General features: G+C 40.6%; 2 protein-coding genes across 10 annotated transcripts; one reads left to right on the top strand and one right to left on the bottom strand.

Annotated features, from left to right (window-relative positions):
- Window positions 1-18,191: 18,191 nt before the first annotated feature.
- TMEM144 (transmembrane protein 144) lies at window positions 18,192-38,482 on the bottom strand. Of its 9 annotated transcripts, none has more exons than XM_033060119.2 (13): window positions 38,398-38,482; window positions 34,644-34,727; window positions 33,000-33,196; window positions 31,922-32,044; window positions 31,469-31,568; window positions 29,174-29,254; window positions 26,465-26,546; window positions 25,693-25,766; window positions 24,686-24,804; window positions 23,281-23,400; window positions 22,553-22,650; window positions 20,587-20,640; window positions 18,192-18,751 (listed from the first exon to the last, which is right to left on the bottom strand). In XM_033060119.2, exons 3-13 carry the CDS (start codon window positions 33,136-33,138, stop codon window positions 18,668-18,670), a joined length of 1,074 nt encoding a protein of 357 aa, XP_032916010.1. In that variant the 5' UTR covers window positions 33,139-33,196; window positions 34,644-34,727; window positions 38,398-38,482; the 3' UTR covers window positions 18,192-18,667. The 9 variants fall into 9 exon arrangements, with proteins under 9 accessions (XP_032916010.1, XP_042635202.1, XP_032916013.1 ...); XM_042779268.1 differs by lacking the exon at window positions 38,398-38,482 and adding an exon at window positions 38,209-38,388 and having other exon boundaries at window positions 33,277-34,727; XM_033060122.1 differs by lacking the exon at window positions 38,398-38,482 and adding an exon at window positions 38,209-38,388 and having other exon boundaries at window positions 33,000-33,209.
- Window positions 38,483-41,787: 3,305 nt separating this feature from the next.
- GASK1B (golgi associated kinase 1B) lies at window positions 41,788-61,220 on the top strand. Its single transcript, XM_033061184.2, has 5 exons — window positions 41,788-42,379; window positions 42,949-44,232; window positions 52,947-53,161; window positions 56,592-56,818; window positions 57,107-61,220. Exons 2-5 carry the CDS (start codon window positions 43,236-43,238, stop codon window positions 57,312-57,314), a joined length of 1,647 nt encoding a protein of 548 aa, XP_032917075.1. The 5' UTR covers window positions 41,788-42,379; window positions 42,949-43,235; the 3' UTR covers window positions 57,315-61,220.
- Window positions 61,221-72,089: the final 10,869 nt, after the last annotated feature.

The raw sequence follows: 72,089 nt of genomic DNA, 5'->3' as shown, positions 1-72,089 counted from the left end.
GTTAAAAAGATGTGGTAACATAAGCAAATTTCATACAGAATGTAGTTTACAAGAGGAAAGTCAGGAGAATGGTTTGAGAAGAATGTAGCATTTATGACAAGAAAGAAACTAGAAATCAGGTTGATCAAGTTGCCAAAACATTTTATTTTAATTTGAGAAGAAAAGAAATCCATGAACATGCAGATTTTCCTACATCTGGCAAAATGCAGTGGTAGTCTGCTACTGTTATTAACTATTTCTGAATTTAATGCTAACACATTTTTGCTAATTCCCATTTTTAACAAGAGATTATCACAAATAAAATAATCTACTGTTACAAAGGTATGTGTCCACACTTCTCCTTCTCTCTGAGAATGCCTTTGTTTGCAAGATAAATGAACTGATATTTGAAGAACATTGGAGAAAAAATTCAAATTAAATCAACTGTTTGTAGATCTTCTTGACAGCCCTCTGTTATATTTAGATTTATTCTACTTGTTCGGCACTTTATGTTCACATTAAAGGTCTCTGTTCAGTATCTCTAGTTTTGTTCTTCTTCTCCTGCATGGTCCCAACATGTCTGCTACAAAGAAGTACAACTTCTGGTCCTGTTTTGCTTATTCATAGTGCATTAACTTATATAAATAAATTAGTAATGAATAGACTCATAATTAACATACAGAATTTATATGAAGTTTTCTCTGAAAAATATACAATCTCTTTCTGTAGATTCAAGCATTATATTTTCACAGAACTGCAGTAGTCTTTAATATCACTTGCATGTTTACCTTCTTAGTGAGCTACACTTTCTGGTGCAAAGATTAAATAAACTATTTTTCTATCTCACAGAGGGAAATTAAGTACTGTGTTCTTTAGTCTAGCAAGTTGCACAAACATTTTGTTAAACTGCTAATTCTACCAGCAGCATTTGAAACTACAGTAAATTCACGAATACAAGCCGCACTGAGTATAAGCCGCATCTCTGGGTGTTGGCAAATATTTCGGTTTTTGTCCATAGATAAGCCGCACCCGAATATAAGCCGCTCTGTCGTTCGCAGCGAGGACCCGGGTGCAATTAGTAACAGAACCGCGGGAGGGCGGGGTTTACTGGCTGAGCTAAGGCTGTGCAGGCTCGGCCCGCTAGGGGCCGCTGACGGGGCCGGGTGGCCCAGCCTGGTGCTGCTGCTCGGGGCCGGCTGCCGCTGCCACTGGGCTCGGTCACCCCGGGTTGGCGCTGCCCCACGGTGGCAGGCAGGGACGGAGCTTCCCCCGCTCCTACGGCGGCGGTGGCGGGCGGGGACGGAGCTTTCTCGCGCCCGTGGTGCCGGCGGCGGGCGCGGACAAAGCACCCCGCCTCCTCCCCGGGCCGTGGCAATGGCTGCGCGGGGCTCCTGTTGGCTCCCCGAGACGTGGCAATGGCGGCGCGCACTTCCCCCCCCCTCCCCGGGCTGCGGCAATGGCGGCGCGCACTTCCCCCCCCATCCCCGGGCCACGGCAATGGCTGTGCAGGGCTCCCGTCGGCTCCCAGAGCCGCGGCAATGGCGGCGCCCCCCCCCCCGTCGGCTCCCTGGGCAGCGGCAATGACGGCGCGGCCCCCCCCTCTCCTCCCCGGGCCGCGGCAATGGCGGCGCCCCCCCCCCCCATCCCCCCGTCCTCCCCGAACAGCAGCAATGGCGGCACCCCCCCCCTCCTCCCCTGGGCTGTGGCAGAGGAGGAAAGAAGAGAGCTCTCCCGCCTCTCTCCCCGCCCCCCGTGCTGCCTGCAGGGAGCCAGGGCAACACGGTAACACTGTAACAATTGCGAAATGCCGGCTTTTACTGGCAGGTGCTTGGCTCGGCACTCTGGCTGGCACGTCTGGGGTTGTAAATGTCAGAAAATTATTCACATATTAGCCGCCCCCGACTATTAGCCGCACTTCCGGGTTTCCACCAAAATTTTTGTCAAATTGCTGCGGCTTGTATTCGTGAAATTACTGTAAATCATACTTGTTTCCTAACTGCAGCATGTAACAATAGTGGAAAATATCTTTTTTTTAATGATTGAAAGGGTAGGACGGGTCTGTTTAGTCTCCTGAAAATGCACCACATGGCTACGCAGGGGAAGAAGACATCCCCAAAGAGCAATATAGAAATTACCTATTATGGCAATTTGGGCTCAATTCCCTATCATTTCAGTATGAGATTGTTTGTGGAAGAATACATCAAAGAGGATAAAAGATTAATTGAGGGGATTCACTGTAATTTCCTGCACATAAAACTTGTAGTTATATAGAAAGAACAACTTTTAGGACCTAGAATATTCACCCAGTGAAATAACATTTACAGGCATCTGTTTTGCCAGGAGAAATAAGCAAGTCAATAACACACTGAAAAAAGAAAGATCTACAGAAAGGGTCAAATAACCTACAGAGAAACTTTTCTCCATTGCTGGCTCCTGACAGATGAACCACAGGGCCCCTTTACAAATTCCACTGCAGCAATGGAAGAGTTCAGAGCCCATGATGCTGTTCTTTGTACATCTTAATGTAGCTCTGCAAATAACCTTGTCAGCAAATCATTTAGTGTGACACAATATGCAATTTAAACTTAAGATAGGAATCAGAATTTAAATTTACAATTTGAAACCTGGGCTTGAATAATTTTCCACATTAGTTTTGTAAACAATTTCTTTTCCTTTATTATGGGGGAGCAGCTGCCCTATTTTTTTCATTAGAAGTTATTTTAGAGAATGGGGGAAAAAATAGAATGACATTTGTGTAACTCCAGTTTATGAATTTCTTAATATAATTTCATCTTAGCATCTAACAGTTTTATCAGAATACATTTCAACAGAAGACTAAAATCTAAGAAATTCCATCTATTAGAAAGAGTTTTCTAAAACTTTTAAAAGCAACAAAGAAAATTCTACTGTATTTATGATACAAACATATTCAAAGCAGGAAAAAGAATTTTTTTTTTTTACTGAAATAAAAACATCAAATATAGTAATAGTTGCGCCATCTTCCATATTAGGAAATCTCTCCTTTTCTTTTTATTTCCAATTTTCTGGTAATCCAAGGTACATCCAGAACAATATTTGTAAAACAGGTGCAAACATGTTGTGAGACAGACATTTATACAACGGTCTGGGAGAAAAAGATTATTGGTTCATTACTTACCTAGCATAATGGAGACAAAATTATTTCCCAGTTACCTTCCTGATGATATTAACCCTTTTTAAAAATAAATTCAATTTCACAAGCATAGGACCGTTTCTAATTATTCATGGGTTCAAACAAATGCCTCCAAACCTCAGCTTCCTGTGCTTGTACTGAAGTAACCCTAAAGTTTCAAGTTTCAAATTGTAATTATCTCAGCAGTTCTACTTACTGCAAGGCATGCTTTAACAATATGGAGCCTTCCCAGAAGTAACTGTGATTCGTAGCTTGTAATGAATCACTCTGTAAACCAACAAACAAATATTGTTCAGATGTTAATTAGCTGGAGCACAAGGCATAACGGAATCTCAGTTTGTGAGCTGAATTGAAACAGCCACAAACAAAAAACTCACAGAATCCATCTCTGAAATAAGTGTCTAAGTAAAGTGCAGTTCAGAGACTGATGCATTGTGACAGGTGCTAGGGTAGAATGCTAAAGCTTATGCAGCCAGAAGACCTTGGATTATATTCAAAAGACTATGCAGTAATGATGGCGGTGAATTAATTTTTAAATTTGAAGCCAAAGGCAATAACAATAATAATGATAATAATAATAATAATAATAATAATAATAATAATAATAATAATAATAATAATAATACCTAGCTATATAAATAACTTTGGCCGTTTAAGTACAGCAATCAAACACTTTAAAATGTCATATCAGAAAAGGAATTTCTTATTTGTGGTGGGTATAAGTAATCCTCCCCCCATCATTCCACCTTAATAAATAGGTAGAATAAATAATAGCCTTTACAAAATATTTTGGAATTACTCATCCCTTCAAAATAAATATTTTCAAAGTATGAAATTGCATAAAAGCAATAAAATACCTGGCTACCTGGCTTTCTATGTCACGTCTATGTTTCTAGACCACAGGTAAGGTAGATTTGCATTAATATAAACTATTAGAGATCTAGTGTGAATTCTATTTACCTCAGAGGAGCTGTAACTGTTTACTTCAGAGGAGTGGTGGATGGTAAAATTTAAAAGATTACATTAGATCTTGAATAAGACTAAAATGTGCACAAAGCATATCTATTTTTTGTTGTTGTTTTAGATTGCAGATGTTGTCTTATTTCCTTTCTATTGGTATTTTTAGTGACAGAAAAATCACTGATTATTCCTCAGTGTGCCCTCATTATCATGTTTAAGAACACGATGCTCAGCCATCAACAGAGAGAAAGTTCTTTTAAGTGTATTCAACATCACTAAGCTGTCTTCAACTTTTTTAGTTGAAGTGTTACTACTTTTACCATTATTTGCTAATACATAGATCCAGGTGTTATATATCTAGATAAAGTTGAATTTTGAGGTAGTTGTTTTGATTTACTGTTTTGATTTACTTAATTGAATGAAAGAGGGATTAGAGAAGAAGTTTGATTCTTAGATCAATGATTACATCCCAAATTGCCTTGATCTCTGAGCTTGCATCACTTAAAATTTCCTCAGGAAACATCTCTTTTCTCTTGAATCATATAGGAAGGCTTATTTCACACATTTTAAGACTTGCATTATGAGCTTTCATCATTAAAATGCTGTTTTCCTCAACAGATGATTTGCAATGATTTCCTATCAAACAATTAGTTAGAAGCCCAACACACAACACTGTGTTTAAAAAACCCTATTTGTACCTAAGTTAAATAAAACCCACACACTTCTCCAGTGCCTTTTTTTTTTTTGTCCTCCTAAACTTCTACATCTTCTTAAATGATCTTAGTCCTAACTCCATGCCTAGAAACGAAACCAAGCAAACAAAAAGATTAGCTCATGATATAACTGAATTTTGCGTGAAGATGAACAGAGGAGAAAATCAGAAATACGGATGTTTAAGCTTGGAAAGAATGCTGTTCTGATAATTGCTCATGTTCCATTAATGAGAATCTGCTGAAGTAAATGTTTTTCACTGTAAGAGCACTTTTAATTTACACATATTTAAAATGCATGTTTTATATGGAACTAAACAATTTGAAAGCTATTGAACTGGAAAATCCTGCCGAGGATCTGGGAATCTATGACTTAAAAAAGTTTAGAAGCAAAAGCCAGCAGCTTAGCATACACATCTCTTGAGATTTTTTTGGGGTGAGAAAGGGCATGTTAAAGCTTAACAGTTAGACATCCTTTCTCTGACGGCATTTTGAGTTTTAGCACATATTTTACCTGGGAATGCCTTTTCTTTAGGAGGTGCCTCTCTTTTCTAAAGCAAAAATGTAAACAGTGTTTTCTTTCATTTTTTAACTTTCATTTGTTTCAGTTTCTTAGTCAGCCAATAGCAGAAATAACAATAATTTTTTCTATTGGTTTTGAATATGTTCTGTCTAAAAATTTTGGAAGGTGAGGTTTTTTTCCTTTTTTTCCCTTCTTTCCCCACCCTGTGTTTATTAGAAGTAAAATCAGTCAAAACCCTGAGATACACTCTCAGTTCTGCCCAGGCAGTATGGATAAACAGCTTACCAAGCCAACATTGTGGATCTCCCAGACTCCAAGGTGAATGCCAATGAACAGTTCTTCAGAGTAACAAGCTTTTTCTGCCACTAAGTCTTGTCAAGATTTACCTAAAGTACATCATGGCATATTGCTCAGATTTCATAATGTCAGACCTATTCCTGTGTGTTCTGACACTTGACCCCTTTGCACTGCTGTGAACCGGTTTTCCCTCAGGAAAAACATCCAAGAAGCAGAATTACCAGCCAGTGGTGGGAGTCCTACATAACTAAAATAATAAATACGTATTATTTATAAAACAATAATAATATGGAAATATTGTACTCATCAACAGCCTCTGTTATGCTTTGATGTAAGAATAATATTTGAATCTTCTCTGCTACAGTTACATTTTTTCTCCTATCACCATGACACTTCCCTAGTTACAGCAGTATTTTGGAATAAGTTAAGGATAAAAATTTTTGTATCTAAATACACTATTTTTGCTTTTTTTTTTTTTTTTTTTTTTTTTTTGGCATATAATGAAAACAACTCTTTATATTTGCATTGAAGTTTAGGCATTTTAGGACATTTAGCAAACCTTTGTAGCACATGAGTTTCCTCCCTACTTCTTCCCTTATTTTGATTCTTTGCAGCAAGGAGACATTCTGATATGAAAAAATAAAATATGAAAATGATATATAAATAATGTAAATTGGGGATTCCTTTATGGGTTTGTTCGGGTTTGGAGGACAGTGTCTGCTAAGAAAGGCAGGAACTTCTCTTTGAAATGGAGAATGTAAACCCCCTCCCTCCAAATTATAATAAAATTTTGAAATTAAGGGGCTCTCAGGTAAAGATATGGGAATTAGGAATAACAGTTCTTTAGTAAGAAAATTAAAATAGAAATACAGTATTACAAAGAACAAACCTAAAACACTGACAGAATCAGAATACAACCTGACACCCTGTCAGGCAGGATGTTGGTAGCAGTCCCGTTATAGAGTGGCTGCAGTCCTCCTGGAGTGACCGATGTGGTTCAGTTGAAGCAGTGGTTCTGTAGAAGGTGCAGTTTTCCTCCAAAGGTCCAGTGATGATGTGGAAAGGTCTAGTTTTCTTCTGGAATCCAGCAGAAAAAGGTTATATTGGTATTCTAAATCTCAGATTTTTATCTGGGTAGGAAAGGCGTGGCTTTTTCCCCTGGCTGGAGCACCTCCCAATGGGATGATGTAATTTTATCAGTCATATAGTGGGACTTAATGGCCCATTAGCAGACGATATCTTCCTGGAGGAAGGATGGGTCATGGAAAAGATAAAGAACACTGCCCCACCTGGTTTTAACAGATGGTGATAGAATACATACTTTTGGTCACATCCCATGTTGCAACCTAAGACGGGCTAAAAGAAGTTTTATTCATATACACACACCCACCTCCCCACTATGCCAAATGCAAAGAACCTCCAACCCAAACCCTTAAACTGAAGTTTCATAGCATGTTTGTATTTCTTTCCCAATATTTTGCAGATATCACAAACCCATTTCAAGGCACTGATACCTTGATTCATTCTGACAGAAAAGCAAAACCATCCATGAGCAACACTAATTTCTCTATTTGTTTGACTTCCTTATTGATTGCAGTGCTGAAGAGGAGAAAGTACTTCATATTAAACACGCCTTCTCGTGGAGTATATAGAACTCTTCTGCAGAAGCATTTAAAAATGCATTCCCGCATGTGTTGCTTTGGACAGCACTCAAAGTCTTCCTCTTCCTAGCACTGAACAGTCCAAGCATAACTTCCCTTGGTTTTCTATCTTATTAAAAATAAAAGCCAAAATAATTTTTCTTTCTTAGTGTGATAAGGCACCCAGGATGTAAATCTGCAATGGTTGTTTGCCATAAGACATCTCTGATTTTACTTACTTTTGAGAAAATTGCATTAGAAATCTCTTGACAACTGACAGTCCTGAATTTGTAATGCTGTTACGCAAATTTTCACTGCTGTGAATTTTAATGTAGCAAAATAAGTTCATCTTCTTTACATATCTATATTTATGCTTCCGTACAAATCTACATACACATCTTTATTTTTTCTCAGATCTTATTCTATAGAAAGGTAAATAAAAATGGGATATGCAAAAAAGTGAATAAAAAAAAAACAACCAATAAAACCTATGATAATGTTATGGATCTTTCATATTAAGTAATTTGACAGCTCAGTTCAGGTGATGACAATTTCTCTGAATCTTCAGAATTTGCAATTGTTAGGAAAATTTTTACACTAAAAAGATAGAATTAGTATGGTTTGAGATAACCACATCTATTTGGTCTTGCACAATGCAGAAATACAGAAGAATTAAAGGGGAGTATAAAAAAGCATATGATGATGATACTGCTATGGAATCAGTGGGTTTTTTTCCCCACTCATGTTTAAAATGGAAAAAACTGTTTAATTCTGGTACCTGCTGCAATATGATAAAAAGAAATCTCTTTAATATTTATCTCAGAAACAGGCAGTGATTCTAGGAGTAGCTAAGATTTTCTTTCTTCTGTACAAGTTGCTACTGCATAAGGATGTGGTTACAGAGAGAGACAGATGAATCCATCCCTTCTGCCTTGCAGCTGCCCATGTTTACATACACCAGTATGGCCAAAATAAGAACATATTGGTGAATAGTTCAAAGCATCCTGGCTACTAAAAGACGTTTTTTATAATTTCCTGATCAAAGCACTTCAGTTCACAATGCAGGTTGGGCACACATATTTTGTCCACCTGACTCACTCCCCTGTCATGACTCCCACATAATAGCCACCCTTATTAAAGGCACACCATAGGACATCTGCAATTCCACCCACTGCTGAGTTCCTTACACAGCTCATTCAGATCCTCTTGTGAAACTTCTCCAGCTGAAGGACATCCCCTCAAATCTCATTTTAAAGTGGAACACAAGATAATGGGAAATAAGATAATCCCTTCAAACTGGCATCAATATGGTATACAGATGCATACTTCCTGTTTGCAGGTACTGGCTCTGGGTCTAGGCTTAAACATTTAAAAATAGGAAAATTAGCTGAGTTTACATCACAAAACCAGCAGAAGTATTTTCTTTCATGAAGTTATTTATTAAAAATAATAATGTTAGGATAACTAAATGAGACACTGCCTTTTTAATAAAATGATAGCATAATGCTCAATTCAATCCTATTTGTTAAGAACTATACTTTCAACTGAAAGATTATTTTCCTGTAGTACACCATTTGTTTCCCTCATGAAACTGACAGAAATATGACCTAACTACGGACTCTCATTTTTAGTTGAACACAAGGACACTTTTTCTAAATGAATTTGCTTCTAATATTCATTCAAGTAGCCACAAGATGACTAAACCACTATTTTTCTTTTATATATGTCCTTTCTCTAATAGTTTCAAACATTATTAGCCAGCTTCAGTGCCTACAGGTTTCAAAATGAGACACAATGGAAACTTCTGCAAAGTCATGTTTATTTTGAGGACAAACACACAGAGAAATAATTGAACAATTACTTGAGTAACCAAGAAAATAAATTATGCTGCTGACACATTGCAATGATTGGGGAGAAATGCTGAAAGCATTCTCAGATAAAATTACACAAAGACTGCTCTTTTCAGCCTCCTTGACTTCACCGTGTAAGGTTGGAAGAGACAGATTCCATGTTGTTAGCCAAGCAAAATTATGCTAAAACATACCACAGTCCCTAAATTAGAAGTATAATCAGTTCAATATGTCAAAGAGAGTTGCTGAAATCCCTTTAACTCAGATAATCCGAAACTGTTATTGTAACTTCATTTCTTTTTAATTTTATTACTGCACTGGAAAGATAATCATCTTCATCTTGATCTGTCATCTGTACTTTTTGAATTTCTGCCTGTTTGCCACATCTTAATTAAAAGCTCATTGTCCTTCTAGTGGAAGCCCTACATAAATGTTCTGCTTATATTTCCCATCACATTATTGTCTACTAGACCTTTCCTTCTGCTTTTCTCCATCATCTCTCTTCAACATTTTCTGTTTTACTATCTTCTGGAGTTTGGCATTTTGACTTCCTCTTCCTTGTGCTTGTCATCACAATTAGCACAAATCATGGTGACAAATTCGGACATAGGTTGAAGAAAAAATACAATCACCCCTAATCAAAAGTAGTGTTGATTCCATGGAGAAATTTCTTGGCTGTGCAGTGAGCAGCAGAACAGAAGACACAGCAGATACAAACCAAAATAATTGTATAATCTTTCACAGAGTTAGTACAGTCAGAATTACATCTGTCAGAAACAGCCTCTGCTTTGTGCAAAGTTCTGCATTAGAAGGAATATTTCAAAGATTTTGCTGAATTACGAATTGTAATGGTCTTGGTCAATGTAAATAGATTTTAAATCTGTTTTTACATTTAAAGTTTAGGTTCTGGTTTGAGTATTGGATGTCAGTATTACCACAACATTTACACTGCTTGGGAACATCCCAATAATGAGAGTTGTTGAAAAATTACACTGGAAAGATACTTATGTGCTTAACCTGGCCATGGAATTTATATGACCATCTTAATGAAATTAATATTATATGCTCTCTATATGTAGTAGAATAGCTGAAGTCTGCAAATATTAGACTTTGAATTATTATGTCCGTAACTAAAAAGTTTGTCTCATGAAACAGCTCTTTTTGAAAATCAGGTGGCCTAAAGACTTGAGCAAGAAGTTCCATTCAGATCAGCTGTAGTGACTGATGATCATAAATGGCCTTACCTTTCACTAACTGCCTCAGAACCCATTTATAATACTAATGGGTAACCAAATCTGAGAATAGGTTTCAAAACACTGACTATGCTTTCTTTGAAAAAGCCACTCTCTTTTGTCTTTCAAACTTCATTTCTGAAAACTTCATTGTGTGCTCAGTTTTTCTTGCATAACCCATAGTGATTAATCAATCTATATTGATGTGTTTCTTCTTATTAATATATGAATGTGTTGTTATCACATTTTGGTTCTATAATTCAGACTGAGTTTTGCACTACTTAAAGAAGAAATTATTCTGTAAAAGGGAAGATTGTATTGTTTCTGCATGACATTTAAAAATCCATTAAACATGTATTTCAGTGAATTGGAACTATACACTGGCATAGTGATATTTCCCCACTTACGGTTTAATAATTTCAAACATGCTAGTATTTTTCAACTGCTGTTAATCACTGAATTGACATTTTCAGGTAGCTACTTGCAAAAACTCTCATATCTTTTTTTAACTAAAAGGACCTAATTTAGAGTGTATCATCTCTACATGTCTACACAGATACATAGATATTTACACCTTTAGGTATTTGCAGATACACATAACTTGGTAACTTGAATCTGTAATATTCCTTGCAATATTTTGATGGTAGCCCTAAAATTTTATATTCTGACTAATTTTCCATCAGCAAGTTGCCATTAATCTGAAAGCTGTTTCTAGCAACAGGTACACAGACATAACAAACTAACATACGACAGAGCAGAACAACTTTGCTGAAGTGCTTTATTCTTTTAAATTTTCAGAAGTAATTTCATGGTATGGCAGCTCTTTGTGCTTTCTAGCCACTCTGAAGTCCATTTACTGGAGTCTAACCAGGCTCTTTGGGATCTTTCTCACGAAAGAAATGCAAGAGGTCTCCAAATCCTGGTCAGGCCTTATTCCAATGGAGGTCCAGTAAACAAGGTATTTTCTTGTGTTTTAAGTTGCAGTTATCACAATGACACTTTATGAAGACTTAAAACTGAGACTATGAAACTTTATACATCTCATCCTTAAACAGCCCCAGCCATCAACAGTAGACAATATTTAATATGCAATGTGTAAGCCATAGCTAATAAATAACAGATCATATGAAAAACTGGGTTTACAGCAGCCAGGATTCTAATTTTTTAGAAAAATCAAGATGTTATCTGTAAAGGCATGGAAATTATATTAAATAGGACAAGTAGCAAATAAATTTGCAAACCTAGCAGGGCACAGTAAATTTACAAATGTTTGCAAAGTGCTTAACTTCAGATTAAAAAAAATTAAGCTAAATCTTCTCACCAAAGTAAAAAAAGAGGAAAAGAAAAGGTATTAGGAAAGAGCAGTTCTGTCCTAACAATCACATAAAAAGTAGCAGGGACATGCTCTTAATGTGTTAGGTTAAAGTGCTATTCCCCACTCCCAGAATTGCCTCAGGTGACCTCTCCACAGTGGTGAAAGTTAATGTAACTGGTTTTTTACCTGTAATTTCACAACCTTCCTTACAATCCTATCAATTGGTTTCACTGCAAGGTGTGTGTTACTAGCAAACAGCTAGGTAGTGCATAATCTTTAATCAACTTGACCCATTTAATGAGAACAATGAGTGAAATCCAGATTCAGTAGCAGAAGTTTATTAATTGGGTCAGTCTAATTGGATTACCACTACTTCCTGTAAAAAAAGGAAATGCTGCTGACATGACAATTACCAAATAAAAGTATGAAAAGGTGCAATCGGCTGAAGAATAGCAGGTGTCACCAACCCCATACATTTACATATTTCAGCTTATGCTCCTTTTTGTGAAATTCTCTATCGCTTTATTGAATTAACTGTTGCCCATGAAGTTAAGAAAAAGAATCTGTCTCTAAACTGCAATCGATGTAATTGAGAAGAAAAAAATACAAGCTTTTTACTTCAATGTCTGCAAAGTTAGAAGAATAGAAAGAAACTTCATGGTGATTAGCCTCTCAAAAGTCAAGAAAACACAATGTTGCAAGTCACAAGTTTCAACTTCTTAATTCATTTGTAATAAATGTATCATTGTTCACATTACCAAAGCCACATAATGCGTTCCGTTGCCAACTTTTAGAAACATCCAAACAAGGCCTTTTTTATCACATAAAGCTTTAGTTAGATAGTTTTTGGATTTACGGACTAAATTTCAACTACTTCACTCAAAAATACTAACACAAATGTCTGAAGCACAAATTGATGATGAGGTCACGCATGCTCACTACAAGTGCATCTGGAAGTAAGACAAGCCAACAGCCTGAACCATTTCCTTTGAACTTGAGGAGCACAGAATGCTTCAAGGAACACAAGCCATGACATGCTTTTCTACAAGTTCTAACCTTTCAACTGTGCACAAAATCAACTGGAAAATAACCTGCAGTTAGAACCCTTCTCCTAAGATGGATCTGCGAAGGGCCTCTGGGCCTTGTATCCCAGGGCTCTTCCTTGCCTGGAATCAAAAGCTCAGGTACACAAATACAGGCGGGGAGCAGTTACCATTTTGCAACTCCTGAACTTGTGCTCCTCTCCCCAGCCTCTATCCACAAACAGAACCACTTTTACTCTAATCCCTGAATGGTGTCAATGAACAATGCCCTTTGAAGATTGCCTACAGGATCAGTGAGACTAGCTGAGAGTGCTTTGACAGTTTCCCTCATTGCAGCAAGCCTACAGGACCAGTGAGACTAGCTGAGAGTGTTTTGACAGTTTCCCTCATTGCAGCAAACCAACAGGCACAGAAAAATTGCTGCCACCAGTTCTCTCACTTTATTAAGTAGTGAGGTGAAAGAGCTCTCCCTCTTCACCTCTTCCCTGCTATGGCCCTCCAAGATGTGCGGTATCTCAAGGTATGATTTATGTCAGTACCAGAGAACTGGTTCCAATATGAATACCAAAACCTGAGGTCATGCCAAGTTACTTGCACGACTGCCTGACAGCAGCAACACTAATGCAGGTCCTGTTTCCTTTATTTCTTCTCTCAGGTTAGACTTTCAAACAGACCCTTTGGGGACACAAGAGACACAAGAACTCTTTGGTATTTACATTAAAAATGAAATATGCTTTTAGATTTCTAAAAATGTTGCATATTAAGCCTGAAGAATGTAAGAAACACCACTTCAGTAATTCAATAAAATGCTCCACAGTCACTACCTATCAGCATTACATATTGCTAAAGGAAAGTGTGATCCATTAGTCATTCAGTAATTATGGAATAGGGCATTAAACATCGGTTTTCTACTTGAAAGCAAGGTCAAAATGAAAAGAAAAAGACACTAATTGTTAGTATGTATCATCTTAATTTTCATTTTCTTTTCAGGCCAGATGTAAGAAAGCTCAAGGATCAGGTTAAAATAGTATTTAACTAATCTTGAATATCTGTTGAAAAAGAAAATTATGACACAAAGAATATATAAAATTTATCTAGGAATAAAAAAGCACCAGTTTTTACTGTTTACTTCTGAAGATAGGAGCAATTGTATTTAAATTATTTTTCCAGGTACAATCATTTTTACTAAGATTATGAAGAAATAAAACTGGATGGGCAGTGAGGCTCAAAATACCCTTTGATAATAAACAAAGGGAAAGGAATAAGGAGGTAAGAGAAATCTAAAAAAAGATGACACTGAGTTCCCCGGTTCACAAGACTGCACAAAAACCTTAAGAAACTCCCAGTTTACCTATATTTTAAAGGTTACTTTGTCTCTAAGTATTACCAGAGAAGAATTCTGAAAGCAAGCTCAAATATGCTATTAAAAGTTGTTAAACAGGCATAAACAAATATTTGAAAACTTAGTTTTCTCCAAGAGATGTGATTCTTCCATTTATACAAAAACATGTTGATATAAACAGAACCATGATAATTTATATTAGCTGTTGAATTTTCTCTTGCTAAACTCAGTTACTTCCAGACTGTTTTGTACAAATAGCTCTATAAACATGCTGTTAATCCAGCAGCCTCACACGAAAGAAGCAAGAGTGCTATTTCTAACTGGAAACGTCAAGACCAAGAAAATCTCAGAAATGAGTGGAATATTTATACAAGATATTCCAAGTGAACATCACAAAAACTATTTTAGAATACCACATGGGATTTTTCACAGAAAAGTGCTAGAAGAGGTGAGATTTTTTTCTTGCAATCAACAAGTCAAATCCAATAGGATAGCTTCTAAAAACCATTTTAATAAAGGTCATACTTGAGTTGTCATAAGCAAGAATTTTGATTAACACCCTAGCAGTGAGCAATTAAGTCTGCATATCTGATAGCTTCAGAACTGCATCAGACTACAAACATTTTTTTACACGGCAATCGTTAACGACAGAAGCTCAGGTTTTTGGTTGTTTTTATTTTATTTTTTATTTTTTTTTTTCAGATAACCAGTGATCTTGTACAAAAACTAGAAAATGCAAAGGTGCTCCTGCCCCGCAAGATTTAACTGTTTCCTGTAATAGTATCCAGTAGATGGACACTATGCCCGTATTAAAAGTTAACAGCATCCCTCAAAGAGAGACAGCAGAGGCTGTAAGATCATCTATCCCAGGGAATGCATGGAGGATGGGAGAAAGTGAAAGCGGAAAGGGTCTGTAGTGCTGCCACTCATGATCACGGAAATAATGGCAGCCACAGAACCATGTACTTTCTCCACAGCTGAGCTGGGTCCATGACTATTTGTGAAGAGGAAAAGCCTTCTGGTTACTGATTTGGTTGGGATTTTTTCCTATATTAAATATAATATCCTGAGCCTTTAAAATCATGGCTGTTACAGAGATGAACAGAACGTAAGATTTGTAACAATTCCCATACAGTTCAGCATGGAATATCGCATCCAAGTTTCTTTATCTAGAAGTGACATCTCTTTACCTAAAGTGATCATAATTCTAGACACCATGATGCCCTTGAGTTTCAAAACTCTGATAGCATGCCTGCATCCGTGTTGCTCCTGAGGTGGACCAGGCACAGGCAAGTGCGTTTGGAAAATCAGCACCATCTGGCCATCCTCCATGCAAGGGCACTGGCACATCTTGCACAGGGCCCTGAGCCCCTGCCTGAAGCAGGAGGGAGTTTCTTGCAAAGTTCACTGCTCACTGAGAGTGTGGCTTCCCACTGTCCAGGAGACAGGTTGTGGGGACAGCAGGGGCTGTGCAGGGCAGGGACCTGCCCTTCTGTTGTCACCTGCTTGCTCAAGGCAGGTTGTCCTGTGAGGGAGCAGGACTGAAACATTAGTAATTTACTACACAAACTAGTGAAGAGTATGCACCTCACTGCCCTATTAAAGCATATCTGTAAATCTGAGGAGCCTGAGGATATTGTATTTTGGTTTTGTCAGTTCTTTGTCTATCAGCAACTTTCTGGCATGGACTATATTCCTGGAATAGTTAGGAAGGGAATCCTTAAGACTGTAATCTTTAAGAAATTAAACAGAACCAATGAAATTAATAAATGTCCCATTTAATTCAAGTTATTTAAAAAACAATGAATATATTACTTTCCCTTGTCTGAATCAACAGAATAATGGCTAGGTAAGTAACAGTCAAACATCTTTCAAGGACAAATTGTGCCTGACTGGGTACTGGACAGAAAAAATTACCAGTTTTCTGTTCAATAACAGGTATTAGGGTAGAACACATCATGTACCTTGACTTGAACAGTTCTATCAGATATTATGTAAAAGCTCCAAGAATGTAGTCTAAATAAAAGCACTGCAAGACACAGGAAAATTGTACTCAAAGGTTAATCAATTGTTCCCTGAAAAGTAAAAAGAAGTATTAGATACCAAAATGTAAATAAAGGCCAGTATCATGCAGCTTTTTCAATAATTATTTATACAATTATTATTTATTATTTATAGCTGCCTTGTTGGAGGACAAGGTTAACAGAGAGCTCAAAGTTAGAGAAATGCCTTAGACGGTAAAAAACTGTAAAGACACCAAGTTCTGACACCTAGGTAGGAATAAACAACACAAGATGGGAAAAAGCAGGTTGAGTAACAGTTCTAAGATCAAATCTGGTGCAGAGAATACAAAGAAAGGTGGAGGGGAGAAAGGAGAAATTATGATTACAATCTAAACATGTTAACAATATCAAACCATGATGGCAAAAAGATGTGATGTGTAACTATGAACAGAGCTTGCAAATTGGATGGGGAAGAACACCCATACTGCCGCTCCTGGTTTTTGAAAGACTGTGGCTTGACTGCCATGTTTTGGTATTCTACACAGACCTAGTCCAGTTACTGAGAGAAGACTTCAGAGAAACCTCACTGCAGCCTTCCAGAAGCTTAAGGCAGTGTATAAAAAGGAGGGAGAGGGACTTTTTATACAGGCAGTGACAGGGCAAGTGGCAATGGTTTTACACTCAAAGAAGTTGGGTTTAGAGTAGATGTTAGCATGAAATTCTCTACTCAGATGGTGGTGAAAGGCTGTCCAGAGAAGGTGCTTGCTGCCCCATTTCTCGAAGTGTTCAAGGTCTGGCTGGATGGGGTCCTCAGCAGCCTGGTCTAGTGAATTGCATCCCTGTCCCTGGCAGAAGGGTTTGACCTAGATCATCTTTAAGGTCCCTTCCAGCCAGACCATTCTATTAACAGGAAAGACAAAGAGAAATTACAAGTTACAAGCAAGGGAAGACTGCAGGAGCTGGAGTTGTCTAATGCACTGAAGAAAAGACTACGGGGAGAGTCAGACAATATGCTCTGCATATATTAGCTGCCACAAGTCAGAAAATAAACAGTCCCTATTAGCGGTGATTATGAACAATGTTGTGAAACAAACATACAGTAATTTCAAGATCATAAGCCGCACCATTTTGACTAAACTTTTGGTCAGAACCCAAAGTGCGGCTTATAATCAGGTGCGGCTTATATATGGACAAAGAACAAAAAGTTGCTGGTTTAGTTTGGAAGACAGGTGTCCGCTGAGAAAGCCAGGAACTTCTCTTTGAAATCGAGAATGTAAACCCCCTCCCTCCAAATTAGTATAATTTTGAAATCAAGGGGCTTTCAGGCAAAATTATGGGAATTAGGAATAACAGTTCTTTTCTAGGGAAATTAAAATAGAAATACAGTACTACAAAGAAACAAACTCCAAACCCTGACAAAGTCAGAGTACAACCTGACACCCTGTCAGGCAGGGTGTTGGGAGCAGTCCCATTAAATGGTGGCTGCATCCTTCTGCAGTGACAGATGTGGTTCAGTTGAAGCAGTGCTCCTGTAGAAGGTGCAGTTTCCCTCCAGAGGTCCAGTGGTGATGTGGAGAAATCCAGTTTTCCTCTGGAGTCCAGTGGAGAAAGGGCTCCCTTAGCGTCCCAAAACCTCTGTTTTTATCTTGGTAAGAAATGTTGGGGTCTTCCCCCTGGCTGGAGCAACTTCCAATGGGATGAAGTAATTTTATCAGTCACACGGTGGGACTCAATGGGCCATCAGCAGAAAATGACTCTCTAGAGGAAGGATGGGTTGTGAAAAGATAAAGAACAATGCCCGTCTGGTTTCAATGGATGGCCCATTAGCAGAATATCTGCTGTTGACATAAGCATCACTGCCCCCACCCTCAACAGATGGTGATAGAATAGATACCTTTTATCACACTCTGTATTGTAATGTGCGGTTTATAATCAGGTGTGGCTTATTTATGGACAAAGAATGAAAAGTTGCTGGCACCCGGAGATGCGGCTTATAGTCAGTGCGGCTTATAATCGTGAAATTACTTAATTTATTTCTCAGCACCCATTTTACTCTATTTCCTTCACAAGTCTGAAGTGACTGGAAGATAACATTTTTATGTAAACTAATGATTTTAAAGAATAATGCTTCTAAATAAAAAAATAGCTTTGTTATCTTCATGCATATCAGTTTCATAAGGAATATTTTAAGACATATCTTTTATTTAAGTCAGTAAGAATGTTTTAATAACAAATCAGCTTGCAAACATACAGTATTACAGAGTAAAATTAAAATCACTATCCACCATCACAGCAGTAAACTGTAATCTATGATGACATAAAGTTTAGCACCTGAATGAATAAAACTAATAATTAGTAACAATAAAATAATTCAGCTTTGATTAATAAAGTCCTTTGATTTTCTTACTATACCAAGAAAAATCAAAACAAATATTTCCAGATTTTCTTTCATGCCTAATGTTTTCCTTTTCCACTTGGCTGAAGCAAGTTAGGGTAAATGTTGGACATACATTATGAAAATTATTATGCATTGTGATCTACCAACACTGTTGTTCTATTTGTGCTAAACACTAGCACCATCTACTGGTCCAGAAGGTCCTTTCAAACTTTAGAAAAAGCTGTGGAAAGTGATCCAGCCAAAATGATGCAAAATGATACTGACAGTAGCACGTAGTTTTTCAGTCCCTGTACAGGCAAAAGAAAAAAAAAAGGAAAATATCACCTTGTCATTATTGATAACACTTGAAAAAAAAAGTAGAATAAAGTACTAAGTCTCAATTAAGCAGAGATTATATGAAAAGAATGAAAGGCTTATTAGAGAGTTACAAAGATTTGGATAATGAACATTATCCTCTACTGTGGTGCAAAACTAATCTGCAGTGGAACTTCTAGTTCTACATCCAATGATGCCTGATGAACAGTCACCAAAAATACTGGGAAATATGGATCCTAGACAGATAGGCAAAAAGAACCTGGTATTACAGTAATTTCACGAATACAAGCCGCACCAATTTGACCAAAATTTTGGTGGAAACCCGGAAGTGCAGCCAATATTCGGGGGCGGCTAATATATGAACAATATTCTAAAAGCTGCCAACATGGAAGTGAGAGCCCGCGGCAGCCCCAAGCCAAGCTGGAGCCCAGCCGGCCCCGGCAGAGGTGGGAAAGCCTGGCAGAGGCGGGGCGAGTGGCTGAGCCTGAGCCAGCAGGGCGGGGCAGGGGGGGCGGCAGAGCCCAGGCTAACAGGGTGGGGGAGCCCGGGAGAACTGGGGCTAGCAGTGCAGGGGAGCATGGCAGAAGCAGGAAGGCCGGCGGGTGGGGCTGTGGGGCGCCGGGGGAAGCCCAGCAGAATCGGGGCCAGTAGCGTGGGGGAGCCCGGCGGTGCGGGGGCCTGCAGTGCCGGCCAGGGCGAGCAAACGCGGCGGCGGTGCAGACGGGAGGGGGTGGCCGGCGAGCCTGGCGGCGGCGACCGCCCCGCCGGCAGGGCGAGCAAACGCGGTGTGGGGCGGGAGGCGAGCCCGGCGGCGGCAGCCGCCCCGCCGGCAGGGCGAGCAAATGCGGCGCGGGGCGGGCGGCGAGCCTGGCGGCGGCAGCAGCCCCACCGGCAGGGCGAGCAAACGCGGCAGCGGGGCAGCGCTGACGGGAGAGGGGGGCCAGCGAGCCCGGCGGCGGCGGCAGCACCACCCGGCCAGCCCCGCCGAGCCGTGGCGCTGAGCTGGGCCACCCGGCCCCGTCGGCAACCATGAGCGGGCCGAGCCTGCCTGGCCCCGCCCTGGGCCAGTAAACCACGCTATGCCGCGATCCTGTTACTAATTGGCCAATTTGTGAAAGCTGCGCACGGATTCTCACTACGAATGAAAGTGCGGCTAATATTCGGGGTGCGGCTTTTTTATTGACAAAGACAGCAACATTGTCGACGCACCGGAAGTGCAGCTTATACTCCGTGCGGCTTGTATTCGTGAAACTACTGTACACTGCTAGCATTCAGTGCTTCAAATTCCACAAGAAACCTAACTTCTGCCCTATATGTTAAAATCCAGTAAATTAGCTTGTTGCAGACCATCACTGCTGTATTAATTTAGGATCTTTATACTACACTGTAGTTAGAAAGGTCAATTAACCTGTTGCATTTTCACATCCTTCGTTGAACCTGACCCGACAAATGTAATCTGCTTGCTGATGTGTTATTGGGACAACAGCTCATTCCTCTGCCCCACTGAAAGAACTGGTTCAAATGAAGACTATCTTCAGGCAGTGCCTGGTATCCTGCCTCCTGCCTGTGCTTCATTTACATTCACTGCTCTTCATACACTGTGGAACTTAAATCTTCATTCCTGTAAAAATTGTTCAGTTTTTCAGGTTTCTTGGAAAATTTAATATTGCATGATAAAACTTTCAGTTTCATAATGCAATACTTGCAAGGAGGAGAAATCTGAGGTACAGCTGTATACCAAGTCATGCTATTTCTAGAGCTAGAGGCAAGCAAGAGGTATTAGGTAAGAGACCCAATTACACATTACCTTGATTTCCTTAAATACAAGGACTCCCCACATTGCAGCAACAAGGCCAGGACCCTAAAGGGTAAGATTAATTTGTACATTACAGCATTTCATTAGAATTTACTCCTTCTCATTACTGCTCTCAGGGTAGTTGAATTTTGCCTGGATAACTCATTTAGGTCTTTCCATTCTGTAAAAATGAAGCACTCATGACAAAAACATAAATATCACTGAAACCTTACAAAGTTAGATACAATAAAATCTTCAGGAAGGGTGAAAGAGTCAAGAAACTGCTTTTTTTTTGTTGCAGTAGGCACAACTTCTTTCTTAATTACACTGCAGAGTCTAGTCCAACTGTTACATGTTCTGTCAATAAACTCCACATAACATACCTCACTTTATTCCAAATTACAGTCCACAACATTTCCTAACATTTCCTTTATTAGCATGATTAACTATTCGACAAAGTTTTATTTTATCACTCAGTATGGTATCAAGAGACTGAAACATAGATGTATTTCCCGTGTAGATGGCATCTGGACAAAACACAAAGCCAGCCAGGGAGACAGGTCAGGGAAACTCCTGATTTTCCATGGTGCTGTTGTAAAGGTTTCCTGACTAACAGCAAACAGTGATACACAGCAGCAACTTCCAGGCACTCTTGGCAATACAGTTTTTCCCCTGAGTGAGCAATGATCTGAATTTTCATCTCTGATGAGAAAATATTTGAGTACGAAGCAAAAACTGGCTCTGTTAATGCTTCCCATTAGAGCTGTTCTGAGAAACACTTGACAGATGTTTGGCCAGTGACCTCTCTTCATCCTCAATGGAGTTGATGGGACACAGATATAGACAACAAGAAGTGTCTCATGAATATATGTGTGAGAGCTGTTTCCTAGTGACATGGTCAACTATTATTTGACAGGCTATTTCACTTCAGATAATGTGTGTTGTGAGAGGAATGCACTATAAAAAATGGAACAAAGCGTTAAAGGGCCGTGACGAATATCTCTCTAAAACTTTTCTACAGAGTGAAATAAAGCAGCAGTTCTGAACCTATGGTCCAGATAGGGAGTCTCTCATCAGTGCTATCCTTACATTTTTCATCCTTGCCCTTTAGGCATACTGGTAACTAAATTACTAAAGCTAATTTCCATTAATCCTTCAATTTCTAATTAGAATGATCCCAAGTTTTAGTTTTTTTTCATTGCATACTGCAGGGTATATTTTGACTTACTGCACCTTGAAGCAAAGTTTAGTCCCTATTAAAGTTTTTTGTCTTCAGTTTGCTTCCAAAATACAGCTGTTAAGCAAAACTTTTGTCTTAATATTTATTAACTCTCATTTGCCACCTTTGAGTCACCAACTAGTGCAGTGTCAAGAGAGTAAATTCAAAGTTTACTTTTACCTAGTAATTGGAATTTATGCTTTAAAGGTGTATCACAAACAGGAATAAAACAGAGACAGAAAAGCCAACCTATTTTCCACACATTCGCATAAGAACATTATTTTCAGTAGTAAATAATCTGTTCTGTTTGTTCCAGAACTGTAAAAAGAAAAAAACGCCTGACTTAATCAAGCAAAATGACTACTAGGGGATAAAATTCACAAATTCAAAAACATCCAGATCAAAATGTACTTCCTGGGATGAAAACATAAAATAATTTTTCTTTTAATCACTTCAATTAAATAGTTAATATTGATGTAATTCTGTTTACAAAGCTTTGGTTTATACATAATCTAAAGACTCACACTCTCAATTCTTCTAGTTTTTCTAATGCTAGACATTGGCCAAGATGGTGCCTATCACAGTCTTTGATGTTCCCAAAAATCCAAAAACTAGTGCAGACAAGCAGAGGAGGCACTGTATATTGTTGACTAAAAATGCCCTAGACTCATCATAATTTCAACTCACTTCCAAAAACAAAGGGGTAAAAAACACATTCACTTTTAATTCTAGTTCGAGATTTTATTTTTACATACTTACTGCTGTAATTATCGGAAAGCTCACGACAGCACTGAGATAGTGATTGGTCAGGAACCAGCAGCAACTGGCTATTGCCCAAAGCACACCAGAAACAAACCCTAGAAAAACAAATCCCAATCAAAAACATGCATAGCAAGGTATAGGCAGCAGCTTGCAGAAGTTTTATACTTATAGAATAATATAGCAATTGTATATATGTATTTTAGCATGTTAACTACTTTAACAAGCTGGCTCTGGCAAACTAAACCAAAGCTCAAAAGATAAAAATCAGCTACTCCAACTGAAGTAGCAAATTACAGTAATTTCACAAGTATAAGGTGCACTCCCGGGTGTCGGCAATTTTCCGTACTTTGTCCATATATAAGGTGCACCCGGCGTATAAGCCGCACCTCCGGGTTCAGATTAAAATTTCAGTCAAAAAGGTGTGCCTTATACGCATGAAATTACTGTAATTAAAGTTAATTGTTTTCTGGGCAATGTGCTCTCCACTCTGGCAAACAATTTTTGAAAATCTGCAGCGTTACTTTGTTCTAGTTTCAGATTAGAAGTTATCATTGTCTCCTAACCTTAATTAACCTAATAGAAGCGCTCTTTCAAAAGAGACAAGAAGACAAATGAAGATACTTGAAAGGTGAACCACAATTCTGACACACAACTTGAAGCAACCATTGCAAAATGGTCTGAAGAAGTAGCTGAAATGAATTGCTAATTTTAAAAAACAGTCATACCTGGCAATATGGCTTGGGGATAAACATAAGGTTTATTTTTCCTGACAGCACAGTAGATAAAAAAGTAGACAGTACTTGTAAGAAATATTCCACTGAAGTGTGCAAAAACATAATCTAAATCTGAAAGAGAAATTACAAAATGTTAGTAAGAACATCAGTTACTCATTTAAAAAAACACATTTTCATTGATAAAATTAATGTAGACAGAAACACATAGAGGTGCTACTCCTAAGAAATCGAATTCAAATCTCATTGTGCTGAACACAGCTTCCAGTCTAACTGTGGATGCCTACAATCAATGACACCTATTAAACATGAACAAAATGCTGTGTTGACTTATTACAGGCTTCTAAGTACTTCTATAAGCTGTTATTTTCAGAACTCTATTACATATTCCTGAATTAATTTAATAAAATCTTGAGAAAATCCTCAGGTGAGGCTACAAAACTGGGGTGGGGATTTTACATAATTGTAGATGGTCAAGTGAGGTTGTAATTATGTTCTTGTATTCTTGAATCCTTGTTTTGTGTGTTTAAGGGCAAGACAACCACAAAGACTATGTAAGCTAAACATAGCTCAGTTTTGTCCTTTTTTAATCTTGAAGAATGTATCAAAATTTTGATCACTATAATTATTGTTATAACTATGAACAGTAACAAATCCTCTATGGATTTTGTATGTGCTACGAGAGTATTTCCAACATGGTAAAGCAGAAGCATATAGCAAGGTTATCCTGGTCTCTTTGTAAATTCTCAACAGGAAAGGCAGCTATGGTAATGACAACATGTTTCACCTGGCTAGGGAATGCATACATTGCAGAATTCAAGAGAAATTGCATATGACAACGGCTACATTATGTGTTCTCAGCAGTACTTTGCTCTTAAAGGTGCTGCAGGCATTACCTGACAGAGTATAACCCAAATCTTAAGGAAAATGTTTCTGGGGGAATGTTGTTTGAAAATGGCAGTTATGCTTATGTTAAATGGTTTCAATTTAAAAACAACATGGTTTTAATTACCTATGTTGTTACATATCTGCTCTCCTCATCAGTTATGATCATATCTTCTCTTCCTTTATTGCTGCTGGCAATTGGGAAACTCATGCCCTTGTTTAACTCATTTTCTACTCATACAAACTCTATTTTGAGAATGGTAGTGTTTAATGCCTTCAGAAACACACATGTGAATTAAGTATTGTAGTCTTTGGGCTGTTTCTCAGCGTTTTTTATGGTATAACTCAACTCTGAGAAAAAGGGAGTGCTAGGGCTGATTGTGACAACATCTAAAGTAGTGCAGAATTGATAAATTGTCATGGTGTATTTTCAGATATATGACGAATTTCACCCTATACCTTTGAAAAAGCAGAACACAATGATGAAATGAAGAAGTGATCTATTAGGCATTACCAAATTGACTCGCTCCTGTGTATGCAGTTTCATTTCTTCTTCCATGGTCCTTGATGTAAAGCACTGGTATAAAACTGGAACCGTAAAGTATTCCAGCTACTACAGCCAGGCCACAGCCTCTTTAAAAAGAACAACAATCGGAGAAAATAACCTCACATGAGTTAAGGAAGTAGATAACACATGTAAGCCCAGTACTGCAGGTAGAAACTGCATCGTATAAAAATTGCTAGCTATAAAAAGAATACATTTTAGCACATTTTTATTTTCTAGTAGAGAAATGGTTCACCTAGTTTCCCTCTACTTTGTAGCCAAGCAAAACAGACAATTTTTGCTGCAAAAGCCAGAAATCCAGAAAAATGACATGGGAAATTAACTAACTACGATTTCCTAAAAGCAGAGCTAGAGGACAACAAACAAAAATTAATTTCAACATGCTCCCACCCTCACCCTTGTTGTTGCAATCTATATATTCTTTATAACTTTCCAGGTTCATCACCTCTTCGTTCCCTTTCTCCATCTCCAGATTGCTGTGCTCTTGGCTCCCCACACTGGCTTCCTGTTAGCTTGCTTCCACTTTGGAGCACTTTTACTGTCTCCTTACCATATTGCCATGCCTTTTCCAGATGTATTTGCTTGGAAAACACACCTGGAAGCATGTCACAGGCTTCTTCTATGTTGGAGTGCTAATCAACCAGGTGCTAAAACCCAGCTCTGTAATTACTGAGTTGATATTGTTAATTACTTTGCCAAATTATATTTTTCACAGTAGTACCTAATATTTAATTAGCAAGGTTAGACACACTCAATAGCGCAAACAGAATAATCAAATAGCTGTGCAATTATTCATATATAGATTTGCACACTACACTAGTATGTAAAAACCTGTTATTTATTAGTGTGTGACTTTGCTAGGAAACCACAGGACATAAATTTTGCTCTTACACTGTGTTAAACTACTTTCTCTGACTACTTTCTATGCACCAGCAAAAGAACTGTTAACAACTTACATGAGTCTCCTTTTTGCTGGAGAAAGTTTGCTCACCCATGAGTCCTCAGTGGTATCTTCAGAAACATTAATAGACTGCAAAAAACCAAGAGTTTTCATGTAAATTTAGTTTAGTTTTATTTCTTAAAATGTGCTAGTTCTTAAAGAGTCTTCTGTGATTCAGTCTGGTAGACTGGAACCTCTGGTGAGCATTAAGCACAGCTATAAACTCTCAGGGTTCTCTGTTCAGATAGCCACTGAGCACTGACCTCTAACACTAAGATACAATGGCAGGAGGAGCCTGTGGTTCTCTGGCTCTCCTTGCATACTTTGTGGTCCCTAAGGAGCAACAGCCAGTCTGGTAACCCTCACTGGCCTCCAGCCTGTGCCACAGCTGATGATGACAGCAACTCTGGACAGTCTCCTGACTCTGCAACATGGCAAAAAACTGGCCTTTCACCTAAGCGCCCTGACAGCTTTACAGGTAACATTTAATTGAAATTGCTTCCTCTTCTCATACAACAAAGTAATACACTTTTATATAATCTCCATTATAATGAGGAAGGACTAAGCCGTCTAAAGCTGACAAATAAGAAAGAACACTTGGGAATACCTCTTCTGTTGCTAATATTCAAAATGATATCCACATCCACAGATTAAGATACAATCAGCACGTATCTATCTTTTATGTAGTCTGCCATAAATCCTAGCAAACCTGACTAATAAATGCATTTTTTGTTTTAAAATGGGTATGTATTTTCACTGCTGTAAAATAACAACTATAGAGTACTTACACTTTCTCTCAGTAAAGGTGTGCTTTCTAATGAAGCTGAAGAACTCTGGACTTCAGTTTTTATAAAAAGAAATATAACAGCACTCAGAAGAGAAAAATACACCAATAAATACCATGTCAGTTCATAAGGACATAACATTTAGTGTCCAGAGACGAAAGTTTTATTTTGAGGCATACTCCTTTGTTTTATTACCCTAGAGTCACTGCAGTATATTTAAAAATTCAATTGTTTTAAATTCATAACTTACTATGATTACAGTAATTTCACGATTACAAGCTGCACTGACTATAAGCCGCATCTCCGGGTGTCAGCAACATTTTGTTCTTTGTCCATACATAAGCCGCACCTGATTATAAGCCACTCTGTGATTCGCAGCGAGGACTCGCGTGCAACAAAGTTGCCAATTAGTAACAGAATTGCGGGATCACGGCGTTTACTGGCTTGGCTCGGGCCATGCGGGTTCGGCCCGCTCAGGGCTGTCGATGGGGTTAGGTGGCCCAGCTCGGCGCTGCCGCTCGGCGGGGTCACCTGGGGCCGGTAGCCTCCTGCCTCCCACCCGGACTGCGGGGATGGCAGCATGGAGACCCCCGCCTCCACCCCAGACCGCGGGGATGGCAGCATGGAGCCCCCTGCCTCTGCCCCGGGCTCTGCTGCCCAAAGGAGGGAGCCCCCCACCTCCCTACCCCCCCGCCATGCTGCCAGCATGGAGCCCGCCTCCACCCACTGTGCAACAGAGTAACCAATTTGTAACAATCGCACAATCCCAGGTTTTACTGGCAGGTGCTCGGCTGGGAACCTTGGCTACACTTACAGGGTTGGAAATTTCAGAAAATTTTTCACATATTATCCGCTCCTGAGTGTAAGCCGTATTTCCGGGGTGGAGCAAAATTTTAGTCAAAATGGTGCGGCTTATAATCATGAAACTACTGTGTATATATAAGAAAGATATAAATGTAATAATTTTAAGTTATTAGTTTAACTTAGTTAACAGACAACCTAAGTGAAAGTAAGTAAATAAATCAGTTTTTGTATCACTTTATAGATCTTTCTTCTTACGTAACGTGATTGAAACATCTTTGAACAGTGTGTAGTCACACCCACATTAACAACAGATGCTTTAGCTAACAGTGCCCTTTTGTACCAAACCACCCATAAATGGAACACATGCTTGAAAATTCCATATGAAACAGCTTAAACCTGCACAGAATGGCCTTTACACTCAAAGAAAAATGTTAATTTTCAGTCTTCCATCATATATGAAGGATGGAATACTGCTGCTACAGGGCATACAGAAGGAAAGGGGATATTGCTCAGTGCTGCTCAGTGCATTAGGGTGAATAAAATGAAGAAAGGGTAATATTACTACTCTTAACCCCACCTCCAGGAGATCAGGTAAATACATGCAATCAGAACTGGAAGGATTTGTTTTTTACTTTTAAGAAAAACATTTCAATGAACCAGGAATTTCTTCTCCTAGTTGTAAACAGAATGTTTCCATTTGAAGGATTCATCTCTCAGTGATGGAATAAACATAGATATAAAAGGATGTCAGTTTCCTCCAGAGGAAGCATACACATTCCACACAGAAGGAAAATGAAAAGCCTGCTTCTGAGCTTCACAGAGCAACATACACAGGCTTTGCGCAGTTTGCCAGGAAAACATGTTTGCTCACAATCTCTCTCCCTGTTGGTCACTGCTCCATGATATCTCAGAAACAGGAAGCAGATGGTGAGCTGCATGAATTCATCAGGCAGGAATAGCAGTACTGTAACTATTTTCTCAACTACCTCCCAAAATCATGTGCTACATATAACTGGAATGGACACAAAGCTGCAGACTCACAGAAAAAAAGAAGAGTGGAAGCAAAAATCTTTAATCTAACGCAGAAGCTCTCTCCTACCAATCAGAAATGGCTTATCTTCATGCTCTTAATACCCTCCTTTTCTGAAAGGCATTATGCTCATGTTCTGTCAGCATGCTTACAGTAAACCCTTAGGATTTAGGGCCTTCTTTCCAGCCACCCAGCTGGAAAGCTAGAACACTGCTACATGAAAAAAAGAAAGATCCTCTTTCCTCTGTGTTTGGACAAAAACATATGCATTCATACAAAAAACAAACATGTAAAAAGAAAGAATAAAGTCCTTCCAAAGACCCTGAAGGAAGACACTGAGCAGGATCTGGAAGTGTGGCTTAAGACTTACATGACACAGAGCTATTACACACAGGAAAACATGCAAAGCCTCTGGCCTTTCATGGACCCCAAAGTACCAGGGAAGGGGTTCTGTGGCCTATTCTATTGTTAGGAGATTAAGATTTGTATCCCTGATTGAGTGAAGTGAGATCAGAAATCTGAGGTTTTCTCAACAAGATTCTTTTAGTCAGTCTGTCCTCTGACAGATTTGGGGAAAGTGAACCATTAGAATAACTTAAGGAGGCAATCCATGCATCTCTGCTTTGATTTGAACACACCTACCAGCATAAAAATATATTTCTGTGTTTGCGGACAACCATTTCACCCCTATACTGGATAACATGTCTGTTTCTACAGCAACGCTAACCAGCTAGGTATGGACAGTTCATCAATTTGGAAGTAAATTGAGTTGCCAAAAATTCTTCAATACATCTGCTCTCTTGTTAAATCATCCTGGTGGTTAGTTATTAAATATATATTTTACACAAGAGATATTAATTGTAAGAATCAATTTCTACCTTATAAGTGAAAGTCCAGCCCCAATATAATTTAAGATTGGTCTTGATACCTCTTCTGGGTCAATTCCAAACCAACCAAACCTGGAATATTTAACGAGTTTCACATAGATGCACTGACTTTATACAAACAGTTACAAACCTAGCCCTTGAAGTCTTGACTCACGTAAATAATTCTGCTTAAGTACAGTAATTTCACGACCATAAGATGTACCGGACTATAAGGTGCACCCCCTGGGAGTCGGTAAATTTTGCAACTTTGTAGATCAGATAAGGCGCACCGGACTATAAGGCGCACTTTTTTTTTGCCGCAAAGATCCGTGCCAAGTGCAACAAAGTAACTACGTAGTAACAGAATCCCACGATCATGGAGTTTACTGGTATGTGCTGAAATTGGAAACATTTTAACAGATTGGTGTAGCCTTTAAACGCAGCCACAAGCGCCATCCCCGTGCGCGGGGCCCGGCACTCCCGCCCGCCCCTGGATGGCGAGGCGAGGCTCGCGGTTGCCTCAGTTCAGGGTGGCTACGGCTCACACCTCGGGGTTGCTGCGGTTCAGGGCGGCACTGCCCGCTCCCTCTCTCCCTGAGTGGTTGCCGCTCAGCCTGCGCGGTCGGCAGGGACTATGAGCAGGGGCTGGGCAATCCCTCTCAGCCCGCGCGGCCGGCAGGGACTATGAGCAGGGGCTGGGTAATCCCTCTCAGCCCGCGCGGCTGGCGGGGACTGTGAGCAGGGGTTGGGCGGTCGCTCTCAGCCCGTGCGGCCGGCGGGGACTATGAGCAGGGGCTGGGCAATCCCTCTCAGCCTGTGCGGCCGGTGGGGACTATGAGCAGGGGCTGGGCAATCCCTCTCAGCCCACGCAGCCAGTGGGGACTGTGAGCAGGGGCTGGGCGGTCGTTCTCGGCCCACGCGGCCGGTGGGGGCTGGGACCAGGGGGTGGGGGGTGCCGCCCAGCCTGCGTGGCCCCGCTGGTCGGAGGCTGGCCGCTCCTGCCCCCCTTGCGGCTGGGCTCACGGCTCGCACTTTTTTTTTGCAGCGAGGAGGTGAGCCGCGTGCAAACAGTAATGAATTACTGGCAGTTTGCAAACATTTTTCAAGACTGGTGTAGCCTTTAAACGCAGCCCCAGGTGCCCTCCACGTGCCGCAGGCCCCTGTACTCCTGCCTGTCCCTGGCAGGCGTTGCTCGCAGCTCCTGGCTACCACCGCACGGCCGCGGGTCCTGGTTTCCCCTGCCCGGCAGCCGCAGCTGCCACAGACCCAGGTACTCCCGCCCGGCGCCGGCTGGCGCAGCTCCTCCTCCGCACTGCCTGCGCCGTGTCGGCGGCGGTGGCTGCTCCCTGCCTCATTCTCCGTACCACCCGCACCATGCTGGCAGAGGTGGTTGCTCCCTCCCTCCTCCTCCACACCGCCCGCACTGTGCCGGCGGTGGCGGCTGCTCTCTGCCTCCTCCTCCGCAACGCCTGTGCCGTGCTGGCGGTGGCAGCTGCTCCCTGCCTCCTCCTCTGCACTGTCCGCACCGGGCCAGCGGTGGCGGCTCCCTCCTTCGCCGTGCAGTGGCTGGGGCCAGCTCCCTCCCTCCCAGCACGGTTCCTGCCAGTCGTGCCGCCTGCTCCCCTCACGACTCGGTGTTCCCGCGGCACCGCCCCCCCACTGCGGCTCCTACTTCGGGGTGGCAAATGTCGCAACTTTGTCCATCAGATAAGGTGCACCGGACTATAAGGCACACTTCCAGGTTCAGGCTGAAATTTTAGTCAAAAGGGTGCGCCTTATAGTTGTGAAATTACTGTATATATTTTCAGTATTACATCAGGGCTCCAGTTGGCTTGCAAAAAGTTATTCCTACTTTACAAAAATAACCTTTAATTTAACAGACATTTAAAAAAATATGTATATTTAAAAACTGAAGTTAAATTATTTTATCAGACCAGACTGTAGAAGAAAAAAATACAAATATGAACTAGTTTTACATTAAGAAATACATTACTTATCAAATCAATAACCTTACTGGGTATTTTCTTTCTATTAAAACAGAGGAAATATAAAAAGCTAAAAGAGATAACTTGAGTACTTTTCACTGAGGAGGAAAAAGTTTTAATACATAGGATAAATACTCTTTAGTGGTAGACTTGGTAGTGTTATGTTAATGGCTGGAGTTGATGATCTTAAAGGTTTTCTCCAACCTGACTGACTCTCTGATTCTACAGGTGAGTTTTCACTGCAGTTATTAATGAAGACTTGGCAACATTAATTATATTATTAACTAATTAATTAATGACTTAAGACTTAAAACATACCTACCTTGAACTTGCCCAACCTGTCAGCAAATTAAATGAAGCCCATATCAAAAGACCAAGAGCTAAGCCAATAGTTTTAACAATAGGGACAACTGTAACATTGCCTGAAATACAAAAACCAAAACTAAAGTCAGTTAAAAAATTGAATGTGATCTTGTATATATTTGCTTTAGGTTCTGTGCCTGGTTGGAAAACAAAGAAATTTAGGAATTTACAAGGTAGCAAGAAACAGTGTTTTTAAAAAATAAATACACTGAACACAGACTTTTTCTCTATACAATTTTAAACATTATCTTTGATGTGAATTTGCCTCTTATAGAAAAAGCCCAATAAAACAATAATTACTATAAGGTTACAGTTCCATTAAGAGTGAGGCTTTAAAGAACTGAATAACTACAAAATAACTACTATCTTATACATGGAAAAGTTTCAAGAATTGGAATCTCTTTATCCTTACCTGTGGCCCACATAAAACCTCCAACCATAGCCAGAGGCCAAAACCGGGGGCAATTCTGGATCAAATTGACCACCAAAGAAACTATCCATATGGAGGCACAGAGAATCCACTGGAAGAACATGCCTGTGGAAAAATCAAATGCACACAATAGGGTATTTGTAGAATACTGCATGTGTGAATCTCTTAACAGAATACGTTTATCTTTGATACACTAGCAGAGACAAAAATCAAAAAGGTGGTTACTACATTTGTGAATGTCAGGGAACCTTGTTATAATTTATTCAATGTATTGAATGTATTTTTAGGGTGGGTTATAATTCAGTTAACCTTTTCCTTATCATGCATTCTTCCTACAGAGTTGCAAAAGACACTTAGCTGGCCAAAGTTTGCACAAGCTGATTCTTAAACACATGAAAATTTTGATGGACTTCTGACAAACATGATACTCAATTGCTGCAAACTTCTCCCACCACCCCAGTCGCTGCTACCACAGACTACACAGGATGAAACTTTTTCAAAGTTCAAGCTTTTCCAGTAATCTCAGACACTGAGGATGGTCAGTGACAGCTCTCTTCTACCTCAGTAGATTCTGGATGGGTCAGTTAGGCAGACCAGTTAACTTTATGCTATCTGTGCTAAGACTTTCCCTTGAAAGCCCAAGTTTGTCTTGTTAGGGTCATATTTCAGTTTTTGTTTTTATGTTAGGTGCACAATTGAAAGGCAATGCTTCAAAGTCCAACAACTCTTACTTTATTTATAAATAACACTGTATGCATCTAAGAATTCCCACAAAGGTAAAGCAAAGAACATTTCGCTTTCCATTGTGAAATTCTCATGAAATATACATCATCACAAATTATAAAGTACAAAGTGCACAACTTATAAAGAGACTCTTCCAAAGATATGCCACATCCTGAAGCAGTATTATTGCTTTATACCCTAACAACAACAGACAAAATTAAACATACTCTCTGGATTAAGGCTGTGATGATGGCCTTGATACTCTAGTAATTTGCTGGTAAAATATTATTCCTTTTAGCAAAAATAGCAAACCAAAGAAAAAAATATAATTGTTTACCATCACCAGCGTCAAATTTCTTGACAGGCACGAAGTTTGTCCCAAACAGAAGGACAGCTACTGCAGAACAGGTAAAGCCAATAGCCAGATCTGTTCCATTACTGATGTTAGCAGCACCATAAGCTTTCCCGATATTCATCTTTGTACTGAAGGTGCTTCTTTTTGTGTAGTTGTTTTACACCAGATCCTGACAGAATCTGGAATCAAAGACTGGAATTAAGTATGTGAATTATTAATACCAATGTAGTTTAGAAATTTGAAACTTAAAGAACCCTACTTATGAATCTCTCAAAGCTGAAGTGAACTGCAAAGAGGTTAATGTAGAAACGGCTCATGTACAGCCCCATGAAAACCTGCCATAAAACATGAATAAATGACTTAAGAACAGATAAACAAAAAAAACCCCCAATATTGTATATTTTATCTGAAGACACAAAAAGTGAATGTAGAGGTGCACTCAAATGTTATGAGGACATGAACCTGTGAGGGTTTTGGGAAGCACTGATGCTTTAAGGAGATGCTATCAGAATATTCCTTATTCCTGTGGTCAAAGCAGAGGGTGGGGGGGAGACACACTGGGGTGTGTCAAAATATGGGGTTAGACAAAATCTCAACTGGCAGACGCAGTTATAGCAGACCCATTGTCAAGGAGTGAGGAACAGGTGCAGAGATCCTATAGGTGCCACAGTGAGATCAGTATGGAATCGTAAGGTAACCACAGGTACTGCTCTAGTTGATACTAAAAACTGAAAAGTTTCATTTTACTGTGGGGAGCAAAGGGAGAAGTGGCCTCTAAAATTTCTTTGTTCATTCCACATATGTATAATAAGAAAGGCAAAGATTATTTTAATCCTGGAATACCTCTGACTCTTTTTAAAGTGGGAAAGTCATCTTGGGGTTACACTCCACAGATGCGCTACATATATACTTTTGATATGGAGTATAACTTTGACAGAAAAGATGTCTCTGAGGACAATCAAAACAATGTGAACTTTGTGTACATAATCTTAATACAACACTTAAAAGACTACATATAAGAAAAGTATTTGGAAATTTAACTTCAAATGGCAACAGGATACTTGGTATGCTGTTACAGCAATATACATGAAATCCTCAATCAAAAACCATCCCAGTGCAGTTTCCCTTTCCCCATCGTAGGTGGTGCGGTTGAAATAGGATGGTAAAAATTTTGCCCAGTCTTGCAAAAAGTGTTGTGACTGTACTGTCTCCACAAGAACTGAGCTGCTGAACATTCTTTCATCTTATTTTACCTGGTCTTACCTTCTCCACAGTCCTCAGGACACTGAAAACTGTATCTGCTGAGGTTATGCTTTCATCTACAATTTCAGCAGGGTCATCAGTGATTGCTGAAATTATTTACATTAGCAGATGAAAAGTTTGATTCCACAACTAATACAGCAATTTAATCTCTAGAATTCTTCCCCTTGAAATATGCCAATATATTTCAAACTTGAGTACTTGAGAAACAGAGATGACGTTTAAAAGACACATTAAATGGCACAGGTGTTTCCATTAGTATTATATTTTTCTCCATCACTCTTCATCTTTCTTTCCTGCTTAGAGGATAAGCTTCTCCAAGAACTTTTCACTGTATTTAAGACTCTTCTACAAAGCATGTCTTACCCAGGACCTGCAAACACTGTGCAGTGCAAATAATAATGCTACGACTTCTTCCAAGACTTGATTTCACAGGATACACCGTACACGCTGTGAACAGATAAATACAGTAATTTCACGAATACAAGCCGCACCAATTTGACTAAGATTTTGCTCCTAAACCGGAAATGCGGCTAATAATCAGGAGCGGCTAATACAACCTCAGAAGTGCCTGCCAGAGTGCTGAGCCGAGCAGCTGCAAAGTCGGCATTTTGCGATTGTTACAAATCGCTACTTTGTTGCACCGCGGGTGGAGCCTCGCTCCGTGTAGGCAGAACGGGGGGCGGGGAGAGAGGCGGGAGAGCTCTCTTTCCTCCTCTGCCACAGCCCAGGGGAGAGACGGGGGGGGGGGGGGCCCGGCGCCGCCATTGCTGCAGCTCGGGGAGGAGAGGGGGGACCCGGGCCGGCCCTACCGCGGCCGGGGGAGGAGAGGGGGGACCCGGGCCGCCCCTACCGCGGCCCGGGGAGGAGAGGGGGGACCCGGGCCGCCCCTACCGCGGCCCGGGGAGGAGAGGGGGGACCCGGGCCGCCCCTACCGCGGCCCGGGGAGGGGGGAGAAGCCGGCGCCGCCATTGCTGCGGCCCGGGGAGGGGGGGGGAAGCGCGCGCCGCCATTGCTGCGGCCCAGGGAGGGGGGGGAAGCGCGCGCCGCCATTGCTGCGGCCCGGGGAGGGGGGGGGAAGCGCGCGCCGCCATTGCTGCGGCCCGGGGAGCCGACGGGAGCCCCGCGCAGCCATTGCCGCGGCTCGGGGAGCCGACGGGGTGCTTTGTCCCCGCCCGCCGCCGCCGCGGCAGGAGCAGGGAAACTCCGTCCCTGCCCGCCGCCGGCGCCACGGGCGCAGGAAAGCTCCGTCCCCGCCCGCCGCCGCTGCCGTAGGAGCAGGGGAAGCTCCGTCCCTGCCTGCCACCGCGGGGCAGCGCCGACCCGGGGTGACCGAGCCCAGGGGCAGTGGTGGCCAGCCCCGAGCTGCAGCACCGTGCTGGACCACCTGGCCCCGTCAGCGGCCCCTAGCGGGCCGAGCCTGCACAGCCTTAGCTCAGCCAGTAAACCCCGCCCTCCCGCCGTTCTGTTAATAATTGCACGCGGGTCCTCGCTGCGAACGACAGAGCGGCTTATATTCGTGTGCGGCTTATCTATGGACAAAAACCAAAATATTTGCCAACACCCAGAGATGCGGCTTATAGTCAGTGCGGCTTGTATTCGTGAATTTACTGTAAACAGATTACAGTAATTTCACGACTATAAGGCGCACCCTTCTGACTAAAATTTTCCCTCGAACCCGGAAGGGCGCCTTACAGTCCGGTGCGCCTTATCTGATGTACAAAGTTGCAAAATTTGCCTACCCAGAAGTGTGAGCTGTGAGTCGTGGGGGGAGCCGGCAGGGCCACGGCAGCCAGCTGGAGACGGGCCCAGGGGCCCGCGGCACTGCCCCTGCCGGGTGGAGGTGGGCCTGGGGGCCTGCAGCACCACCCCTCCCGGGTCCAGGCAGTCCCGGGGTCCCATGGCTGCCGGGTGAAGGTGGGCCCGGTGGCTCGTGGCACCACCCCTGCCGGGTGGAGGCGAGCCCGGGGGCCAATGGCTACCAGGTTGAGGTGGGGCCTCGGCCAGAAACCGTGCAGGGGGAGCTGGGGGCGGAGCCTCACTGCAAAAAAAAAGTGTGCCCTATAGTCTGGTGTGCCTTATATGATCTATAAAGTTGTGAATTTTGCCGACTCCTGGGGGGTGCGCCTTATGGTTGTGAAATTACTGTAATACACATAAAGGTTGACATCAGCTTGCTTCATTCCATCAAACTTGACTCACTGAGTGAATACATTTTATTCATCTAGTGGACAAGTAAGGCACAAGAATTGGTTTTGTCCAGAAGACCTTCATGGTGTTAAGGATGTAGAAATAAAGCTGATTACACTGCAGCTCTGTGAATGCAGGAATCACCACTTTTGCCTTCAAACTTCAAAGGCTGTTAGTATCTTAGCTGCATAATGACTTATTTATTTAAAGTGGTTTATCAGTCTTTTTAGTTTTGCACAGAGAAACGTTACTTCAAAAATATTTCAGTTTTGTATCTAGTAAGAGAACTGTGCTGCAGGGCAATATGCTTTACTGTTTGTTTCCTATCTTCCAAAAATCCCTATATTCTGCACAATGAAGACTTTTTGCACAACTCCAGAATTATCACCTCAAACATGGAGAGAAAACACAGCTTCCACTTAATTATGCTTCATTCACACTGCTTAGAACTCTGTGTAACTTTCCAAAACCTGGGACACTTTGCTCCAAATTTGGCTTTCACACCCAACTTTCAACTGCATTTCACATCCTTCAAGAGAAAGCTTAATCAGGCAAGGCCTGAAGTAACCTGATCAAACTTTGATGGCATCATTGCTTTAAGCAGGGAATTGAACCAACAACCTCCAGATCCCTTCCAAGCTAAATAGTTCTAATATTGTATGATCAAATGTCAAGAGCAAATAATTGTCACACAGCATAAAGTTGACTGTATTTTTTCTACATACTTTCCACTTAAGAGAGCTTCTGTGAGTTCACTAAAAGCCTCTTCTCTTCAATCCTATGTTATTGCCAGATGGACTTCCAAATGTGCCTCCAAAGACTTAAAGGGTAACAAATGCCAAATGCTGAAGTTGCTACGCTTTTAAAGCATAGTGGTTGTTTCTGAAACTCAAGCAAAGGCAACTGCAATTGATACTGTTATTGAAGGCTTTTTTCCCCCACTAAGTTGCCCATACTGAAAAGCACTTCAGGATTCAGAAAAAAAAAAAAAAAAACCAAAAAACAATTTTGCTGTTGGATGTTTGAATTTTGCTGGCACACATTTCTCTTTTCCTACTAAGTTCACCAGTTCACCCCATCGGAGTGTTGTGCTCTCCATTTCCACACTTGCCTTAGAAATGTGACACCCACAACAAATCATGATGTTCACTTACTGCAATAGCAACACATTGCTGTGATCTCTGCAGACAGGGGCAAAATCAAGAAACTCTGCCTTGGAGAGCTTTCATCTCAATGGTGATCCAAATTGTTGCTAAGGTTCCAAAGAACCTCTCTGTTTAATTGAGTGGGTATTTTTAAATGTTGCATGTCACGTTGATTGTTTATTTGCACATTTCTCCTATTATCCATCTACAATTAAGAGTGGATATTTTCACTTTGAACTTAGGACACTCCTATGGGTTCCGAGGTGGCAGAGATCAAAGTCCCACGTGACACCATAACCCTCGATGGAGAAATGTATCTCTGCTTTCCTGAGAGGATCTCTTCCAAAAGACGTTCATCGAGCAGTGTTTTCTCTAAGGGCTATCACGGAACAAGGAAAACGCTCATCTGAGAGCTCCACCCGCGCCGCTGCGGTTTCACTGACGCCACCGTGCCGGGACTGCGGCGGGGCAGGCCCGCACGGCGGGTGGAACACGGCCCAGCCCTCGGCCCCGAACGCCGCGGCAGGGCAGCGGCCGCTCGGCACCGCACCCCGAGGGGACACCCGAGACCCCGCTCCAGCCGGCCCCTTCCTTACCCCAACGCCCTGTGCCCGACTCAGCGCCGCGGCAAATTTTAGGGCGCTCCGCGCCGGGGCGGTAGCCGGCCGGGATGCGCCCATACCGACAGATCGCCGGTCCCGTCCCTCCGTGCAGCAACAACCCCGCCGCCCGCGCCCCTCCGTGCCCACTCCTGCCGGGATCCGCACCGCCCCACCCCCGCTCACCGCGGCCTCCCGCCCGCGCCTGCGCCGCCCCTCGCCTCGGCCCGCCTCCATCCGCCTGCTTCCATCCGCTTCTTCCCACTGGCCTCTTCTTCCTGTCCGGGAGCGGGGCGGAGGCTAGTGGGGGTTGGTTTTCGACTGCTTTTGTCTCGCCGCCACGGCGGAGGGTGTGTCCTGAGGCGTCGACTTCCCGCCTGGAGGGGAAGGATAGCTGAGAGAAAACTGAAATTAATGCACTCGTAATGAAAACACCTTGGACCCGTAAGCGCGCGGATGAGACGGTGCCCTCTCTAGTACAAGTGCAGCTGTGTCCTCAACAGGCTGGTGTTGTGATCTTAGGTTGGCAGCTCATCGGGTCCATCCTGTGAGCCAAGACTACCATGTCAGCGAGACCATGGAGTGCACTAAATGCCACATCCTGTCTTAAGCACCTCTAGGAAAGGTGACTGCTCTACCTCCCTGGACATCCATTTCAGTGTTTAATCACTTGCTGAGTGTCACGTCCAGTGTTCAACACCTCCAGGGATGGTGACTCCACCACCTCCCTAGGCAGTATATTACAATGTTTTCTGTGAAGAAATTATTCCTAATGTCCAACCTAAACCTCCCCAAGCTGAGCTTGAGGCTATGTCCACTCATCCTGTTGCTGGTTGCCTGGGAGAAGAGGCCTATCTCCACCTGGCTACAACATCCTTTGAGGTGGTTGTAGAGGCCAGTAAGGTCTCCACTGAGCCTCCTCCTCTCCAGGCTGAACATCCCTAGCTCCCTCAGCTGCTCCTCACGAGACTGGTGTTCCAGAGGAGGCACCCAAGTTTTGGCAGCATTTGCCCAGGAACAGAGACATGATTCCAAGATGGGGCTGCTCATGGAGGGGACAGCATGGCCTCCTTGCAGCTCCTCTCGCTCCTGAGGTCTCCCTGGCTGCTGGAGGCTGTCACAGGGCTGGGGGCTGCAGGCACCTGCAGAGGGGGACAGGCATCTTGGGGAAGGCAGGGACATTTTGAGGCCATGCAACAGCTGCTGGCTCTGTGGTGTGCAGCAAGGCAAGGAAACCACGAGCCCCATCAGGGCATCCACATTTTTGTTTTTCTTAAGCACAAAGATTACCACCTGTTGGTCTGGAAGCCCCTGTGTTGTTTAGCAACCAAAATCAAATAGGAAAAAAATCTTTTACATGGTATCAAGAAGAGATCTTTGTAGATTTCCCTGTAAGGATTTGATCTGGACCAGTTCGAGCACAAACTATTAGTCAGCATGTTTAGTCATGAAGAAAACATTTCTCTCTGTACTCTTGAAGTACAGTTTCCAGATGGCAGCCCAAATTGATCTCCTTACAAACACAGCACGAACCTTCTGAAGTAATGCTTCATATTTTGCAAATTAAATCTGCATTATCCATAGTAAGGGCTTACTTTGTTTCTCTGGGGAATAAGTTGTCAGTCATATGGATTCAATAAGGCTAGGAATGCACCATTTATCAATCATTTTAACATAAATGTCTGTCCATGTGTCATTTAGAGATGCATAGGAGAACGTCTCTATGGAAACAGTATGGCTATAATGCACCCAAGAGAAATAATGTTCCATATCATAATCACAAAGGTAGCCCGCAGAAAAAAGAATTTTAAAGGCAGTGCAAGTGTATGTGTTGTGTTGTTTTATTCAGAAAAAAAGTGGTAGGAGAAATGTTAACCTTTTACATTGAAGTGCCTGCACATAGAAAGCCAGACCACACACATTAAGGAGCATAGTCTGTAACCACATCCTTTCAGGTGCCCAGGGATAAAGAGAAGTTAAGATGCAGGGCATTGTGACTGGTGGGCATTGGCACACTCCACTTGTCTCTGCAAACTGGTCAGAGACCTCCTGCTAGGAGCAGTACAGGCCACCAGCTGCTTCAGATTCTGCAGCTTGTCCAGCAGAAAACCTCTTCAAATGCAGGTATAGATGGAGATGAATTTCAAAGTTAAACAAAAAATAAAACAAAAAAGGAAAAAAAAAAGGAAAAAAAAAGAAAAAAAATTGAAAATAGTTAATCCAGCTATTCATTCACATTTAAAAACTGTACCTAGGTCTGTGAAGGACTAGAAAAAGCTTCTTTAATTCCCCTCTTCTGTTTATTGCTGTTTTCCTATATCAGTTTTTATATTCCTGACGTTAGGAAGGACAGGAATAAAATAAGAGTATATGAAGAAATTACATGAAAAGCTGAATTTAATGGATGCAGATACATTAAACCATATTACAGTTATGGTTTAGAGCAAGGAACAAATACAAAATTTGACAGACATTCCAGACTAGCTGTAGGTAGCAAAGTGAAATAGTGTAGGCCAGAATTTGGTCAGACAACAACTACTATTCTGAAAGTTTGTCTTAAATGTTTTATGACCACAGAGGAAGTACTGTTTCAGCTTAGTAGTGCCCTTTAGTGCTTTTCTGCAGCTTTGGGTTAGAATAATTCATTCCAGAAAGAAGAATAGTACTCACCTGAACAAAACCCATTTTCTTTGTTTCTTTTGAAACAAGATAAAATGTTTTTTTTCCCAGACAACTCCATAGTAGTTTTAACCTTCCTTATTTTATGGTATCTGCTAGGACACTGGAGCTGTACACCAGTCACTTGATATTTTGCCTTTTAAAAATCCAAAATTAGAGACAAACATCTTGTTAAACTAACAAGATACTGTATTCTATTTAGGTGATTTTCTATCACCATCCATTCCAAAGAATGTACCAGTACCTGAGTTCCCTCTTCTGAACATGAGAAATAAAGGAAATACCATTGCTATTATAACATTTAGAAAGCCTCAAATATCCCAGCAGTCCCCACTGCACATCAGTGTGTACACCACATTATGATTTCAAGACAACAAATGAAATGAGAAGAACGACTCTATATTCTTTTATAATTTTCTCCAGATAATCGTTGAGGAGTAGCAGTAGAAAGGTTATGTAGATTACAGAGAATTTCAGAGAAGTATTATAGCAGAGGAGAGCTCTGTTAGTAACTGGTATTTGAAAACAACTGTTGCAGTGTGATGCATTTCCAACTCAAGCAACTTGTCTGGAGCTTTTGGAATAAATTCTCTTTGTTTGGGATATGTCCCATCAGTCAAATTTGAACTAAAAAAAGAAAGACAGAAGAACAGAAGTGGATGGAGAGATTTCTTACAATCCCAATTCCTCTAAAAAACTCAGATTTGGAAAAACAGGTGGCAGGAAGGGTCTTTTACTGGTAATGGGCATGGATACTGAAATTTTAACTTGGCAGTACATATTTAGACAAAAAGTAAGGATAAGTGATGGCTTGTGGAAAAAAAAATGCACTCGTAAATTTTTATAAATTCATATTGGACCAATATGAAGCATAAACTAATTAATTGTCTATTTTCCTGTAGTATTAGCTATGGAGAAGAGAATATTTCCATTATTTGAATTACAGTGAATGTATACATTTTATTATTTTATACTTAGACTAGGAAAGGAGTCATATATCAGAGGTTTTTTTGCTTCTCATCACAGTATATGATTCCCACATGTTCTAAAATCCAGGGAGTGGGTGGTATTTCAAACTCAAAAAAACCCCAAAAAACTAAATGGAGGAAAGGGAATTTCTTCAGTACATTTGCATGCAGTGCACTAGAGGGCCCTCAGGAGTTAGAAATAGATGGAATGCACTTTTGAAAGGCACATACTTCACAGGACTTTTCATTACAGAATTTAAAATAGAAGTTGCTGTGGTTTTGTGTGTGGGGTTGTTTAGTTTGGATTTTTTTTATAAAGTGAGGTTCATGTAAGTTTATGGCAGTTCATATGCAAGCACCTCTCAGTAAAGTTAGCTTCTCAACAGTTCTTAGCTTGCAATGAAATACCTAAATGTGAACCATACTTTAAAGTGAAATATGTTCTAGATGCCAGTTTTTACTCAGTTACTTTTATTAACCTAAGGAGTTTGCCAGAACAAAGGATGTGTCAAGCTGAATAGGTAAGAAATTTTATTTTATAGCAATATATATACAATGTGTGCTTATTCTTTGTTTCTTGGAAAGGATATGTAAGCCACTGTAATTTTATTTAAAAAAACTATAACTTGATTCTTTTTATGGCTTCACAAGAGTGAAGACGATTAACCATCTTTCAGTTTTAATGTCTGTTTATGAATTATGGGAACTATATTCATAGTCAGCTAGGGAAATTTGCCACTTCTAATATATTTTTATATTTCTGAATATGTGCATTTTTAACTACTAGTCACTGTTTATATTTGGATCATTTACAGCATAACATGATGTTTAGTGAAGACTTTATCTTGTAAGGAAAATATAATGATCGGGGTTTGACAGGCATTTCTTTTAATCCAGCTGAGATTGAAAACTGAGCCTGTATTTAGGTTTTGGTGTTTGATTTATACTGTAATGAAAAAGTAAAAGATGTATCCTGACAAATTCCTACATGCATACTGTCTCATGTAGAACTTCTTTTCTCTGGAAAATACAAAGTCACAGATGCTATTTGTGAGTAATGAAAGGAAATGCTGCTATTTTATTTTTGCAGCTTGCAGAGAAGATACATAGATCTTTTAGACTACAAGTCAGTAAACTTTGCTTACACAGCTGGCTCCATTCATTCTCTGAAGTCAATCACTTCCCCTGCGGTGGCTGATAAGAATTTAACAGTTTGAGAAGGTGGAGTGTCAGCATCCTTAGTGCTGACCACTTTCCCAGGCGTATCAGTAGCCTCTGTCCATCACCCATGCTGGAAGCTACCTGGAAAAGGAGAAATAGAAATTGGAGAAGGGAAATCATGCATCATCATCCTGGCTGGAATGTACAGAAGACTTTATGCTGTTTTCATCATGTGGATTCACTAGAGAAATGACCCCTTTTGATCAGCCAAGTAAAATAAAAAACTTGTTCATTTGCTGCCTTTGGCCCTCACGGGTGCTGAGGCTCTGGACTTGCAGGCGCCCAAGGACAAGAAGAAATCTGCTAGTGGGAACTGCCTGTGTGATCTACCTGGGATTCCTTGTCAACCAAGTGGGTCACGTTTTACCGCAGCACAAAGGAGGACATCAAAAGATCAGTTCCAGGAGTCTCCAAGATGCAGCTCAAACTCCTTTTCTGGGCATCCCACTGGATGGCACCCTGTCACCACCCAATTTCCAGGAAGCCCAGCTTGGTAGCAATGGGACCTTGCTACCACCCAATGTAGTTTATATCACCCTGCGGTACAAGCGCAGCAAGCCTGCCAACATCAGAGGTACAGTGAAGCCAAAACGCAGGAAGAAAAATACAATCCCTTTGTCGTATGGGCAGCACTTTCCAAAAGCCACTTTTATGGGCTGGGAAGAGGCCTTTGCCCAACAGCCAGGATGGGCCACACATGCCACAGGCACAATGGGAGCAGCGATCGCTCTGGAGGCGAGAAAGTACCAAGTGGATGAACACAGGCATAAAGGAATGGGTATCAGGGAGAGAGGTCACCGGAGACCTGGGAAGATTTCTGGAGCTGTAAAGTCACAGCTCCAGCCTGCAGAAAGCAATATCAGGATTTACAGTGAGAGCCCTCCGTCATGGATGAGCAAAGATGACATCCTAAACATGCGCATGCTGGCAGACTCTCCCATAGAGAGCATTCAAGAAGTACCTTTGCACAAAGCAGTCCTGGTAGTTTTTGCAAAAGGTCCCAGCACTACAGGAACTGCTTGTAATCAAGGACGCTGTGGAATTGTAAAAAGACCTCTTGACATGAGTGAGGTGTTTGCCTTTCATTTGGACAGGATCTTGGGGCTAAACAGGAGCTTACCTTCTGTAAGCAGGAGATCAGAGTTCTTCCAAGGTAACACATTTGTGTGGTTTTCAGCTTGCAGGTGGGGTGCAGAGGTTTCCTTCCTGCTCAACTTTAGCCATGGGGCAGCAGCAGCCACCTCCTTTAACTCCTGTGAGCCTGAGAACTAACCCCGTTGTTACAGGGAAATAAAGCCAGTGTTTGTGTGTAACTTCTGCAGTGCAGTTATCCTGGCCAAAGCATGAATACCCCAAAGTTTGGATCAAATATCATAGAGTTACTGAGGGCAGTAACAATTTCCTCACATAAGTGTGGAACAAGAAAAAAGAGAAAGAGCAGTCTGTAGATTGCATGACATTGTACAGACTTCCTGAAGTGAAACTGGTAAAGGAGATTGCAGAATCTCTATGATTCAGTAGCTATTTCTGATTTTTTAAAATAAACTTTACATCTTTCAGAATCGACTTTACTAAAATACTGTTGGAACTTGTCACAAAAATTAATCTTTCAGGTGGTAGGGACAGGGTCAGATAATCTGCTCAGAGAGGTAGGGAACCTGCCTGCAGAAGCTTGAATGTTCTTTCATGGCTCTAATCCCCTTGGGAACTGAAAAATTTTAAAAAAGTGCTTCCCTTTCCTCTGGTAGTTAAAACCCAAACAAACTACATTTCATTGAATTCTGATGTACATTTTGAGGTTCAATACCCACATCTGTATATTATCCAAAGAAACACGTAGTAAATATCTCAGTGTGCCTGTTACATGATTAGTATAGAGTTTCCACTTAAAAATTTGATTTTTAACCTTTAGTGAAATTGAAGGTAGCATTCAGCCATACAATGTGAGTTAGAAGACTACTTTAAAATTGCTACCTTCTTAAATATGTCCTCAGCATTTTTGTACAATTTCAAATCCAGAAGGACTTTGCTGCATTTTAGTGAGTCATTGCAAAAGTAGCTAGCTATGTTTTTGCTGTTCGTTTCTTGCTTTGGAATCAGCTTGTACCAAATATTTTTATATCAGTTTATAATAGTTTTATATCAGTTTCTTAAAAAGAAACATAATGCTAAAATTATTTTCTAAAGTCTGACAGCAGGAAGACAACCTTGTGATCTCCAGTGTCTTCCTGCTTTGTAAACCTTCCCTTTGGCAGCCTGTACAACAATGGGAATGAATGTCTAGGAACAACAGTTTGGAGGCTTCTGAATATTATTCATACTTGCAGAGCATGGAAGATACATTATGCCTATTTTATTTTTAGGAACAAGATCTATTGCTATAGAACTTTCATAAGGCATTAAGGTAGTTCAGTTGGGGGAACTCTGTACAATGTGGCTGCAGAGATGATAGACTACAAACCTTGGAAAACTGCTATTAGGCTAATTGTGCATTGTGTTGCTCACTGTCTGTCACCTTACAGTATGTTTTGGACTGTCTGGGACAGAGTGTCTCTTTCTGCCCTCTAATTTTCTTTTCCTCATAACTGGCTAAGTTTCTATTGCAAGAGGAGTGTTGCTAGGTGATGGGAAGAGAAATAATACTATTTTGGTCTCACTTCATTTTTTCCAGCTAAAGGCTGATCAGAGCATTTGGAACAGTGACTGCACCTTGTCTGTCATGGTTTCTTTAGCCTGGAAATATGCTGGAACTCAGAGGCCTAATAACTACTTGAACTCTTTACTATTTGCGTGCTTGTGTCTGGCATAATGTGAAAATATTTGGGTTAGGAAAATGAGCAAAAATATAATTCTTAAAAATAACATGAACAATTAGCTCATTTAAATGTGCTATATGTGTTTAAGCTAAGATAGGTAGGCTCTGTAGTTTTTTACACAATGGCTTGTGTGAATCAGTTATTCACAAGGGAAAGCAAGCATTGCAGGATTAGAGTCTGTGCATGTATGTATGAATGTACACTATTTCTGGGATGACATATCTCTCTCCCCCTGACATATCGTGTTAGCTTGCCTCAGTTGTGATGTGATCCAACAAGACATGTTTGATGTAGCATTAAAATCTTAAAAAATGGGCTTTTCAAAACTGTCATTCGTTTTGTCAAAAGCAGTTTCAAAGAACTGCTTAGTAAATCCCTGTACAGGTTCTATTTCCCTTATTCCCACAGATCTGACACTGACTTTTTTTAATGTCTAGCAAAATACTGTATTCAAGTTCCCTGTCTGCTGCCCTCACCTTCCCTAGTTACAGTAATTTCACGATTATAAGCCGCACTGAGTATAAGCCGCACTTCTGGGTTTCAGCAACTTTTTGGTTTTTTGTCCATATATAAGCTGCACCTAATTATAAGCCGCATGTTACAATACAGAGTGTGATAAAAGGTATCTGTTCTATCACCATCTGTTGAGGATGGGGACAGTGATCCTTATCTCAATGGCAGATAATCTGCTAATGGGCCATCCATTGAAACCAGGTTGGGCATTGTTCTTTACCTTTTCACAACCCATCCTTCCTCCAGGGAGTCATTTTCTGCTAATGGCCATTGAGTCCCACTGTGGGACTGATAAAATTACTGCATCCCATTGGAAGTTGCTCCAACCAAGGGGAAGAGCCCAACATTTCTTACCAAGATAAAAACAGAGGTTTTGGGACACTAAGGGAGCCCCTTTCTCCACTGGACTCCAGAGGAAAACCGGATTTCTCCACATCACCACTGGACCTTTAGAGGGAAACTGCACCTTGTACAGGAGCACTGCTCCAACTGAGCCACATCTGTCACTGCAGGAGGATGCAGCCACCATTTAATGGGACTGCTACCAACACCCTGCCTGACGGGGTGTCAGGTTGTACTCTGACTTTGTCAGGATTTGGGGTTTGTTTCTTTGTAGTACTGTATTTCTATTTTAATTTCCCTAGAAAAGAACTGTTATTCCTAATTCGCATATCTTTGCCTGAAAGCCCCTTGATTTCAAAATTATACTAATTTGAAGGGAGGGGGTTTACATTCTCCATTTCAAAGAGAAGTTCCTGCCTTTCTCAGCAGACACCTGTCCTCCAAACTAAAACAGCAACTTTTTGTTCTTTGTCCATATATAAACCACACCTGATTATAAGCCGCACTTTGGGTTCGGACCAAAATTTTCGTCAAAATGGTGCGGCTTATAATCGTGAAATTACTGTAATTGTAAACACTTTTAAGTGTTAACTGACTTTTTTTGCGACTTGTCTGATTTTTCCATCATCCATCCTGGACAGAAAAATCAGGTATGATAACTCTGTCTCTCATACTTTTACAATGAATTTTATGAATGTAAAAAGTCTGGGTAGTATAGGTAAGCAAAACCCTTTAGAGCTGGGCATAACAGTCTAAAAGAAGATGATTTTGTGCATACACGAGCAGTCATTTGTTACTTCCATTGCTACCTATGAGATATGAAAAATGTCTCAAAACACCTATAAAAAAGGAAGAAGCCTGTAAAACATCAAGAAATAATCATAAAATTGTGTCTATTGTGGAATAAATGAAGGCTGACCCTTATGTATCTGAGTTTTGGGATGGTCACATTAATACTACAGCGCTAAGAAATTTCATTATTTCATAACCTTAACCTAAGGAATAGAAGAGACCTAAGTGACCTTGCTTGGTGTCACAGCCCTACCTTAATGACCTTTGCACAGGAGCTAAGTCAAAGACCTGCATGTATGGCCGCCGGCTCAGTGACCGAATTCGCAGGTTGGCATGGTGGCAGTATTTGTTAGGCTTGAGCTGCAGCTGGAGTTTGTGGGCTGGGGCAGGCTGCCTTCTCTGTCTCAGCTGACAGCTGAAAGGATAGTGCTCTGGCTCCTTGGATAGTAGCAACAAGACTGGGCTCTTTCTTCAGTTTTTGGCACAATAGCTGTTGCTATGCAGTTTTGTTGCACCATTCGCTGAGGGACTGAACTACTGCAGGCTGATGGCTACTTCTCTTTCCTCTCTGGTTTTCTGATATCCTGAGTCTGACTAAACTGAAGACAATATGCACTAATGTACTCAATCCACTATTTATGCAGAACCTCGTTTTTTCCCCGAACATACAAGAAACTCTTCCTTTGAGTAACACCTTTCATGGTTGGTTGAATGATATGATAGCTCCACTGGTTGCACTTGTTTTGCTTTACTGGCCTCTGCATGATCAGAAAAGGTGTCTAGTTTTTTCTGTGTTATTCCCTGTGCTATTAGCCTGCTCTTGCCATCCCATCAAAAATTATGCAATATGAATCACCAATGTCAGGGCAAAGAATAAAACCTTAACACTGCTTTATGCATTCGGAGTGTTCTAAATTACTTCCAGATAGTTTTGTACCTCTCAAAGGGGTACGAGGCATATTTCCAATATTCTGCTGGGTAGAGAAGTTAATGTCCAAGCAATAATGCAGTCCATAGTTTAGAGAGCAACTGATGCACATTTCATGCATTCCTTAATACTGACATTCATATGAGCACAGGACAGAATATTGCAATGAGGTGCATAGGGAAGAAAGAAGAATACATGACCCAACTTCTCTCTGCTTTCTGCTTCTGTTCCTTATATTTTCCCTAAAAAACTTAAAACTCTCAAAATTGTGCTCTGTGTGCTGGTCCCTCTCATTTTCCACACTAAATCATCCTTTCTTTCTAATACATGGACATTTAAACTCTTCTTGCAAATATGGCAGTGGTGAGATGTACTACCTTACAGTGAGCAATGGTGAGTTTGAGAAAGGACTTAAACTTCCTCATGAAAGATTTTCTGGTTTTAGTGTTATCTTCTGGGCATGTTTGAAAATACTTTCTTTCGATGAAGTTAGAAAAAGTGCTGTAGCTATAAGTCAGAGCACAAGATGAGAGTAATGTTTGTGAGAGCTAAAAGTGATTCCTAACCACATGAGAAGCATGCAGTTTATTTTCAAAGTTATATGGGGTGTGAAAATCTAAGATGATACCTGTGTTGAAAAAGCCATGCAGTGATATATCACCAAGTGGCACATGAACCAGTTTCAGTACCTGGAGGTGGTCTAGTCTCAGTGGCCTGAGGTTTTCTCTGTTTTGTCTTACTCAACTTAGCTAAGACATTTTTAGAAAACTTTTGATGCTCAAAAATGTGTATTAATTACTAGGAAGGTGGTTTCATCATGAGCTTTGAAAAGTCTTTCCCATACAATTTTGAAGATCGCCTTTGGATAGTTAAGTAGATATATAGATCTAAAAGGGGAGCTAAAAATAAAATGAAGCCAATCAGCTCTGGGCAAGATTCAGTGCAGTGCAGCTGCAGCAGTGGAAAAGCAGTACCGCTCTGTGTTAATGTGTAAAGCTGACTATGAGAGAAGCACATACCCTTCCCAGTTGTGGTTAGTTGTAGGTCTCTTCAATGTTCAGGTAATTTCAACCCCATCCTCATGAAGCTTGAATCAGAAAAGCTCCACTGATTTCACTGGGGTCATGCCAATTCATGCAATTATGAGTCAGACCCCTTATCTGTTTTAATTCAGCTTCTTCATGTTTTTCCTGCAAGTGTCAAAAATTTGAGTCACAGCTCTTTTCTGAAGCTACTGTTTCATATTACTGTAATCCAATTTGTATTACAGAGTTGAATGATGTTTTTTTAGATCATCTTTTCTGCTCCCATTTCCTTTGAAATGCAAACATTTCCTGTATTTAACCTTAGCCTTTTAAAAATGTTTTTGTGTCTTAATGGAACCTGGCATGATATTATTAATAGTTTTCAAGTATTTATATTACAGTAATTTCACGATTATAAGCCGCACTGAGTATAAGCCGCACTTCTGGGTTTCAGCAACTTTTTGGTTTTTTGTCCATATATAAGCCGCACCTGATTATAAGCCGCATGTTACAATACAGAGTGTGATAAAAGGTATCTGTTCTATCACCATCTGTTGAGGATGGGGACAGTGATCCTTATCTCAATGGCAGATAATCTGCTAATGGGCCATCCATTGAAACCAGGTTGGGCATTGTTCTTTACCTTTTCACAACCCATCCTTCCTCCAGGGAGTCATTTTCTGCTAATGGCCATTGAGTCCCACTGTGGGACTGATAAAATTACTGCATCCCATTGAAAGTTGCTCCAACCAGGGGGAAGAGCCCAACATTTCTTACCAAGAAGAAAACAGAGGCTTTGGGACACTAAGGTAGCCCCTTTCTCCACTGGACTCCAGTGGAAAACCAGATTTCTCCACATCACCACTGGAGCTCCAGAGGGAAACTGCACCTTGTACAGGAGCACTGCTCCAACTGAGCCACATCTGTCACTGCAGGAGGATGCAGCCACCATTTAATGGGACTGCTACCAACACCCTGCCTGACGGGGTGCCAGGTTGTACTCTGACTTTGTCAGGGTTTGGAGTTTCTTTCTTTGTAGTACTGTATTTCTATTTTGATTTCCCTAGAAAAGAACTGTTATTCCTAATTTCCTTATTTTTGCCTGAAAGCCGCTTGATTTCCAAATTATAATAATTTGGAGGGAGGGGGTTTACATTCTCCATTTCAAATAGAAGTTCCTGCCTTTCTCAGCAGACACCTGTCCTCCAAACTAAAACAGTAGCTTTTCGTTCTTTGTCCATATATAAGCCAGACCTGATTATAAGCCGCACTTTGGGTTCGGACCAAAATTTTAGTCAAAATGTTGCGGCTTATAATCGTGAAATTACTGTACTATTGTTTATCATGTCCTTTTTGGGTAGACAGGAGATGTCTGTTTTCTTAGAAAACTGTTTATGTATTTGATTTGTGGAATAATTAATGAGTAGTTACATAAGTTGTTACTGGAGATATACAAATACATCAGGTTTGGTCCTGAGGAAAGCTGTCTTTTTTTTTTTAGTGAGAATTTCAAATGCTTAGATAAACTTTCTCCAACTTTCTTGGAAAAGAAGCCTAACTCATAGCTGACCTAACTTGGGTAAATAATCTACAATGTAGGTGATAGAGCCAGATTGAGAGAGATGGAGGAATGGGTAGGATTTCTTAAATAAGTTACCCAAGCACTTATTCAGGAACCTCTGTAGAGGAGAAACCTGATTTTCAGGAGTGCTCAGCTCATTTTTTCAGTGGAGGAGAGTGTGAAGCATGGTGCTAATAAAGGTAATATTGATCATAAAGAAAGGCCAATTGATGTTCCGAGTGGAATGACACATTCTGTGTTTCTAAGGAAACTCTGGGGAACTGGAAGGGAAATTAAAGAGGTGTTTGGTTGAGTTGGGTTTGGAAGGACTACGTCGTATGTGCAAACCATGGCAGAGAGAAGATCAGGAGCATTCTGATTTGGAAAGGAGTTGGCTTTTGTCTTAGACTAGATTGCATGTGGGGCAGGTCTGTCATGCTACTTTGGTGAATGGGAGAAGGAACTGCATGTTTCAGTGCTAGGTACAGGTAAAGATAATTTCCTACCTGTTGTTTTACAGCAGTCAGCATCCTTTGAGCAAGTTGCTTTTTCATTCAGCTGTATGGAGGTTGTTTTTCACAGTCCTGGCTGCTTACAAGTGGAGCATTGACATTGGCAGCTTTTACCTTGCTGTTGGCACTGGTAGCTGTTTTCCATGGTCTGTTTTCTGTCTGGTTTGCTTCTGAAGAAGGTGGACTGAACCTCTAAAAGCTTTTTTTGCAAATCTGTCTCTGTCACCATGGGCATGTGGTAGACAAAGAGACAATTTAGGCTGCACTTAACTATGCAATAAATAGTGCAATAGTGTAGACTAAGTTTAATGAACTTCAAGATGAATATGAATAATTTTTAAAGTTTTATATGTGCTCCAACACATTTTAATAAACAACAGTTAAACTTTGCAGTTAAATGGTTCTTTCTCTCTGTACTAACACATATTATGATCTTCTATCTACACACCCCAAAAATAGAAAGGATTTATTTGTCTTAACATGTACAAGCCATGGTCAGTCATGGGTCCTTAGCAGTTTAAGCAGCAGTAGCATTGCATCAGGAATAAAAGGAGAGTTTCCTAATAAGATAGTTACGTCTGTTCCTTGATGCTATGTGAAATATATTTATCAGTTCTTATACTGGAAAAGCTTATTTTGACAAGGTTTGTTCTCATGGTGAAGCTGAACACTAGAATTCACCAAAGAGAAGTCCTCTGTCTTAGTTTCAGGGAAGAGTAGAATATTCTTTATACAGAAGAACTAAAGAGTTTGGCTGAAATATCTGCTATACAAAACAGATCTCATATCTTGGTAAAAATGCACAAACTTGTCAAGTTTATTCATGCTAAGCTCACACTCTAGTATTCTCATATATCCTTTCAGAGCTATGGAGTCATACATTATAGGTTTAAAATACTAAAAATAACAAAATAAATCCACTTAGACTGTAGGATTTGTGGTCTCTCTATGTCCATTATGCAAAGAAAACCCCTTTGGCATAAGTTTCCAGCTCTTGAAAATCAGCAGTTCACTGGAATCAGAAGAAAATTACATTGTTGATTCACAATGGCATTGTAGGCTTTTAACCTACCTATAAACTTTCTAATAGTTTGGTTTAGTTTACACTTTTGTGCATTAATCTCTTGCTTCAGATAAAGAAAATCTTCCATACACTGAAGGCATTTATGCCTATGCTTCCATTCCTATGGTGGCTGGTTGTGGATGGAGGATAAGACCACATTAACCAAAGAATGTCAAGATATTGATCTGTGACTGGTTCTTCTGCCAGATCTGTAAAATGGTAAAATTACTAATGCTTAGGCAATGTCCAAAGAACAATTAAATAAAACTGCCAGTATTGCACTATAACAATGATATTTTTTTTCCTTTTTTTTAGGTGGTCAAGCCTGTCCTGTTATTCTCTGGGATTCCTCACTGAGTCCAACAGATAATAGTACCCATTCTTCAGTGAGGTTAACATGGGGACAATATCAGGAGCTATTGAAGAAGAAATGCTGGCAGAACGGTAAAGTTCCCAAAGCTGAATGGGGCTGTACTGAAATCCATCATCATGAGTGGTCCAAGATGGCACTCTTTGATTTTCTCTTGCAGGTAAAATGTTTATTGACTTACTTGCCTCATAAGTCATGTGAACAAACATAGGATTTTTAGAAGAAGTAATTTTAGTGTATTTCATTTTTTTTAAAATGGGGAACAGAGGTATTTGCATAGTTTGAAATTATTTCTGGTTATTTCTTATTATTAAAATATCCAAAATGGAGCTAAATCAGGCAGGAAGCCTAACTGACTCATTTCTTTTTAAAGAGTCAGGCATACTGTTTCTCCTTCACTCCTTGTTTCTCCAAACAGAGAGCTTGACTGTGTTCACAACTGTAAATCTCTGTTTACTCTGTGGTCCTTCCTGCACCTCCCCAGCCCCAAGAGGGGACTGAAGTGGTTTTGGTGAGCTGCAAGTTGGAGCAAGGTAACAGTTGTAGTGGATAATTTTTCTTTAAAAAAAAACCAACCCTAGACAGTGACTTAGTAAAGAAGGAGTAGAGCAGAAATGGATGAATGATAAATCTGCTTTTCTATTATCCAGGAGTGGTTGGTTGAAATAAGATATAACAGGGTTGAACGTCACATGACTGGAGACAAATTACAGTAATTTCACGACCATAAGGCGCACCAGACTATAAGGCGCACCCCCCCGGGAGTCGGCAAAATTCGCAACTTTGTAGATCATATAAGGCGCACCAGATTATAAGGCGCACTTTTTTTTTTGCAGTGAGGCTCCACCCCCAGCTCCCCCCACGCGTTTGCTGACCGAGGCCCCGCCTCAACCCGGCAGCCATGGGCCCCCGGCTCGGCCTCCACCCGGCAAGGGCGATGCCGTGAGCGACCGGGCCCGCCTGGACCCGGGAGGGGCGGCACCGCGGGCCACCTGGCCCGCCTTCACCCGGCAGCTATGGGCCCCCAGGCCCGCCTCCACCCGACTGCCGCAGCACTGCCGGCTCCCCCCACGGCTCACAGCTCACGGCTCACACTTCCGGGGTGGCAAATGTCGCAACTTTGTACATCATATTAGGCGCATTGGATTATAAGGCGCACGTCCGGCTTCGGGGGAAAATTTTAGTCAAAAGGGTGCACCTTATAGTTGTGAAATTACTGTAATGTTGTACTAATAGCTGGTATCAGAATGATTTATATCTCAGTTGCTACCAGACAAGAACATGCATTTCAGAAAGTGAGTGAAAGTAACTGTCATAGTTCTTAAAGACTACAATTTTATCTGTGTGCTCTCAAAGTTTATAAGTAGCAGAATATGAAAACCTGAAAACGAAAAAAATACCAAGAAAAGGTTCCATGTTAAAAAAAAAATAAACTGTGCTTCATGAGTCTTTCAGAAATAAAGAATACCGGTATAAAGTATTCTTTATTAAGCAAAATTCCCCCAGAAAAATGGGTTTGGCACCTCTAATAGATCTTCCTAATCTCTGTTTTAAATGCTGTAAAACACAGGAGCAGCATATAAAATGCTTATAGTTGACTTTTACTTGCCTACTTCAAGAACTCAAGCAAAATGGATTCTTTGATTTTGGGGGTGTGGACCTCTTACATATGTAAATTTATGACAGAAAATTCTGCTAAACTATATGCATTAATTACAGAGCCTTCCATCATTATGTCTTAGCACTGAAATTGTGCAAGATATCATGAAGAGGTTGTATGTAAGAACATGATCTCCCTGTCTCTTTAATACATGTAGAGAAATGTAAAGGAATGGGATCTATACATCAAAGGAGTCCTTCTAGAAGCACTCTGCTTTACTGTTTTACCTTTGGATGGATTGAATAAGAGATCCCAGGAGAGAGAACACTGAAAGTAATAGGGGCTCTATAGCCTTCAGATAATGAATGCTGCTCATGGAAAGGAGAAAGAGAAGTCTGTTCCTTTCCTCAGGATTTTGATATTTGGAAACAAAACACTGTCAGCAATACAATTAGAAAATGAACTATGTATTAAAAAAACCAAACATAATCAAAACAAACGAATTCTCAGAATTTCATTTGATTAAAAAGGTGGCCTTTTCATTTCAACATGCAAAGAAGGGAGGTGAGGTGAGGTCCTAACAGTTCATTTTGCTGGGATGTTACAAAAATAAAATTGTAATTTTAGAAGGCTTATGTGAACAGTAATGCTTTTGTTCTTGGAGCAGTTTGAAGAGTTCACAGTAAACAAAAAAGGACAATGAGTGAGGAATAATGAGTGACCTTCGATGAGCTACTCATTGTTAGATGCACCAGACCAGACTTCCAGTCTCTAAACACCTGCTAGTGGGAGCATGTTTGCTCTCTGGGAAGATGAGCTGGAGCAAAAGGCCACTCTAGGACTGGCAGGGCCAGCAGCAGGAGAGGCAGGCCAGCAGGAAGGATGGTGAAAGTCACAGGCCCTGTTTGTAGCCCAGTGAGCATCAGGTGTAGACAAGGTAGCTCCAAGACTGAAAGGCAGGAACTTCAACAGCAACCTAGGAACAAGCTGCACAGAACACCCCCACACACTCCCTCTGAAGGACTCAGAGGAGGCCTGAACTACCTGAGATTAAAGGGGGTTCCTGTGCCCAGGGGCAAAGGTGGGACATGTGGAAGTCCAAGGCGGGGGAGATTTCTGAGGGCAATCCAGGCCTATTTGCATGCTTAAGGCTGTAGCAATGTTGAATATTTACTCTCTTCTACTCTCAAGGGGTAGAAGCACTTTCAAGGAGTGATTTATCCTTCCAGTATTAGATGGTTATCCTAAAATGGCATCCATTACTCTGGATGTGCCTTGTTCTTGTCATTGTTTATGAAAGGGAATAGAAACAACCAAGTCAAAAGAGCTGCCTAACATTTACACCACCAAAGTTAGGCCAGATTTATGTATTCTTTCCAGCTGAGTGTTGTGGGATGAATAATTGAGGTTTTGCATGGGAAAAAAATAGTCTAAACCATCATGTCATAAAAGTATATGTCACAAGGAGGCTGCTTTGTAATTATAAATACACTGTTCTTACATTTTATAGCTTTTGATGGTTTGTTGTGCCCTTCACTAGTCTTTTCAGTTATTTTGCATACTGTTAGGCAAATAGATCCCACAAAATGAAGATCCTCTGTGTGTGTCAGACTGTGCTATTTCTGTTGTTCTCCAGCAGAGAAAATGTAATAAAACCCCCAAAACTTCTGACAAAGAAAATAGAATTGTATTCACCATCATGTTATTCCAGTTACACATGGTATTGTTCCATTATTTCCAAAGAATTTCTGCTGACATAACAGATCATGGCTCTAAAATGGATAAAATACCTAGTCTGAGAAATTACTTTTAGCAGTATCTGTGGTATAAGAACCAGTTTCACTTCAGTGCTGTTTCACTGTCTTTAGTTACACTTGTCCTGAGCTTGTTTTCCTGTCAGCTGGATTAGAGAGCAATGTCATACAGTGATGCTTTGCCCCATGTACATCGGTAGTGTTTTCACTTGGCACTGTGCTGTACTTTGTTTTAGATCTATAATCGACTAGACAGAAATTGTTGTGGATTCAAACCTCTCAAGGAGGATTTCTGCATGCAGCAAGGACTGAAGCTGAAATGCCATGATCAGGATGCTGTTGACCTGACACACATAGTTCAGAGAAGGCATGACCAAAGGCACTTGGCCTTTATAGACAATAAGGGCTTCTTTGACAGAAATGAGGACAATCTTGACTTCAAAATACTACAAGGAATCAATGAGTAAGTTTCAAATTATTGATTTTGTAAAAGGATTGATAATTTCTTCCCAGTTTGAGTATGAGACACTAAGCTACTGGAATAGACAAGATATTGGCAAGACATTGACAAGATGTATCTAAAAATCCTGCAGCTGTAAAAGGTACAATTAACATACATATGATTAGGCATGCATGGACTTCCTTTGCTGAATTGCAGCCTATATTTGTACAACTGGTTGCTAAACCACAACATAAATACTGCAATTCAGAGTAAGTGCAAAAACTGATGAATTTCTTTGTGCTTTTCCAGATTCCCTGCATCTGCAGTTTCAGTTCTGAGGAGCCAGCATTTACGTGAGAAGTTGCTCCAGTCTTTGTTCCTTGACAAAATATACTGGGAGAGCCAAGGAGGAAGAAAAGGAATTGAAAAACTTATTGATGTGATAGAAAGGAGGTCCAAAATTCTTCTTACTTATATAAATGCACATGGAGCCAAAGTATTGCCTATGAATGAATGAAACAGTATTGTTTCCATCTGAAAGAAAGTCTTTTAAAAATATTTTATGGGGCAGAAACTGGCGGTAAAATTGATTTAATTCATAGCATTATTTTTTCACCAAACTGTAAAAGTTTACTTTTAAATAAAGTAAGAAGAATAAGAAATCTTACATGGTTTAAAAGCAATTTTAAAGTATTAATGTCAGCTGCAGCTCAACATAGTGTAGTCTCTTCTATGTCACCAGTGAAATGAACCAAATGATAATATGCAGCAATATGTAGGTACCATGAACACACTCTCTGTTAAACTGTTTGGAAATTACCCAGAAGATTTTCAGTACATTAGGCTGGATTACTCTTACTTCCCTCACTGAAGTCAGCAGAAAATTCTATTGCAAGTTTGAATGGGAAAAGAGATGTGCAAGCACTTGATACATTGATGACACTTGCTGAAGCATATATAGTACAGGAATTTGTTATTTTATTAGGTACACTAAAATGCCAACATTTCCAAGGGCTTCTTTATTTTATTTTGATATTTTGAAATCTGAGAACTAAATTCAGCTCTTTCAAATGCAGGACATGAGGGAATTTTAAAATCAGAGTGAGGAGAACATGGCTTTAACAATAATAATTATCATTATAAATACAGTTTTTACTTGTCCAGTATGGAGTACAATTCATAATGAGTGACTCATGGCAATGTATTTTTTTCAGAGCAGATTTTTCTGATGTGTGTGTAGATGATCTGGTATTTTCTGTCTATTGATTAACTAGGTATTTAAAAAAAAAAAAAAAAAGCTTTGTGTGAATATACTGCTAAATAATTGCAGGTTTTGTTTTTTGCAATATTCTTAACAGTATTTTTGAGGATATTATCAAAAAACAGATGTCCTAACAAGAGTGTTGCTAAACGCAGCAGAGGAAATGTTTATTTTGTGGGCTCAGCTGTAGCCAGCAATTCATGCTGGGGTTTACATTGAAGATTGACCACTGTGGGGTGATGATTGTAACTGAGAACTTGCCCCAAGTGTTCCCACAGGTATGGCTGTTCGGGAAGGTTGGATAAGCACTTCAGATTTTTACCCTTGAAATGCTCCAGAAAGAAAATATCAATTGACACAGCCTATAATCACATGCACCTTCTACCTGATTGTTTAGAAAAACTTTTACCATCTTTCTAGAGAAATATCACCTTTTTGCCATGAGGTAATGATAGAAGTTGGATACTTATATAGCTTCTTTTGTCTTTATGTATCATAAAAATATATAGGGTGTGAAAGAATTTTGAAAGTGCTTGTGTAATGTTATTAATGACAAACTAAAATGTCTCATGTCACTATTAATGTCGATGGGTGAATTTAATGTTTTAAATTACTACAATTCCACTGCAGATAAAATCAGTTTTCTTTCTTCGTATCAGAAAACCCATTAACAATAATTGCATTACTAGAAGAAATAGATCTCATTGTAGGCAGAGTTAAAAAGGCTTAGTAAAATTTTAAGACCTTAGCCAAATAAATAATCTTTCATTTTATTTTGACAGCAAAGGACAGAGCAATTTGTGAAAATTTCCTAGAACTTAACTATTGCCTTGAGAGGATGTGTTTTAGAGTGCCTAGGACTTTTTAACACCAAGGTAGAATTTTACAGGATTTTCAATTTATCCCTTTTCTAAAAGTGTTGTAATGTATTAGCCAGATAATTTTCATCACAGAAACAAAATTATTACTTTGGCTTGCACTGTGAACAGAGTCTAGAGAAAGAAATAACCGTCATTCAATTTCACATGGAATTCCTGTTGCTGTGGATTTCACTCTATGATGGCCATCACAATCGGTTTGTCTCATTTTCTAGCCTATCTCACAGGTTTCTTTCTGCTAGATAGCTGTTCAAATGGATTATCCCTCACTGCTGGGAGTGAGAGAGAGGCATGACTCTCAGCTGCACTGAGCTTAGGAGAGGGCCCAGCAGAGTTGAGAATGTAGCTGAGTATGACAGGTTCCCATGAGAACTGTCTTCTATCTTTAGACTGCACATCCTGATACCAAGTCACTGCCTCACTTTGCCCAGTTGTATTTTTTTTCCAGAATTGGCTCATTGCTGAAGAAAAGGAAATCTGTTATCTTCCCAGGCTGGATCATTTATTTCTTATGGTGATAACTTGATGCATTCTCCATTTCTTCTGGACATGGACTAGAGTTTCCTTGAGCGTAACACATGCTTTTTTATTTGCCCGGCAGTTCACTGCCAGCTCTTAAAGCAGAAATGTAATTTCCTAGGAAATTGCCCTGAAGCTGACCTGAACAAATGTCTCTCAGTAGTCTTGTATTCAAGAGTCCTGACTAGCCACATTGCTGTGCAATACTTAAAAATCTGACAAAGCATGAAAAGCATAACTGTAAAAAGCAAAATTTCTGGAGATTTTCAGAGGGCAAAGAAATACTCCCCATGTTATGTCAGCATGCCATATTTCATGTACAAACACTCTTGTAGTCTTCAGGTAAGCCAGGAGACTCTGTGAGATTGGACAGTGAGACAGGATTGCAGATTGCTTCTAGTTCTCGCATGTTGATAACAAACTCCAGAAAGTGCTTTTTCCCTGTGATATTTATCCTGCTGCTGCGGAGCTTGGTATGTAATCCAGTATTGTTAATAATGCAAAATATGATTGCAATAGCTCTTATGAGTGCATACTAGCCAAGTTCTAGCATTTTTTAAAATGAAACAGAAGAATTCTGTATTTTTTGGAGTGCATTTGCATTAATACTATAGTAAAAATTACAAAAGGATCACTTTAAGTTTGTTTGTTTATTTTCTGCTGCTACATTTAAGATACCTGCTTCAGTAACGGGGGTAAAGTTTATTGGGAAATTGGTTCATATCCTTTGGAAGTATCATGACTTTGGACTGATGGGAACTACACTGTAGCTAAAGTAACATTAACTAAGAGGAAAAATCCTGAAGAAGCTTCCTTAAACATATGGTGATTGATAGAAAGCCAAGAAGCTGCTTTAGTCCTCTTTGTTGGGCTGTCTTCCATTTCTGGGCATATGGAATCAGACAAAGATTTGTGTTGCACATTACGTGGAAGGGTGTTACCAACAGCAACAGTGCAAAACCTGTGGGTGGGAAAAGGCGATTATGTCATTCTTGAATCTACCTGAAAGCCAGAACCACATGAAATGGAATTACTAAGAAAGTCAAAAGAGTTTGCTTTCAAAAGAGTTTGAGATTTCATAACACTGGTAGACAGAGCTTAAAATAAGCAGCACAGGCACAGATGCCTTAAAATTCCTTGGGAGCCTGCCAGCAAGTTAATAGTCTTAAATGTTTCAGAAGCTGAGGAAATGAAAACTGGGAACATTGTGAGATCATTTTCCTTCTTTTCTTGTGCAGGTATTCTATAATACACCATATTAAAATAAATAAAGGAAAAACATATTAATTTCATGGTTTCAAACTTACAAATGCAGATTCAGGGTACACTAAGGGACAAGGTTCCCACAGCAGATCTGGGAACACTTCCATGCATGTGTGTATATGCAGACACAAAAATCCATACGTATGTATTTATGCTTTGGCTTGTTTCTGTAAAATGGCTAGTAAAGAGTGAGCTGTTTATATAATTTACTGTTTACATGTAGAATTGTATTTGTGAACCTAAGTCTAATTTCGTATATACACAAGTTGAAGCTTAAATAAAACATTTTAAGAGATTAAGCTTTTTTCCTCAAAGAATTAACTCTTCTTTTGCTAACGCATTTATATAATCTTAAAAGTTTTTTACTGACAATTATAGAGAAAAGCAGCTATATGTTTGTATCTGTGCTAAACTTCTGGAGGGAATACCAACTCAGATGTTTTTTAAAGTTTTATATCAGATAGTGAATTTCCATTTTATTTTGGAATTTGTGGATTTTAAAAGTCTATTTGTCTTTTAATTAGTAACAATAACAGTGTTTTCACAAGTAATGATTAATTTGAACCTCTGCTGCTATTGTCATGTAGTATGTAGGAATATACAAAATAAGTAAATATCTTTATCAGATTTTCAGTTCAGATCTCTAAGTTGCAATTAAAAACCCTAATACCTACTGTAATATGTTGATCATTATTTACTGTTTAGAAAGAACTTTGGCCTTGAAACTGCTTCTTCATAGAAACAATCCAAAACAGATCATAGGAATCTTTCTGTAGAAATATTTTCTAGCTATTTACTGATGAGACTTGCAACTCTTTCTCACTAAGATGATTCAGTGTAGCTATGAATCTTCTTGTTACTGCAGCATTGCTATTTATTACCTTCTTTAGCCATTCTGACAGTACCTACTTACACAAACATTGAGCAGAAAAGGCCATGCCCATTTATAATGCCAGAACAGAAGTGTTGGTCAATGACTTGTAAACTTTCTAACATGCCATGAGCAAACACAGAAATAGCAGAGAGACACTGGACTCCATGTGGAATGGAAACTCACACAGAGTTAAAGTAGCCTAAAAACTTTGGGCCTCTGAAGTTTACGATTTTTGCCACAATCCAAGAGAGACTAACAAGAAACACAAAGATGATGAAACATTTTAAAATATTCTTTCCCACACAAAGTTGTTTTGTTTTATTAAAAATATTTCTTATTTTTGCACATTACTGCATGCTTCAGGCCAAATTCTATCAGATACATTTGTGATAATTAATTTCAATTTTGTTGAATTATCCCATTTCCAGATAAAAGAATTTAAGTCAGTTAGGATAATCTGTATTCTCAGAGGCTGGAGAACTGAACCCTCAGGTCAAAGGGAGACCTTAGGAGAGTGATATATTAATAAGGAACATTTCCTGAAATACATAATGAATATAGAACTTAGAATGTAAGTTCTCTAAACAATATCTGTGGGATCCAAGAAAGATCTACAAGTGTTTTTTGAAGACTTTTGGCCTGTTCCACCTGTGTGACACCTGTGTGTCCACCTGACACCTGTGTGTCAGGACATTCAAAGAGGATTAGACAAATTCAAGGACAACAAGTTTATGTATGGACTTTGTAAGAATTAGGTGAATTTTTATCTTCTAACATTCTTAAATACAACTATTCTGGGTACTGGAGAACATAGGGGAAAGGGGCCACAGATAATGCCTCAAGCTCAAATGCTCAGCTCACAGTCTGAGAAGTACTGTTAGGCTGGGTGGCACCCAGCAGGGGATTCCACATATTTTTGTATTTGAAGGCTATTCAGCCCATTGCAATGTTTTAAGCTCTTCAGGATTCCCCTTATGTATAAGAATATATGTAAGTCTGCTTTATCTTTGATGAAAGAAGAGAAGGAAAACAGATGGCAACCTTCTAATGCCTAAGGATAGTTTTCCAAAAGCAGTTCCATGGATTTTGTTATTTTGGAAAAAACAAAATGAACAAAAATGCAGAATCATTTTTTTGCTTACTGTGATGCATTGTCCTTTCTATATTTGGCACTGGGTATACCAGTACCAGTATGTGACTGAAATAAGTGGGTTCCTCTAAAAATTAGTTCAGTGCAGTTGTTATTTCCTTTTTAGTCTTCTGCAGTACATTTACTTCTTATTTAATCATTCAGTTTCAGCATTCACTGTTCAGGAACATTATCTCTATTTCCTTCAATGGAAAAGCTGGCATGGCATTCCATAGAGGTCTGTTAAGCTGTACAAGCACACCTTATCAGAAGTATTCTTCAGCTGGCTGTGTGAAACACTTTGAGATTTGGATGGAATTTATTAAGTGTGTGAAATCCAGCCTTCTGAAGTGTGAGGATTATGTCTGACAGATGGTACAAGCTGGCAGTCCAACATACCCCTGTGCTCAGGGAATTCTGAAACAACTGCAAGTCACACAACTTAATTTTCAGATATAAGTGAATGTGTCCCATACTTAAGACAGGATCTTTCTGGTCACCTGGCGTTTTTTTTTACTACCTCAGGTCTCCCAAAATAGAAATATGCAGTCAAAAATTAGAAGTGACAACTGGGTGAAGCATGCTCTGAATACAGCTCTGGCATAGTTGCAGTAAAGAGGTGATACCCAAACAAAAGCTAGACCTGCCTTACAAAAACATAATCCTGGAGGAAGATAAAAGGATTCCTCCTGTTATATATGGCAAGAATTAACTTTAAAACCCTCATTATGTGAAGGAAATATCTGAGGCTTTTGACCTGAGAGACGATCAGGCCGAAATGACTGTAGCAGCTCTCTCCTCAAACTCCTATTTACTCATTCTGCTACTTCTTTTCAAGATCACGTGGACAATTCTTCCATCACAACTCACTGGCCTATAACATGAAGGTTTTTGAATTTAGACAGCTCTGTATGTTTGAATACCCCATATACTCTAAATTTTGCTGATTCTTTCAATCTAATAGGCTTAACTTTGTCTCCCTCTGAGGCTAAATCACTTACATGAAAAACTCTGGACACTACATCTGCAGTTTTTACATTGCATCTGGTCCCTACAAAATTCAAATCTCTTTTCCATCTGATCAATAACCACTAATTTCTCTCTTCATGATCTCTAACAATACTTAAGTTTGATACCAGTAATTTCTCAGATTTCAACTACAAATCTGACATCTTTTTCCCTTAGCAGATCTTTTTCTTCCATATAATGTTGCTGCTATATCACTGCTACTGTCCAGAATTTCAGTTGAAACTTGGAAAGAAAAATGCTTGGAAAGAATCACCCAATTTACTTCTTTTGTATCATCAGCTGAATTTTTGAAAAGAGGGCTCAAGTGAGAGATAGATTGTTATGAGAAATGTCAGAAACCTAGTTGCTTTTTTTGTTTTCTTTAACAGTTCGGTGAGAGAATGTTAGACCTGTTATAAAACAGATAGTTCACAAACTATTGCTGGGTCCATCTTGACTCATCCCTCTTGTGGCCTTCATTTCTCCTGCTGTGGTTTCTTTTTCTCCTGTGGGTTCCTTTTCTACTTACTCAGTTCCTGCTGCACTTTTGACTGGGAGACTTCTATTACAGGGTTTTCAGATAAGAAGGCCTTGTGGCTTTAACGGGAAGGGAAATAAAACTCCCCTATTACAGTATTCTGTTTTCTTAATAATCAGACTTGATAGAATTGTGTTACAGTCCTGTTTTAATGTTGTTCTGCCTTTCTCTGACTTCACAGCAGGGCAGATACTCAGCTGGGTTGGCAGTTCCTCCAGACTCAGTGCACTGCCAGCTGCCTGAGCCATTCTTTCTAAAGTTACTTTCTGCCTGAGCTCTGAAGCTCTTTCTGTCCAGCTGCAGGAGTCACTGCGCTTGGGATTGCAGCTGGGCCTGGGCTGATTCACTACCCAATGGGTAGTGCTGATAAGACTCTTGTACTTGCTGTTAGAAAGAGTGCAATATACCAACAAACCCTACACTGTAGTCACACTTGAATGCTTGCTTGGCTGTATCAGCATGAACTAAGCCAATAAGGCAACTCATGCGACAGAAGCGTTGATGTATTCTGAGAGCCACAAAAGGTCAAAGAACAAAAGAGGTTAAATCCCCATTAAAATCACAGCTTTCCACTTCATTTTGCTTTGTATGCTTGTATGTCCAAACTTGAACTTGAAATGCTAGTTTGCAAGTAGCTCTAATGTGCAAACACAGCTTTTGTCAATTTGTTAGTGTTTGTGTTGTGAAGCAAGAGATCCAAAAGCCAAAGAACAACAGATTAAAGCTTATGCAGTGTCAACACCATACTGGGAAATAATTCTTACTCTCTATCACAGTCTTATCGGAGTGATAATCTGCATGGCCTTGAAGAGCTGACTCCTATTTTTTGTTACACTGTTGGCTTAGCGCTAAGATTTCTTTGATTTTCTGCTGTTAGCTTTACCACCCAGTGTAGATATCTTCAGGCTTTCACTCTTTTTCCTGCTAAGAAAACAAAACTTACATGTGTTTCGGTTCTTCTTGGCAGCCTACCTCCCACATACAGTTTAGGGTCAAATTTTCAACCTATTTGCTTTCTCTGATTTTAAACATAGCTAATGGTATAATTAGCAAACAAAAATAAGTAATTTTTTCTCTTGGTTTGGGGATAAGTCCTGCCAAAAACTGTGTAAATATGCCTTGTAAGAAGGCACTGCACATCATCAGAGAAAAGCGTACTTCAGAAGTGTAGATCTGAATATGTGATTTTATACACATTCAGTTTTGCATAAACAGCTCGTGGAGCACAATATTATGGCTGGATCAATTTTAAGGACATTTAAGAATTTATAAGAAAATTAAGAGAATTTCCTTGACCAAATTTTTTTATAAGCCACCCTCCCTGTCACTATATGTTGACTAAAGCCTGGAAAAGTCCTGCACTTTGAATGACTTTTGCTGTGGGTTCCAGATAAAGGGAGACCATAATTTCTCACGTAGCTGTCTGTAATCTGCTTTCCTCCAGCCCCCATCCCCGGGGGCCAGTTTTACAATCTCTTGGAGCCACAATAGGCTTGTGTTACAAAACAGTGTATGGTCAGATTTGCTAGATTCTTTCCTTCTCATGCATATGTTTCAAGTCCATAATTAAGTCCTTACTTGCATTAGTGAAAGCAAAGGTTACATTCTTTAAGGCTCAAATCTGAACCTCCAGTCGTAGAGAAACTTCTGCAGTTGTTTCCTGTTTCTCACTTGGCAAACAGATGTCACCAAGATTCTTTCAAATTTTCTATAGGGAAATGAATATGGATTATGCAACTTTAATATTTTTCAGTGGAGAAAAACAACTAGGATCCTCCAGAAGCAGACTCTTTTGGCCAAGTTTGCAGCTGTTAATTCCCAATGAAAATAAGTGATTTCCTCCAGCATACATCCAGCTTTCACGATTCTTCTGTTTAAATTAGAAGATTGCCCAGTTGGAGTTCTGTGTTTTATGGTATGTCGCTCACATCATGAGTCACAGGCAATAAAGGGGTTAACAAGACAATTTGGAAAGAAGATAGCTAATGGAAGATTAGGTAATGGGTTCTCTCTCAATGTACTGAGCTCCTCCCTAAACATTAGCAATGATTAAGTACATCCCTGGGCAGGATTTCACAAAAATGGAAACTTCAAATTATCCACATTAGTTCTTTATGTGTTCCTAATGGGTTTCTGATTCTCATGGCAGTTATTTAATAGAGAATTCTTTACAGTGACTTTAGTATAAGGTGCTTCAGCATGTTAAATGATACCCAAATATATTGTATACTTGTGAAAATAAGTATCAACTTTTCAGAAACACAGTAGATAATAGTGAATTGCTAGATTAGGTGTAGTGTGTGACATCTTTTCATTAACTCCAGATACAAAATCTTGTATCAGGAGAAAATGGAAAGACGTGTCACAGAGATATCCTGTGAATGCTCTCCAAGAGTCTCACAAGAACACATGAAAAATGAATACAGTAATTTCACGACTATAAGGCTCACCCTTTGGACTAAAATTTTGATCCAAACCTGGAAGTGCGCCTTGTAGTCCGGTGTGCCTTATATAATGTACAAAGTTGCGAAATTTGCCAACCTGGAAGTGCGAGCCGTGAGCCGAGCTGCGAGGCAAGGTGGTGCTGCGGGAGCGCCAAGCTGCGAGGGGGGGCGGGACCGGGCAGCCCCCGGCCAGCAGCAGCCACACAGGGAGAGAGGGAGCAGGCGACCCTGCCCTGTCCTGAGCTGCCTGCGGACCCAAGCCACCCTGAGCCCGGCGGGGGGGTGGCGGGGCCAATCCGAGCCTGCACCGCACCGGCAGGGGGGCGACGGGGCCGATCTGAACCTGCATGGCTCCAGCAGGGGAAAAGTGGGGCGGATCTGAGTTCGCCTGGCCCCGGCAGAGGAAAAGCGGGGCCGATCCGAGCTCGACTGGCCCCTGCAGGGGAAAAGTGGGACCAATCCAAGCCCGTCCGGCCCCAGCAGGGGAAAAGCAGGGCCAATCCGAGCCTGCATGGCCCAGCGGAGAGGGCGGTGGGGCTGATCCGAGCCTGCACGGACCCAGCAGAGGGGGCGGCGGGGATGATCCGAGCCTGCACGGCCCTGGCAGGGGAAAAGCAGGGCCGATTCGAGCCCGCCTGGCCCTGGCAGGGGAAAAGCAGGACCGATCCAAGGCCGCCCAGCCCCAAGGTGCCCTGAGCCGCCTGTGGTCCTGAGGCGCCCCGAGCTGCCTACGGTCCCGAGCTGCCGCGAGCTGTGGCGGCCCTGAGCCACCCTGAACTGCAGCAACCCCAAGGTATGAACCGCGGCTGCCCCGAGCCTCAGTAGCCCCGTGCCACCCCGAGCCCCGCCTCGCCAGCTGGGGGCGGGCAGAAGTGCTGGGCCCCGTGCATGGGGAGGGCGCTTGGGGCTGCGTTTAAAGGCTATGCCAATCTGTGAAAAATGTTTGCAAATTGAGCACCTACCAGTAAACTCCACAATTGCGAGATTCCGTTACTAATTCATTACTTTGTTGCACGCACCACGGATCTTCGCTGCAAAAAACAAGTGCGCCTTATAGTCCAGTGCGCCTTATATAATGTACAAAGTTGCAAAATTTGCTGAATCCCGGAGGTGTGCCTTATAATCCGGTGCACCTTATGGTCATGAAATTACTGTATATTCTTATCCACACATGAAGTTTTTACCTGTGAGGAATTTCTTACAAAAAAAAAAAGCATGCAATGATAAAACAATGGAAAAAGGCTTCAACCTGAAAACCAGTAGATTTAGATTAGATACTAGGAAGAAATTCTTCACTGTGAGTGTGGTGAGACACTGGAACAGGTTGTCCAGAGGAATTGTGGATGCCCCACCTGTGGAGCATTCTAAGTCAGGTTGGATGGGGCTTTGATCAGCTTGATCTGGAGCAAAGTGTCCCTGCCAATGGCAGGAGGGCTGGAATTAGTTGATTTTTAAAGTTCTTTCCAGCCCAAGCTGTTCTATGGGTCTGTGAATCCCGGTGTTATTCTACACATTTCGCAAATACAGTTCAGAGTGGTTTTTCATTTAAACCAATTTAGCAGCCTCCGATATAGAAGGATATGATAAATTAGAAATTGCAAATGTGGTTCACGAGGAGGGACATTAGTATTCTCTGAAACATCTTTCACCTTTGAATTAATACAAATATGTAGTATCATGAATTTTTGTCCATTTGAAGCTCTGTTCTTGTTCAGGTTTCACAATCAGTTCAAAAGCTGCTAACCTGTGTGCTACATTTTAAATAATGGTGCAGTTTCAAATTGTTAAGTAGTATGGATCAAGTATAGCAGATTATTTACATCAGAAAAGAAATCTTAAATTATTTTCTGCTCAACATACACTTCCAGCTAAAACAGGATGTCTAAACTTTTTGGATGCAGCCATTTTATCTGGATGTCGTTCCTCATTTAAAATCTGGTGGAACATTCCCTGAAGACCTAATGGCAGCAGTCCCAGGGAATATGGGCTCAGGCTTCTGATAATGATGGTACACAGTCAGTTGAGAGTCAGGCTAATCTGTTCTTCCCAGTATGGTGTGTTAAATCTATGATTTCCAAAATAGAAGATCATCAAGCACTTTGCTCCAAGGAACCAATCAAAATCAAAACCCAAAGAAATAAAATAAAGCAGCAAACTATGTCTAAATATTATGGAAAATAATGGAAAATAGTAATAAATTAAACAGGCTTAAAACCAAGGAAGTTTTCTTGGACAAAGCTCAGTTTTGTGTGGGTGAATTTTCTTACAATACACAGATACTGGAAAACTTTTAAACATTTTACATTTTTCAGCATAGCCATCTGAAAAATTATTCTCCTACTTGTTACAAAATCTCTGGTGACAAAGTGTGTGCTCATTACAATGAATTCTGAGAGAAGAACTTCTTTTAATCACTAAGTGGGAGTAATTTCTGCCTGACACCACAGAGGAAAAACTATCAAAGGTTAGAATTGTGTGTTGATTCTGATACTGCCTGCTCATAATACCTTTTTCTGGGCTCATTCATATAATTTGTTTGATTTCTATTTCATTAAAGATGTTTCATCTTAAATTCCACATCAAATTAATTAATTGGTTACAAAATTATGCAATCATACATGGACAATCATAAACACATAAATACATTCATGCATATGTACAATGCAATCATAAAATGGACATTCATTACTTACCATTTTAGATACATTCTAGCAAAAGTATGGCATAGTTGCCTTCCCTTTCAGGTCTCCCTTTGATGATGTGATGGGTGATTTTAAACTCTAATTAGAAAATTTCACTTGAACCTGATGTCACTATTGAAAAATATTTCCTAAAATGCAGTAAGTTGTAGATTACTTAGGATCTGACAGCAGCTTTGGAAGCCAGTCAATTGAATGATTGACAATGCATGACAATACAGTTTCAGATCAGCTTTGAAACTGTCACAAGGTTATTTCCAGGTGCATACCTGCAGTTCCTGAAGCTGCAATCCAATTAGACAATTTTAACTTTCTTGAAAATGTAGGAAAATATTTTTATGAATTCTCTGAAGCATGGGAAGGAGTTACTAATTTTTGTTAGAGAGCATTAATCTGTAATAAGGCCGTTCTGATTTGGAGCCAAGTCCTGGAAGGGGTGACACTTGCCAGCTGGTTGGCTCAGATGGGGGATGCTGGGTAGTGAAGCAAAGCCCCCAAGGGACCAGAAGGCTCTTAAGGAAGCCCTGTGTGCTTCCACTGGCTCTTATTAACATGTTTCCTTTTCATCTCCAACTTTTCTATGGGTTTCTTCTGTATCTCTACAGGCAGCTGCTTTCTTGTATTGATAATTTTTTGTTGTAGCTCTGAGAGCAGACAGCAGTGTGTTTCACTAGTTAGCAATATCAGTGTTAAAGCCTAGCATCAGAGCTGTAGGCATTTTGTCTATGAAGTAGTTTATCTACACCTACACAGATCTACCTCCTGTTAAATGGGCCTTTTTCCTGGAGCTTGGATATGGTTCAAAGCTTCAAATGTATGGAACTTTTCACACATCCAAGACATTTCAGTTACATATAAAAGAGCATTTAGGAAATATAATGGATTGGAAAAGGCAATATTTTTATTTGAGTCTTGGAAGCACTTGTTAACTTGGATTCAAATTCAGATTCAGTTTGCATGCAGAGTTTGTCTGAGATCTAGCTTCAGTTATTGTTCTGTGTAATTTTTTTTCTGCTTGAAAGTAGGATGCAAGTATTTAAAAAACTAACTGCATATAAAAAGCATTGGCAGAAAGACCTAATTATATTGTGTGGGACTTGGTGTCCAGTTCAGGTACAAGTTGTCAGGACTCTTGCACTTCAGGTGCTGTTGCCTTCGCTGGGGGAAAACGAAGGCAAGTGGCGACCTGGTTAGAGTGGGCCACGGCGAACACACACACACTTACAATCCCAGTCGCCAGACAAATCAGTCGCTACACCGATACGGTCGACAGTGAAATGCGTTTATTTCTCGGCAAACGCCGGCTTAAGTAACTCTGGTACAGCTGTGACTGGCTAACGGAGAGGGCGGGGCCTAACTCCTTGTACATAAGGATGTCTTCCGAATGAACTTTCTAGCTCACCACAGGTGCCCTGTATGTCTCTCTGCAAACAGCTAGAGCACAGGTTTGTAAGTGTAGTTAAGTCTCTAATTGAATATAATTTGGATAGCACATTTGATTCACCTGGGAAGATGGTGGCTCTTGCCTGTGATAGTACAGTAATTGCACGATTATAAGCTGCACCATTTTGACTAAAATTTTGATCCCAACCGAAATGCGGCTTACACTCAGGAGCGGCCAATATATGAACAATGATCTTAAATTTCCCAACCTGGAAGTGCAAGCCGAGCCGCCGAGCCGAGCGCCTGCCAGTAAAACCTGGGGTTGCGTGATTGTTACAAATTGGTTACTCTGTTGCGCGGCTGGTGGAGGTGGGCTCCCTGCCACTGGCAACGTGGAGGGAAGGCGGGGGGCTCCCTCCTGCCGGCCCCGCGGCCCAGGGGAGAGGCGGGGGGCTCCGTGCCTCACCTCTTGCTGCCGCCCCAGGTGCGGGAGGGCTCGGTCCCCCCCTCCTGCCACTGCCGCAGGTACGCTCAGTTCCTCCTGCCACTGCCGTGGGTGTGGGCAGGCTTGGTCCTTCCCTCCCGCCACCGCTGTGGGTGCAGGCGGGCTTCCACCTGCACTGCAGGGCAGCGCTGGCCTAGTGGTGGTAGTGCAGGGGGTGGGCAGGGGCAAGCGAGCCCGGCAGTGGCGGCAGAGGCGGCCAGTCCAGAGCGACCCCACTGAGTGGCAGCACTGAGCCGGGCCACCCGGCCCTGTCGGCAGCCCCGAGCGGGCTGACTCTACCTGGCCCGGAGCCGAGCCAGTAAACTCCGCAATCCTGCAATTCTGTTACTAATTCATTACTTTGTTGCACACGGGTCCTCTCTGCGAATGAGAGTGCAGCTTATAATCAGGTACAGTTTATATATGGACAAAGACCTAAACATTGCTGACACCTGGAGGTGTGGCTTATAATCAGGTGCGGCTTGTAATCGTGAATTGCTGTAATTATTGAAACAGAGATATCATTGATTACAATTGATTAGGCCTGAAAATTTGCCTATATTTTCCAAGTGTATCAAATAAAGCCTCAAAAATTATCACCTATTTATTTAAATTTCTTTGTTCAAAAATGAAGATGCCTAGTACAATGAAGGGAGGCATATATTAGATATGTAGACTTCTTTCTAGCTGAATGTCTCCTTAGCCTCAGTTCCTTAATCCAGGTTTGATCACACTTTAAACAAATAAATACTTTTGAAAATAAAATGAAAATTAGAAGTCATATGTTTTATAGGCATATTTGAAATTAAGTT

The sequence above is a fragment of the Catharus ustulatus genome, chromosome 5 (assembly GCF_009819885.2).
Source record: "Catharus ustulatus isolate bCatUst1 chromosome 5, bCatUst1.pri.v2, whole genome shotgun sequence".
NCBI lineage: Eukaryota > Metazoa > Chordata > Aves > Passeriformes > Turdidae > Catharus > Catharus ustulatus.
This window is presented reverse-complemented; position numbering and strand designations above follow the sequence as displayed.

What these genes read in the sequence shown, in the direction of transcription:
- TMEM144 (XM_033060119.2), bottom strand. Translation starts at nt 33,138, where the DNA reads ATGAATATCGGGAAAGCTTATGGTGCTGCTAACATCAGTAATGGAACA. An exon ending in CACAGGAGCGAGTCAATTTG is followed by an intron (nt 23,401 to 24,685) that starts GTAATGCCTAAT and finishes TTTCTCTTTCAG; the next exon opens with ATTTAGATTATGTTTTTGCA. An exon ending in GCTTTCCGATAATTACAGCA is followed by an intron (nt 20,641 to 22,552) that starts GTAAGTATGTAA and finishes CTTACCCTTTAG; the next exon opens with GGTCCTGGCCTTGTTGCTGC.
- GASK1B (XM_033061184.2), top strand. Translation starts at nt 43,236, where the DNA reads ATGCTGTTTTCATCATGTGGATTCACTAGAGAAATGACCCCTTTTGAT. An exon ending in GAGATCAGAGTTCTTCCAAG is followed by an intron (nt 44,233 to 52,946) that starts GTAACACATTTG and finishes CCTTTTTTTTAG; the next exon opens with GTGGTCAAGCCTGTCCTGTT. An exon ending in TCTTTGATTTTCTCTTGCAG is followed by an intron (nt 53,162 to 56,591) that starts GTAAAATGTTTA and finishes ACTTTGTTTTAG; the next exon opens with ATCTATAATCGACTAGACAG.